A 71,801-nucleotide genomic window follows, 5' to 3' on the forward strand; every position below is an offset into this window, starting at 1 on the left:
AGGAACCATAAAATCCTGAAATGCGCCAGGCGTGGTAGCGCTGGCCTCTGAATCCCAGCCCTCTGGAAGCTGAGGCAGGAAGAGTGTTGCGAGTTCGAGGTTAGCCTCCGCTGCGTAGTGAGTTCCAGGATAGTCTGGACTACGGAGTGAGGTCAAACAAGCTAACCAAATCAACTCCACCCACCCGGGGTGGGGGGGGGGAGAAAAGAAGCCCAACCCCCAAGCTCTTAAATTTAGTCTGTGTCCTACCCAGCCACCGACGCTAGCTGAGAAAACAAACCTGCCTTCCCCCCCCCCCCCCAGCTTCCCAGCTTCCCTGAGGTGCCAGGTTATGGTCTGTAAAAGCATCGCCTGGCCCTAAGGGCTTGACAGTTAATGATTTGTCGCACGAGCTGAGGAGCGAGCGAGCCAGCGAGCGCAGCAGGAGAGCAAGGCAGGGCGCGGGCTGAGTCCGCGCCGTCCTCACAGGCGCCGCCTCCTGTCTTCCGGGCCCGGACACTTCGCGGGGTTCCGGGCACGCGAGGCTCGTAGAGACCACATGGAGGCCGAATCACCGGCGAGCGCGGGAGTCACGGAGCCCCAGGCGCTGGGCTCCGTGGCCACGATCGGTAGCCACCTGAGCAGGATCCGAAGCAAACTCTTCACCTGGTGAGTGCCGCGCGGGGCGGGCCCGGGTGGCGGGACCCGCGCGCGTGTGTCTGCGGGGGCGGCGGTGCCCCGACTTGGGTTCGGAGCACTCCTCACGCGCACCCGGGAGGTCTCGTTTCAACTGGGTGCTCCCATACCGTGGCACACCCTTAGAAACCGTGGCGATGGTTTTCAGAGGATGTGCAGGGGATTCATCCAGCTGGCACTGTGAGATCGGTCCCCGCGTCCCCGCGGCAGGGTGGGTGTCCCCGTGGACGCAGTGGAGGACCGCTGCCCACCCAGTCGCTTGGCAGGTGGAAATGCTGCCCTTCCTGGCGCGGCGCCCGCATTCTTTCAGCCTCCAACCGGAGTTCACTCAAGTGAGCAAGCTGGGTTAAGTTTTGTGCTGTGGTAAACCGAACAGAGACTGCGTCTACCCTGTTTTGGGGCCTGAGCGAGGTGACGTGACCACCTCCGGAGCGACGGTCCAGGGAAGCAGGTGGCTGATGTCACTGTGCTCCGTGGGGCCCTAGGTAGGGAGGGATGTTCTTAAAGACTTGGCAGCGACTTTGGGGAAAGCTTTCAGTGGTCACTGGACGACTTGCGTTCTGAAGACACATAGAGGCTAACATCCAAATAATGAAATCCATTTACCGAGCATTCACTCCGTGCCAGGCACTGCGCTTAGCCATTTATGTGGACAATAGCACCGCATCTCCTTCACTTTAGGTTATGGCGCTATTGTTAGACCCATATTCTAGGTAGGGAAACAGAAGGCTAAGCTGTTCGTTCACCTGGGGATTGTGAGAGTGACAGGGTTATAGGCATCTGTCACTATCCACCCTGGGCAATGAATTTCAGGAAAGATTTTGAAAGCTACGCCCTTGAAAAGGCATCTCACTTTCAGAGCTGGTCGATAAATGTATACATGCATTTTTTTTTGTCACAAATAAGCATAGTTTTAAAATAGATGCACACGTTCAAAGGAGTAGATTGGCTCCAAATCGGCCATTCTCTTCCAGCTGTGTAATGTCCTGGTATTTTAGCAGTGATTTCTTAGCGGGGAGACATTACCGTGACATAACTAAGGGGACAGACTTTGAATTCAAATCTTAGTGAGCTGGCCTTGCTTGGACAAGTCACCCGTTCTTGTATGCTATTTGAGGATCGTGGCGGTACGACCACACATATACACATACGTGGGCAGTAAATCAATCAATAAATAATGCAAGAAAAAATTAGTAGCAGTCTTCGCCATCACTCGCCCCCACCTGCTTACCCTGCAGGGCTGTAAGAGGATTCTCTGGTTGACCGCACAGCAGTGGGAAGAGAGATCCTCTTTCAGTGTCCTGCATGGGCTAGTTGTCACCATCAGCTCTCTTCATTCCTCCGTAATGGGAACAGGTGGTCACTGGGAGGATGCCAGGGAGCCTAAGGCTGGGGTAGATAATCTAGCAGATCTCAGAAGTACCAAGAACTACTAGCAAGCGTGGTTTTCTCTTCGTAGCGTAGTGTTTTCGGATAGTATATTTTATGAGCAGAAGAGTCTAGGAGCCCCCTTGGGATTTCTTCCTTCTCTCAGTGAGGTTTATTTTGCACCCCCATGAAGCCTTTTACTCTCTTGTGTGTTGGTGGTTTGTGGGTGTTTTACACTCCTGGTGGATGGGCCTGCATCACAGCAGGCCTTGCTCTTCTCCCTTGTGCATTTTACACAGCCCTTAGCTCAAGAATGAATGAATGAATAATGAATGAATAATAAATAGCTGAGAGAAGACAAAGTTCTTTTATTCCTACTTTTCTTTGGTCATAAGCCATTTCTTTTCTTATCCAAAATTGCATGCTAGAAAAGGAAGTTAAGCTCAGCAGTATGGTGCTAGAGTCATGGCAGAGTCCACGAACAACATTTGCTCATCTTCTGCTTTTAGCCACCCCACACCCTTTTTTCATGCAGTGTCTCTCTGTTGTCTTTAAGCTGGTCGCTGACTCTTGTGTTATAATGATCCTCTTGCCTGAACCTCCTGAGTACCTGGAACTACAAGGTGTGTGTATCTGGTTTCCATGACAAAGTTCCTTAGGCCTCCTATTCATTAACCACATTCCAAATGCCTCCCTGTGTTGATGTTTATTCTGAGGGTCACGGCCTTCAATTTTTCTTATTTGTTATTGCTGTTTTTCAGTGTCTCAAGTAGGCCTCGCTGACTTTCAAGTTGCTACTTATCTGAAACTGGCTTTGAACTCCTAACATTCTTGTCCAGGGAACTGTGGGGTGTGGAGAAAAGACAGGACACAGAGAGCTTATAGTTTCATAGAGTTTTTAAAATTTTGTTTTGTTTTTCCTTTTTTGTTCTTTTTCACCGAGAATACCACTTTTGACATGTGGGTACTAAATACAGGAAAAAGTTAATGGCCTGAAGCAGATTGCCTTCTATATCTGAAGCGTATATTCTAGGTGACCTCAACTCTTGACATCTCTCTCCCGTACGGTACAGACACTTTTCTTTGGGGTTGATGACTAGCTGGTACCTAACTGTAGTCCCCAGCACTCAGAAAGTGGGGTGGAATGTTCAAAGGCATGCTGGGAGTTCAAGGCCAACCGTAGTGACCGCTTGTCTGGAAATGTCTCGAATTCCCTGAATACTCATCCCACAAGTTCAGTGGCGCTAATTGTCTGAAGCACTCAGGGTAACAGTCTCAGAATATCCCCCAACAGGTTTTGTCCTGGAACCTGACTTTTTTTGTTTTTCCTAGACAGGGTTTCTCTAGCTGTCCTGGAACTTGCTCTGTGGAACAGACTGGCCTTGAACTGGTAGGCAGAGGTCTACCAGCCTCTGCCTCCCAAGTGCTGGAATTAAAGACGTGCTCCGCCACCACCCTCACCTTGAATCTGACTTTTGTTGTTTCTCGCTTTCTAGTCAAATGATATATTCTAACAAAAAGCTGTGGATTTCCAGAAGTGCCAGAGGACACTTATGTTTTTACACTATCAGACGGTTTACAGTCTAACACAGAGACCTTAACTTATTCATATTTCAAAATGCATATTCCTTATGATTGTCAACTTTCTATCTCTAGCAGAAACCTTAATTATTTCACGTGCTTATCTTTTTCCTTAACCAATAAAGGATAAGGTGTTGAGACATAGCTTTTTATTGTATTTTTGTAACGCCATGCTGTCAGTTTTTTTTTTTTTTTATTTTCATTCATTACACCTTAGCTGTCTATATCCAGGTCTAGGCACTAAGCTCATCTTTGTACGTGGGGTGGTAGGTATGATTTCATTCCTGTTTCCAACAAGGCTCAAAATCAAATTATAGTAAAGGAATCATGGTAAGTGCCAGCGGAGTAAGTCCAAAGTCCAGCGACGGTGCTGGGCTACAGTAGTGAATAGAGCTGCCTTCCAAAGTTCAGGGTTGGCACCAAGGAGAGCAGAGATCAGGCCTGCCAGGGTGAGGGGCAGCTGAGGAGCTTGGGGTTTTGTTCCTACCAGGTGAGAGGGGTAGCAGGATTGCAAGGGCTAGAGAGGGTTTTGCTTAAAGGACTGGAAGGAGCTTAGTGTGTGGAGGGCATGGACTGGAGGAGGTCGAGCAGTAGTCGCCCGTCAGCCTATAAGCGAGCTCCTTATTTCTGTCCGTGTACAGGAGCACTCCTTGTCACCATCCATCAGTCCACGGGAGTGGAGCACTCCTTGTCACCATCCATCAGTCCACGGGAGTGGAGCACTCCTTGTCACCATCCATCAGTCCACGGGAGTGGAGCACTCCTTGTCACCATCCATCAGTCCACGGGAGTGGAGCACTCCTTGTCACCACCCATCAGTCCACGGGAGTGGAGCACTCCTTGTCACCACCCATCAGTCCACGGGAGTGGAGCACTCCTTGTCACCACTCATCAGTCCACGGGAGTGGAGCACTCCTTGTCACCACCCATCAGTCCACGGGAGTGGAGCACTCCTTGTCACCACCCATCAGTCCACGGGAGTGGAGCACTCCTTGCCACCACCCATCAGTCCACGGGAGGGGAGCACTCCTTGTCACCACCCATCAGTCCACAGGAGTGGAGCACTCCTTGTCACCATCCATCAGTCCACGGGAGGGGAGCACTCCTTGTCACCATCCATCAGTCCACAGGAGTGGAGCACTCCTTGCCACCATCCATCAGTCCACGGGAGGGGAGCACTCCTTGTCACCATCCATCAGTCCACGGGAGGGGAGCACTCCTTGTCACCACCCATCAGTCCACAGGAGTGGAGCACTCCTTGTCACCACCCATCAGTCCACAGGAGGTATCATTCCTTGTCACTGTTCACCATCTATAGAAACATGAGGTGAAGGGTGTTTTGTCTAGATGTATATGCACCACATGCCTGCTTGGTGCCTTAGATCACCGTGGACTGGAGTTACAGTTGTGACCCCATGTGGGTGCTAGGGACCGAACCCATGTCTTCTGGAAGAGCAGTCTTTTAATTGCTGATTCATCTCTCTAGCCCTATGAAGGGTGTTGTTATATAGCATTGTTTAAGGAAGTTAGATGAAATGAGAGCTTTTACATGCTTTGTGCTGTGAGGCCCGGGTAGTCCTCTATTCTAGCAGTCTCCGTAAATTCTCCCAACCACCTTCTAGTGCACAATTAATTACTATCTGCTTCTTCTAGACTCAGGAGGCAGGAGAAAAGTCAAGTTTTGTCCACTGTTATATACTTTATTCTAGCACACTTGGATAAATTGGATAATTCCTCATTGCGGGCAGCTGTGCATCCTGGCCTCTGTCCAATAGATGCCAGCACAACACACATCCAATATGACACCAAAAATGTCTCCAGACATTGTCAGATGTTTGTTTTTAACTGCCTCAGATACTTGGGCTTCATGGCGCCCAGTGACTTCCCGTTTCCATCCTGGGCCACAGCGTGTAGCTGAGTGCTTTGCTGGGTGCTCCTTCTGACCTCTGTCGTCACTTCCTGGGCACTGCACAGAGTTGTCAGAGGACATGCAGGGATTGCCTCTGTGCGGCACGGGAGAGAGTAGAACTGAAGGGTTCTCTTCCAACAGGCCCTCCACTGACCTCTGTCCACACTACCCAGGATGTAGTGCCTTCCCCAGAATAGTTCTCGACAACCTCTGGGTTTGTCCTGCTTCTCTTTGCTCCTTTCCCAGACTAATTTGAAAGTAGAGAAGATGGTTGTCAGAGCTCATTCCTCCTCTTGACATCATTTCTAGACTATTCCTAGAGCCTGTCTTCCCTTCAGTCCTTACTGAAGTCCCGACTTTAGCGTCCACCTTTACCATCTCTTATCCGGACTCTTGTGGCTTCCATCCAGGGCTTCACACAGTCAGAGAGGTGTCAGGTAAAACCAAAGGGTAGCTGTCATCAAACGAGAATTCCCTGCTTGCATTTCACCAGTCCTGTGACACACCTACACAGTTTGGTTTCTCATTTGACGGATCGGATGAGTAACTTGCTTGGGTCACATAGCTGGCGAGCAGCAGAGAGAGATAGTTATGGTTGATTCCAAAGTGAACCTGCTTTACTAGTTTGGAAGCTTCACCATATTGTATCTGAAAGCCGAGGCTTTAGGATGCCGCCCTTCACCTGCACCGATGGTGTACGAACTAAGACGTATCTTGGGAGTCCCTGAAGGTTCCCCAGAGGTTACCCTGGGGAGCGAGTGAAGAATGGGACCTGGTGAGTTTCTCAGCTGGTCTCTGGCATCCACAGGCACATTGCTATTGCTGTTTGGTGTAAGTGGGATTTTATGCTAGACGTCCCGATTATTTAATAGCAGTCGTCCAGGCTTGGAGACGGCAGGAATTCATTTCTTGTCGCTGGAGAGTGGGGTGTCTGAGGCTGAGGCTCTGGCAGACTTGGTGTCTGGTGTAGGCATATCTACTGCCTCACGGATAGCTGTCTTCTCACAGTGCCTTTACAGGGCAGAAGGGGTTAGAGAACACTCTCTTCTGTGTGCCAAACTCAGTCATAAGATGAACCCTGTCCCAGCTACTTTCTCTATTGTGAAAAACACTGCGCTCAAAAGCAGGGAGAAACGGGGCTTGCTTTCATTGTGATTTTCATCTGTTATGCAGGGAAACCAAGGAAGGAACTCAAGTCAGGAAGTGAAGCAGAGGTCAGGGAGGAACATTGCTTACTGGCTTACTCCCTATGGCTCCATTCAGCCAGTTTTCTTATATAACTCAGGACCTGCGCAGGGATGGCACTGGCAGGGTTGGTTTGGCTTTCTCATATCCATCATTAATCAAGAAAATGCCCCCCCCCCCAGACTTGCCTATAGGTTAGTTTGATGGAGGCAGTTTCTCAGTTAGGGTTCCATGTTTTCATCTTCCCTGGTTATTCGTTTCTATCAAATTGACAAAGCTAACCAGCACACAGCCTCACGACCTAAGCACCTCTCAAATACGGGCAGCTTGGGGATGAGATTCCAACCCAAGAACTTGGAGAGGGTAACAACGTTGAGTCTATCTAGTCTGTGTTTATAGAAAGCTACAGCTGACACAAGTCTGAGAGCCACTGGTCGCCCGACAGAGGTCACATGACCACATGTCCCTCTCCTGACAGCTTCCCTCCTCCCTCCTTCATTTCTCTCTTGTTCCTTTTTACCTGTTCATAATAGTTGATTTCGGTGTTTTAAAAATGATTTCGAAATGAAAATAGTTTGAACTTTTCCTTTTTAGCTTCTTCCGTGTGTGCTGTTCGCAGACATCAGAGACATCTTCATTAGACGGTGTAGCCTTCACCGCTGTCCTCTTGCAGAATGTGTTCCTAATTCCAAACAAACCACAAACAAACGCAAGCAAACCAAATTATCCCCTGCCTTTTTGGCCCTGGCAGCTCCCGTCCCTGTCTTCAATCTTCATACCTTCCTTTCTTCTTTTCTTTCCTCCCTCCCCTCTTTCCTTCCTTGCCTTTAAAATTAGCTGTGTATTTATTATATCCATCTGTGTGGGTATGCTCATGCTGCAGGAGTATAGGAATCAGTCTCTTCTTCCACCATGCTGGCTCTGGGTTTGAACTCAGGTCATCAGGCTTGGCAGTAAGTACCTTCACCTGCTCTGCCGTATCTCCAGCCCCTGTCTACTTCGTCTGTGAATCTGACTTCTCTGGATGCCGCCTGGTGATGACCTGGACTCACACTGTATTTGTCTCTGTGGGAGTACAAAGTCTCTGTCACCTGCACACTTCCCACTCCTGGTTCATCTACCACAAGGCTGATCACTTCAGCGATAGAGACATCCGTGCTTCCCTTGTGACCACCCAGCCTTTTTCCTGTGGCTCCTTCCTCAGTGCTTGCTGCCTCCTTCTCGTGGAGGCTTAAAGAGTGGATGTGTGTGTGCCGGGCAGTGGTGGCGCACGCCTTTAATACCAGCAGTCAGGAGGCAGAGGCGGGTAGATCTCTGTGAGTTCGAGGCCAGCCTGGTCTACAAGAGCTAGTGCCAGGACAGGCTCCAAAAGCTACATGGAGAAACCCTGTCTCGAAAAACAAACAAACTAAAAAGAGTGGATGTGCGACTCTTCCCAACCTGGCCCCACACACACCTCGGTTGGAGGCCCCTCTTCTCTACCTGTAAGATATATGTCCCCAACCCGCACTGCGCTCACTGTTGAACTTGACCATTATTACCACTAGCCTGGAACATGCCTTAGGGTAGAGGCTGTAGCTCATCTTGGAAGCTCCTGTAGAACTTTGCCCTTGGCACAAATCCAAAATGGTAGCAGTTCTTCCCATTCTGGAGATGGGACAGTTCTGTGGAAACACTAAAAAAAACCCATTTTTAAAAATGGAATATCTTTACTTGTTACCTTTGGCAGCTTCATACATGTAAATAATGCTTGTTGATTATATGCACCACTAACTCCGCCCAGAAACTCCCTGCACCTCGCTTCCCCTTTGTGTCCTCTCTGATGACTGCTGGCTGAGCGTATAGACTTGAACTTATGATGTATTGAGTTTATGGGTGCAACGGCCATATCATGACCCAAAGAGAATTTCACACACTCTTCACCATCCTCCAGTTCCTACATTTCCCCACCTCTTTCCTGAGCCTGAAGGATGAGGAGGGGTTGCTAGAGATGGCCTATTTAGGGCTAATAGACACTTATTCTCAGCACTTGGCTAGTGACGAGTCTCTGTATTAACTACTGACCAATGTAGAGAGAAACTGGCCAAAGTTGAAGAAAGGGCTCATCTGTAAGTGTAAGCATAAATATTTAGAAAGCAGTGTTGTTTGGCAAAATGACAGGAGTAGGTTCCTCTTAGGCCTTGTGACCTCCCTGGAGCCCTGGGCTTTTGACCAAGCTTATGTATAGTACCAGACATGAATTCCTTCCTGTGAACCTGGTCTCAAATTCAATCTAAAAGCAGTTGCTTGCCCCCATGCCATTCATGCCACTATTACATCGCCGGACACGTCTTACCTTTCAGGGCGGTATTGTAGCGTAGAGGGTTGGCTGCATGGGTACCATTGGTGTCTACATAGCATCTTCTGGCGCTACTCATCAAAGCACGTTTTCAGGTCACGTCCAGCTTGGTTCCTCTGTCTTGCCCGTAAAGCGTATTGTCTCTTCAGTGCTAGAGTCTTACCGTCTGGTTCTAGTGGCTAACCAAGAGCAATGGCAGTAGCCTGGGTTATTTTGGGGGCCTGTGGGACTTCCCTGACCAGTAGCTCAAAGGGAGCTATCCCATACCTGGTGCTGAGATTTTCATTTAATAACCCACATTCTGGGAGAATCATGGTGGTCCATGTGTGGTCCCCTCCTTTTATTTGATGTGGTAAATAAGATGTAAGAGCTAGGACTGGAGTAAAAATAGGTGCTTTCTGAAGGGCAGCTTTCAGAGGTGTTTAGAAGGTGGCCATGTCGGCAGACAATGTGAGTCGCCAAGCCTGGAAACTGTTTTGGTGAGTGTTTTGGTAAGCTCATTTAAAAGTTAGATGTTGAGGCCGTAGCTCAGTGTGTAAAGCACTGGCCCAGCCCACCAAAAAACCTGGGTTCAATTCCACAGCACTTCCTAAACTGGGATGGTGGTGCACAGCTCTTTCTTCTGAGGAGAAGGGTCAGGAGTTCAAGGTCAATCCAGCCTTGACCATCTCCGGCCCATCAGGGCTACATGAGACCCTGTCTCAAAACAACCACAACCGAACAGTTATATCTTTACAACAAGCATCTTTATCCCCGCCCTTCACACAAAGAAGCTAGAGCGATCTCCTTCTATTACTTACTTATTTCAAACAGGTTGGTTTCGCAGAAAGCTTTAAGCCCTCTCTTCTAAACATGAACTTTACTTAAAAATCGAAACGAATGGCACTTCTTGTGTAATGATCTCTCACTTTGGCTAATTTATCCATGCAGAATTTTTGGCAGCTATTCTCCCATAGAGTTGACTGGTACTGGACAACTCTCTAGGGTAGGTCAATCCATTTAATTACTTAGGAGGCCCATTTGCTACTAATCCTAGAGATTTTGGCAAGGAAAAAAAACCTTTATTTGAAATTCTTAATTGGGCATCATGGTACACTTTGAAGTCCCACCAATGAGAGACTGAGGCAGGAGAATTGCTGTGAGTTCAAAGCCAGCTTGGGCTAAATAATGAGTTTCAGGACAGCTGGAGATAATTTTTTTCAAAAAGCTTCATTTACTAATTTAGTGTATATTTGTATATCTGTGCTTGTGTGTGCCTTAATGCACACAGAGGTCAGGAGTGGTGAGTGTGTCCTTCTCTGTCCATTCCCTTGAGACAGAATCTCTCCCTGAGCCCAGGACTCAAGGTTTTCTTGGATTGGTTGGAACCCAGCAAGCCCTAAGAATTTCTGTCTCCATTCCCTTTGGAGCTGGGGTTATAGGAATACTCAGGATCCCTAGCTTGCCGCATGGGTGCTAGGATTTGAACTCTGGTCCTTTCAGTTGTACAGCAAGTTCTTGTAACCACCAAGCCATCCTTCTAGCCCCAAGAGGTACAGTTAAACTCTTCACTGCATGTTTGCAACCCAAGAACACACTCCTTTCCATAACCCAGTGCCTTCGCCCTGGCACCGCGTCCACCCGCGTGGGCTCAGCTTATTCTGCTGAGCACCAAGAATGTGCTCTGGGGCATCTAAGCGAATTATTTGTCTTCTTTCTTCTGACTTCCACTCCCCCGTGCTCACATGTGGCTTTTTTCCTGAGTTATCAAGCAGATCTCCAGAAACCTGTGTTCTTTTAAAATTATCGTTTCTACCTATTAAACCCTCCAGGAGCCAAATGACTTAGTGCCTCAAAATTACTCGCAGGCAAAGTAGGAATAAGCCTGCATGAAGACTGCAGTGTTTTTGATTTTTAATAAGTTATAACAGATTATCTCTGGTAGTCCAGGCTGGCCTTGAACTCACTATGTAGCCAAGGATGACTTTGAACTTCTAATCCTCTTGCCTTCATCTGAATGCTGAGATTGCAAGCAAGCACACACCACCATGTCTGGTTTATGAAAAGACTTGATTTACAGATTTGGGGGTGTTTCTTTTGAATGGTTATATGAGTCTACGGTAATTAAAACAATTGGACAAGTTAGCTATTATGCTAATGCTGTGAGCCAGCTTCCATGGGAGATCACAGTGGAGTCCAAAACTCCTTTTTAGTTCCTTTGTTCTCTCTCTCTTCTTTCATTTTTGGTTTTTAGGTTTCTCTTTCTTCTCCTGGCTGTTCTGGATCTCACTCTGTAGACTAGGCTGGGCTTGAATTTGTAGATTTTCCTGTCTCTACTTCATAAGTGCTGGGGTTAAAGCTGTGTGCCACCACCACCTGGCTAGTTTTTTTTTTTTTTTTTAAGACAGAGTTTCACTGTTTAGCTCTGGCTATCCTTGAACTCACTTTGTAGATCAGGCTGCTCTCGAACACACAGAGATCCTCTTGCCCCTACCTCCCAAGTGCTGGGATTAAACACGTGCATCATCACCTCCCATCTAGTTATTTCTTTAAAACTAGAATATTTAAGAAAGAATTTGACTCAGTTTCCCCAGTCTGTGACCCCACTGAGAACTTGAGGTTAGGTGTGTGCATGGTGCAGTTGATCTGCCTAGAGCACGCTGGAGACATTCCTGCTTGAGAAGAATTAAGAATATATTTGGAAAGAGTAATTCTTAAGCTTCTGTGGAGGGGTCGGAAGCATGGAGATAAGGCTTTCCCAGTGTAGACCAGGCTAGCCTTGAACTTTTCGCGACCTCGCTGCTTCTGTCTCCCTGTGGCTAGGATTAGAGGTGTGCAACAGTGTTACCAGCGCTCCTGGTTTTCACATAGATTGTTGGGTGAGAGATATAAACAGCAAGAGCCGAGATTTTACTGAGCATGGCTCACTGCGTACTACAGAGAGCTTCAGGATACGTTAGTTCACGTCATCCTTCTGCTAACTTCTTTCCCTCCGTGATGTAGGATGGCCTGGAACTCATTTTGAATCTGTTGGTCTTAACCTCCTGCCCGTTGGGATTAAAGGTGTGAGCCACTACACCCACCTTAAAGAACGTCTCGTTTGTTTTTGCTTTGCTTTTTAGAAATAGGATCTCACTCGCTCACTTCAACTCATCCACCTTCTGCTTCTGCCTCCTGAGTTGTACCCGGAACCAACCGAGCTCCCTTCCAGTCAGGCAATGTGGCCCAGCCTTCTGTGCTGCTAGGCTTGGGTATTTTCTCGCATTTTGTGAGATGCATGGTAAAAGCAAACAAGCAAGCAAACAGCCCACTCACCCCAAACAGACCTTTGGCAACCTCCTGCTGAGCCATTTGTATCTGCAGGCTTGCCTGACAGTACATAAAACTCAAGATAAATATCTTCTTAAAACATCATTTAGCTTATTTCTGTAGACCCCAGTTGCACAAAGCAGATTCATCTTAATTCCTGGCTCATGATATACTCTCAGTGTAGGCAATGAATGGCTCTATTAATTTTTTAATGTAATAAAACCGTAAAGCCGCTGCTATTCCTAAACTAGAATTTCTATGCACCCAGTAGTCATTCCCTTCTCCGACTACAGAGAATTATAGATAGGCACCACCTGAATCTTCCTGTCACCATTCGCTTGCTTTCACACATATATAAAACATATGATATATATATGTGTGTGTGTGTGTATTTTAAATATAGTTTTTATCTGTATCTGTATGACTTTCTCTTCCCTCCTCCCCCAACCCCATCTCTCTTTGTGAAAAGGGTCTCACTATGTAACCTTGGTCGGCTTGTAACTCACTCTGTAGACTAGGCTGGCCTCTAAGTCATAGAGATCTGCCTGCCTCTGCCTCCTGAGTGCTTGAATTAATTAGGCACGGCTCAGCATGCCTAGTTCTTTCTTTCAGACTGGTTCTCTGCTATCTCAGGATGAGCCTTGTATTCCATAGATAGCCAAGAATAACCTTGAATTTCCTCATTCTCGTCTGTTCCTCCTTAGTGTTGTGGGTTTCCAGCTGTATACCACAGTGGGAAATACCTGGATGTATATCTGAAGGGTTTTTATTTTAATTTGGTATTTTGAGACAGGGTTTCTCTGTATAGCATTAGTTGTCCTGCAACCCCCTCTGTAGGCTGGGCTGGCCTTCAACTCACAGAGATCTTCCTGTCTCTGCCTCCAGAATGGTGGGATTAAAGGTGCACACTGCTGCACCGGGCCTAAAAGGTATTTTTAAAAGATTATTGTCGCGAGTAATTCGGCATGGATGTGTGTGTTTTTGCAGGCCCGTGATATGAAGACTCAGACACATGGGAATGAATTTAGCCTCTGAGACTGCAGGGGACTCAATCTCGGTGAACTGAAGCCTTCCCTTCACTTCCCAGTGTCTTTATTTTTCCCTGAATTTATACGTTAGCTAGTAGATTGACATGTTTAAATATGCATTTGCCTAGGAAAGGAATTGCTGGTTTGTGGGATTGTGTGATTTTGAGCTTTGTAAGACGGTATCAAACTGGTTTCCAAAGTTGTACTGATTTACACCCTGCCAGGTACACTCTTACACACATGAGAAACCATGTGGAGCCAGGTCCTTTCTCACGCTTGGTGTTGTGAGACTTGGCATTTTCAACAGCCACACCAATGTAAGTCTCTTAGTTCACAGATTTGGTTACGTGTGTGTGTGTGTCTGTGTGTCTGTGTGTGTGTATTCATACATACAAGAGTGCATCTGGAGACCAGAGGATCACCTTGGGTATCATTTCTCTCACAGGTTTGGAACTCAGTCAGTAGGCTAGGCTGGCTGGACCTGGAGCCCCAGGGAGCTGCCTGTTTCCCACCTTCCCAGAACAAGGATTAGAAGCATGAGCCACCACATTTGGCTTTAGGTGGTTTTTGTTTATTTTTTGGGGGGGGGGTATGGATTTTAAGGATTGAACTCATGTCCTTGTGCTTGCAAGGTAGAAACAACCATGCTACTTGAACCATTTCCTCAGGCTAATTGTTTTTATCTGAGAATAAAATACAAAGAGTCTCACTTTTTAGCCCAGACTAGCCTGGGATTTGATATGAGGCCTGAAGTTCTCCTGCCCCATCTTCACAAAGATTGGGATTCCAGGAGTGAGGGACTGTGCCTGGTTTATGAAGTGGACCTTGGTGTGGTTATTTGTTGCCTGTCTTTCTACTTCTGTAGAATGTGGTGGGTTTTTTTTTTGCACAATATTATTCTTATTTAGCTTCTAATAACATCATTCTTACACTAAACGGAGTGCTGTAGCATATACACTTAAAATTTTATTTTGTTTATGCATGCTGTCTGTGAGTGTATGTGCACATGCCTGTGTGGTGTGTGCCCGTGCACATGCAGAGAACCAAAGAAGGTGTAGATGCCTTGGAGCTGCAGTTACAGACACTTGCAAGATGACCAGCTTGTTATGTTGTGTGTCCTGGAGCCCCAACTCCGGTCTTCACGGTTGTACAGTAAACATTCTTAATGGCTAAGCCATCTTTATAGCCATGACATAATACATTCTATGTGTTGTAGAGGTTTCCATGACTGAAAAGCTTATGTGTGTGTGTGTGTGTGTGTGTGTGTGTGTGTGCGCATGCGTGTGCGCGCATGTGTGCACGCACCAGCTTTCCATTGATGCTGTTTCCCTCTGGTCTGGTAGTGGATGTTCTCTTAAAAAGTTTGAGAGCACTGATTGCAAGTAGACTGGCTGAAATCAATGCCAGCCCACTTAAGGGAGCCTGACTCAAGGAGTGTGACAGACAGTCTTTCTGGTTTGAAGCGGGTGGGTGTGGGAAGACGGCAAAGGACCCAGTGACTCACAGGGAGTCTCCCCAAACACCTCCCCTCCCCGGTCTCTCACTGGGCCCTGTCCCCAGGAGCTCTGAGATCTGATTCTCACTTCTGTCCTCAGACGACTGGCTGGCAATTGATGAGTATGGTAGATGGGCTCTTAGGGAAACCCAGCTCAACACTGGTGTGGGAAAGGATGTATTGTTTTACAGAGTCGAGGAGTGCAGAACTGCCAAACCACAGCCTGGAGGCTGCTGGAGTCAGGATCCCAAACCACACCAGGGCTCCGGCTCTGCGCCCCGCCTTCACTGTGGGCTCCTTGATTCTCACTGTGGGCCTTCTACAGTGTAAGCCACACCAAGGACCAGAGGGAAAATGACTTTTGTTTTGCTAATCCACAAACAGGTAAACCCAGATGTTGATAAAAGTCTTTCAGAACTTTCTATGAAGTCTCGCCCGGCAGCAGCATTAGCCTGTTTTATGGGCTGTGGCTTCCTGGCTTCCTGTTGAGCACAGGGTTTGTTTGCCCTCAGCTCTTCTGCCAGGTGCTGGGCAGAGCCTGCCTTGTGGATTGTCTCAGGGGCGGAAACTCCTGCAGGTCAGGCTTGAAACAGCCAGGTCGATGTCATCCCAGGTCAATCCTGCGCCTCTTCATCCTACCCTCAGCCCCTTTCAGGACAGATTTTATGCCTTCTCCCTTATTTTCACCCAAAACACCATGCATTAAAATATTTGTGAAACATGTCCTCAGTGGGCTGTGCATCAGTGCCCATTGTTAGAGATGTGGGGTAATTCATGTCAGCTGGTCTCTGTGTGGCATCGTAGTCCTCAATGTCATATTTTATTATGATTATAAGGGATAGTGTGCAAAGCAGGGAAAAGCCAGACTTAATAATTCCCTGACTTAGGCGAGTTATTTCTCTGAGTGACTGAAGCTCAGTCTCTTGCCTCTAACTGTTCCCGTAGTCCCTGTCTTGCAAGAGTTTTGCTCAGATTTTAGTGACGCAAAAGGCTGTTTAATGTGATATCTGGCCCACAGGTATTTTCATTACACTGCCTCACGTCTGTTAGGATAGGAAGGTTGTTATTAATCTTTTGTTGGGTCCTCAGAGACAGGGGTAGTTCTTTTTCAGTACAACTTCACATCTCTGCGTCTTTATCTATTGATAGGATAATAGGAACAGCCATAGCGCCTTCCTCATAGGCTGTTGGGTTAAACATGAAGTAGGGATGTGGAATCCCTAGACCAGGGCTCTGTAGTGTGCACCTGGGCACAGTCCCTACCATTACTGTTTTCACTACATGGTTTATGTGACTGTAGATACAGGGGAAGCGGTCAGAATATTCATGATAGTGTCTGCCTTTATAGACCAGTAAAATAAATGCAATGTATAGTGTCTATGTAGAAAATGGGATTAGGACGATTAGAATCAAAACAAAATGGGAATTTATAGGTTGACATTCTGGTACTGGGCCCTTTTCCTCAGTGTGTGTGTGTGTGTGTGTGCGTGCATGCGTGCATGCCATGGTGCATGTGTGAAAGCAAGGTGACAAGCCACTGCAGTCAGTTCTCCCCTCCTTCCATGCAGGTCCCAGGCATGGCACTCAGATGTTAGGCTTAGCAGCAAACGCCTTTACCCACCGAGCCAGCTTGCCAGCCCCCATCTCCTTTCTTACTTTCTCTCTTCTCCCTTATTTCTGCCAGTCTTCCAAGTCTGGCAGAATGGAGAGAACACCGGCAGCCTCCAACATTGTCTTTGGACTTTAGTGTTCCTATTTTGATTTAACATTTGAACTTGGTTAGGCGACATAAACTTTGAGGAGGTAAATCTACTCTTACTGTTGTATGGGAATCCAGCAAGTTAATAGATGTGGGAACTCAGTATGGTGGCCGGTGTGTCCCTTTTACTGTACAGGGGAGAGAGAATATTAACACGTCCTCTATATTCTTGACTCTCTAAGGCTCATACAGAATTTAAGATGCAAGAAGAAATCACTAGATTTGCAAGTTTAATTTTTGTTCATTTGTGTAAAACTATTTTTATCAGTTTCTGGCTTGAAGGTCTGGTTTTTATCCCCCATACAAGTGGTGTTTTAATCCAAAGTGGCTTCTGATTGACTTTGCCCGCTGCTATTTAATAGACTCTCAATTTGATGTGATTATCCTTCTCCTAAGCAAATTTACTAAAAAGAATGTAAGTAGTTCTAACAGTGTGACTCGTACTGTTTTAAAGTAGCTCGTGTATAATTAGTTTTGTCTGTTAGTTATCTGCAGATACCACAACAAACTACTTTCCTCTGCCCCTCAAGGGCTGGAACTAAAAGCACGCCCCACAATGCCTAGTCTATAGCCTTGTTTTAAAAATCATGACTTATAAAGTGATCATGTCTCTGTTTCATCAGCATTAAGTTTAATGGCCAAAGCAACATGACTTTGTTATCTTTTGTGGCTCCGAAGGCCAACCAACAGAAGCCTCATTGGGCCAAAATTAGTATTGGTAGAGCTGGAGCCTTTTATAGAAGCTCTAGTTGGAAATCTGGTCCTTTCTTTTCCTGCTTCTAAAAGCATGTCTTGTTCCTGGCCCTTTCTCATCTCTCAAGCCAGCATCTCTAATCTGTCTGTAGTTGTATCCTTACCGGACCTTCCTGGGTAATAATCAATGACAGTGTCCCTCACTCAAGGTTCTTTACATGTCCTCTTTACATGTTTGGGGGAAGAGTGTGGCTATTCATGGAATGGCCGTTACTTCCCACCCACATTTACTTGCAGGATCTAAAACGGTTACAATAAAACACATAGCTTGAAGGGTGGATGTACACACCTATAATCATACCATTTGGGGAGCTGAAGCAATGTACGGTCAGTAGTGAGCTCTGGGACAGCGTGTGCAGTCTTCATTTCGTAACAATGTAGCAATAACTTATGTCAGGGAAACTTTCCCTGTTCTTTTCACTTATGTAGCTCTCCACACATACTCATTCTTTGCAATTTCCTGTCAAGGGCTGCTACAGCTGGTTTCTAGTGGTACCACAGGCTTGAGAGAGATTTTGTAGATGCTGGTTGATACCCTTGGATGAGTTACTCCTCCACATTGATCCTGGAACGCGCTCTTGTATCTAATGGGATGATTGTAGCATGAGGGCCAGCTTGTTGGGGTATCTGTTCCCGCTCGGTACCCCACAACCGGCAAGTCCCAGTGAAAATCAATCACACAGAGTTATAAAGCTGATTGGCCCATTAGGTCAGGCTACTTATTAGCTCTTATAACTTATGTTACCCCATTATCCTTATCTATGTTAGCCACACGGCTCAGTACCTTTCTCAGCTGGGCAGGTTACATCCCGCCTCTTCGATGGTCTGCACAGGAATGGCGGAGGGAGCTTCCTGCTTCCCAGAATATTCCTGTTCTCATCGCCCCGCCTCTACTTCCTGTCTGGTTGACCCACCTATACTTCCTGCCTGGCCAATCAGTGTTTTACTAAAATACATGATTGACAGAATACAGACAATTCTCCTGCACCAGATAATGGTTCCCATGAAATCTTTCCATACCCATCCCTTGTGTGTGTGCTTGTGTACCTGTATGTTCATATATGTGTGCTGGTATGAGTGCTTATGCATGTGCATGTGCGGTGTGGAGACCAAAGAACAAACTTGAATATTGTTCTTCTGGTGGTGAGCCACCCTGTAGGTTCTGGGAACCAAACCCACGTCCTCTGTAAGAACAAGTACCTATTTATTTGGAGACAAGCTTTCTGTATGTAACACTGGCTGTCCTAGAACTCAATCCATGTCCTCTGAAGAACAAATACTATTTATTTATTTATTAAAAGACTGTCTCTCACTCTGGCCCTGGGGCTAACTGATTTGGCTAGGCCAGCCTCAGGGACCTGCCCTCCTTTGCCTTCCTACTGCTGGGGTTATAAACGTGTGTCATGGTGCTCAACTTTTTACATCTTCTGGGGATTAGGCTTTGGTCATGCTTGCACACAGTCTGAGATACCTCCCCATCCCCATAGCTCTTCGCTTGACCTGAATAATTCCTGCTTATTCTTCAAGTCTGTGAAATGCCACGACCAAAGTCTCCCATGAAACCCCACCCTAGCTGCACATCCTTTGAGCACACTCACCACCCTTTCCGTAATTTCTTTTCTGCTCTTCCCTGCTGTGAATTCCTTGAGGTCAGGAGCTGTGTCTCTACTTCTCTTTGTTTTCAGAGTGACAGATTGTTAAGATCCCCTAGGGTCCTAAAACTATTGCTGATTGACATCACTGAAGAGGTAGCTCAGCAGTTAAATCGTTTGCTGTGCAAGCAGGAGGACCAGAGTTCAGATCCCCAGAAGCTCTTCCTGCAGATGCTCGATGAGCAGCCCTGTAACATCACTGCGAGGAAGAGAAGAGCCAGTTACAGAGCTCTTCTTCAGGGACCTTTTCCTTCTTCTCTTGCAGTTCAGAGGCCTTGGGGCAAAACACCACCCAGCTGAAGCAGCCCCTGAAGGTTTCTTGTCTTTACTTGGACTCTTGTGGCGGACCGAGCCAATAAGACGCTGAGTAAGAGTTAGGGAAAGGTGTTTTTTTTTTCCTTTTCTTTTTCTTTTTTTTTTTGGTTTTTTGAGACAGGGTTTGCTGAGCTTTGGAGCCTGTCCTGGAACTAGCTCTTGTAGACCAGGCTGACCTCGAACTCACAAAGATCCACCTGCTTCTGCCTTCCGAGTGCTGGGATTAAAAGGTGTGTGCCACCACTGCCCTGCTGGGGAAAGTGAAAGAGTTGAGAGGAAGATGGGTGTAAGGGGGAAGGAAGGAAGGAAGGAAGGAAGGAAGACACACCTTCTTGGTGTGGGTGGGGCGTCTCAAAGGGGCATCGATGAAGTCTTTACCTATAGTTGAATCTCAGGAATTTAAATGACACCCTAGGGTGGTTCCTATGCATTGGGCAGGGCTGCAGTGGATAAGGTAAAACTCTTGTTCACAGGAGTTGTAGGGAGGTTAAGAATATTTTATTTTTGATGATACACAAAGCTTTGGTCTTGTTTTTGAGAGTCCCAGAAAATATCTGGGAAGGAGTAAGATTGTACTGAAGGTCATGTAGGCTTGGGACCTAAGCAAGGCTCCTTGTTATGTTAACATTTGATGTAATGCTTCTGTGTTGGCAACCTTCCTGACAAATGTCCTTTACTGTATTGGAGGTTTTGGTTCTCAGCCTGAGAGGCTCCCACCCAGACTCCGTGGTGAGGGGCTGTCTTTTCTTTTGGTACCCCCATACTTTTCTCCATTTTTCTATCCTGTCTTCCATTCAAATAGAGAAGTCTTGCTAATGAACCAAGAGACTCCCCAGTTTGCCAAGTTTCCTGTTTCTGGAATTCATGCTGCCCAGCAGAACCGATCACTACTGCTCTGCTCCATTTTACTGTGCGTTGTAACTTATTTTGTATTTTTATTTTTATTTTTGCAATTCCAGGGATCAATCCTAGGGCCTTGTGTCCACCATTGAATTACACCCCAGCTCCACATTATTACTGTTATTATTATTATTATTATTATTATTATCAGATTTACTTATTTGTTTAAATTTATGTGTGCATATATGTATCTGTCAAGAAGGCCAGAAGGGAGCAATGGATCCCCTGGAGCTGGAGTTGGTGACTGAGCTGACAAGGGTGCTGGGAATTGAACTGAATCCTCTGCAAGAGCTTTCAACAGACGTCTATGCTCTTAGCTACCAAGCCACTGTCTCTCTTGGTCCTGGGTTTTGAGACAGAGTCTCACGTAGCCCAGACTGAACTTGTCTCACTCTATTCTTGCAGATGGCCTTGAACTCCTTAGCCTCCTGCCTCTGCCTCCAAATGCTGGATTATAAATATGGGCTTCCCTGACAGCACCACCATATTTGAATGCATTTTTGCTTTTATCTTTGGGTCCACACTATTAGGAACCTTTTTTCCCCCATCAGAGATATTTAGCCTAGTAAGAGCTCTTATTTCCTGAACTTTCCCATTTGTACAGATTAATCAACTGCCTTCAGATTGTGAAGTTGAGCTCCCACCAATGGGATGAGATGCAGTCACCACCTACAAGAGGGATACAAGAAAGAAGCCCTCTTGGCCAAGTATGCTTACTCGTCCAGTTTGGGTTTCAGCACACATACTTGCTAAGTTACTTCAAATTTTGCCATGTATTCCTTTGTGCAAGACTAAGATCACTCTGTTTGTTCCTAACAACACATTTCTGAGTTGTACGCTAGAGTGGTTTTGTCTCAGGACTCATCGTAAGCTATGGATGGGCCGCTGCAGTCCTCGCAAAGCCTGGCTCTCCCTGTGGTGTTTCCCTGGCTGTGGTTCAGCCAGTTCTTACTGATTCAGCCAGAGATGAGTGTGAAGCTGCCTTTTAGGGCCTGAGCCTTACGCAGGGATCTGGACAGAAACAGATACTCTGTTTAACTTTAGGTCTTCCTCCATGGCAAATTCTTTTTGCCTTTCTTTCTTATTTTGGTTAGAAATGTAGGCATTCTATGTTTTGAAAGATTATTACACATTGTTCCTATCCTTGCCTTTGTGAATAAAGAGATTATTTTTGTTGTCTTTTAACTAATCACGCGCTAGAACTCCTGATTAGCAAGAGCAAATGAGTGTTACCGCACTCAATATAATTATAACTGAGACCACACATATGTGATGTTTCAGTATGTGAAAAATCTTGTCACTGGCATGGTGATGCATGACTATGATACCGGCACTCTGGAGGTGGAAACGGGAAGATTATTCATAATGAATTTGAGGTCAGTTTGGGTATATGAGACTCTATTTCCAAAAAATTATATGTATGTATATATGTATACATATACACATATACAGAGTTTTGTGTGTGTGAGGTCAGCCTGGGGTTTATGAGACTCTCTCTCTCCACACACACACACACACACACACACACACACACACACAGAGTTATATGTGTGTGTATGTGTGTATTTGAGGTCAGCCTGGGGTACACACACGCACACACACACTCACACACACACACACAGAGTTGTGTGTGTGTGTGTGTGTGTATTTGAAGACAGAGTCCCATCATGTGGTCTCTGCTGGCCTGGAGCTCTCTCTGTAGACCAGACTACATTCAGACTCAAAGAGATCCACCTTGCCTTTGCTTCTCAAGTTCTGGGGTTAAAGGTGTGTCCCACAATGCCTAACTTATAGCCTTTTTTTAAAATTATGGCTTATAAAGTGATCATGTCTCTGTTATTTCATCATCATTAATTTTCCAGAGTTCTACAAACTCTCCTCCTTCATCCACCTTTTGGTCACCTCATGGTACATAATTTGGACAGAAAAGGCAGGGGAGGGGCTGGAGAGATGGGCTCAGCAGTTTAAGAACATTGGCTGTTCTTCCAGAGGACCTGGGTTCAATTTATAGCACACACATGGCAGCTCACAACTGTCTGTAACTCAGGTTCCATGGGATCCGAAATCCTCACACAGACATGCAGACAAAACACCAATACACATAAAATAAATGAATAAACCTTAAAAAAAAACAAGAAAAAGCACGGTAATTTTTTTTGCTTCCTCTCATTTATTAGTTCTTAAGTAACGAGTCTTTCTAAGGCTAAGGAGTGCCCCTTCTCAAGTTGGTGCTGCTTGTTAAGTCCCAGGTACGAACATTTTATGTCTCTGTTCACTGCAGCATCCTTACCGTACCCGTATGCATCTCAGTCAACTTCAGCATCCTTACTGCATCTGCATGCATCTCAGCCAACTTCTGCATTCTTACTGTACTTGCATGCATCTCAGCCAACTTCAGCATCCTTACTGCATCTGCATGCATCTCAGCCAACTTCAGCACTCTTACTGTACCTGCAAGCATTTCAGCCAACTTCGGCATCCTTACTGCATCTGCATGCATCTCAGCTAATTTCTGCATTCTTACTGTACCTGCATGCATTTCAGCCCACTGCCGCATCCTTACCGTACCTGCATGCATCTCAGCCCACTGCAGCATCTTACGATACCAAGAACACCTGTTCTGTCAGCTGCTTCTCAGACTGCGGGGCGCCATCCTGTCCAGCAGGAATGAACCCCACCAAAAACGAGAATTCCTTCTCTGGTCACATCTTTATTTGGAGCATTCCCTTGAGGAAAATTGGGGGAAGGGACGATAGAGCAGGGACGAGAGAAAGCTTAGAGAGAGGAAGTAGGGTCCCGAGGCATCTGCTTTTAAACGGTGGAGCAGCTTGAACGCTGTCCTGATTGGTCAATGCCACTCTGCTGGTCTGAGCATGTGCAGGCAAGGGTGCAGGCAGGGTTGCTCAGCCCCACGTGGCTACCTCCAAACTGCAGGACCACCTGTGCCTCCAGGTGGCTCCCAACATCTCCCCCTAATTATTGTCTTTAAGAGCAATAAGGCAAAACTATTTTCCAATCTGGTCCCCACCTAGACGCAGCATGCCAAGGATATCTCTGCTCCCACCCATCTCCAAGGAGGGAGAAAGGCAGAATAGAGTCAGTCAGAAAATTGTTAAGAGATAAGAGGTTGCACAGGGTGTTGCTCAAGTCGATGGTGTGAAACAGCTGCTCTTGGCACCGCCCAGAAGGTCATCTCTGCTGTCTCCGCATGAATCTTCCACAGCAGGACACTCAGCATCCACTGGGTCGTCTTCTTTATCTCTCTGGTCGGTCTCGCTGGCATCCAGATGTATGTCAGCATTCCTAGAAAAACATAAACAAAACTCTCCTCCCAAATTAAACATTTAAGAGTATTAAAAACTCTCAGTGTAAAAATTCAGCACAATCAGTACTGGAAGTAGGCTGGTTTTGAACTTAGAGATCTGCAGGTCTCTGTTTCAAAAAGCAAATCTTGTTTGCCTGTACCAGCAAAATTTTGAATTAAAAATTAAGTGTAAAGAATGCAAGAGAAATCCTTTCTCTGGGGGAAGCTGTCACTGGTAGTGTAGTCCCCCTCTATTGTTTAAAAACCAAAGCAGTTGTCACTGGGAATTGAACTCATAACCTTTGGAAGAGCAGGCAATGCCCTTAACCGCTGAGCCATCTCTCCAGCTCCCCTATTTAGATGGAAAAACCTCTAGGTAGCATTGTTTATCTCACCAGGTGCCTCAGGCAAAAGGTCCGCCTTTCTTTGTTACCTAGGATACGGTAACCAGGTAAACATGCCTTTATTATGATAATCACGACCAGTTCTTTAAGGGAGAATGGGCGTAGCATCGATCTGGCTACTTCCTGCTGACGAAGGGACGTTGTTTAGGGGATAAATGTTTTTATCTGACTGAATTTTTGGCGACAAATGTTTTTATCTGACTGAATTCTTGGCGACCTTGACTGAGGGCGGCAGCAGCGGACGGCGGCGGCTGCCACAGCTCCGCCTCTGAAGCCCATAATGGCGCGCTCCGCATGGCCCAAAGGCATGGCTCCGCCCCGGGCCTTGCGCGGGCTCGCCGTTTCACCTCAGGCAATGAACTCGCACCGCCGGCTGTGAGTCTTTTTCAAGCTCCGGCGAGGGGGGGGGGGCATCCGCCCACCCGTGGAGGGCCCGGTCTGCCCGCGCGCGGAGCCCCGTTCTCTGGGAACTCATCTCCGCCCGCCCATGATGCTATGGAAACACAGTTTTTCCGCAGAGCCGATTCAGCTCCTCTCTGCCTTCTATGGCGCCGCTGCTCACCACACAGCTTCCGCCTCAGTCAGGCGAGTCCGCTCAGGTGCTGAAAAAGTCCTCCAAAAACCATAGCCCCGCCAGAAGGCCGGGACATATAGCCTCTGATGTCACACGGACTTTAGCCTGCCCGCGACCTGGCTATTCGCAGGCCTCCAGCAAACTCCCCGCCAGCAACTGGTTGCGTCTCCCTCCTGAGTAGCTGGGATCACAGGTGTGCACCACCGTGCCTGGCCCACTTCCGTGTTTCTAATCAGGCATTACCGCTCAAAGGCGGGCCGGCTGCCGCCAGCACTCTCAGCACAATCAAGCAGCTTGTCTTTCTCAGTCAAAAAATTAAAGTTTTTTGTACGTGAGAGCCAGAGACTGAGCTCTCTTATCAAAATTAGGCGAAAATCACCTCCAAAAGCTCTGTGGCTCTTTAAGAACAGGGAAGGCAGTGATCAAGTTTGCCTCCCTACGAGACTGTTGCCTCCAGTCTCTATCAGCGAGTATGCACGGAGGAAGCCGCGGATCTCCCAACCGTAAACCTCGCTTTTTCTCAGCTCCACCTGCACTGAACTTAAGGGATTTTTCTTCCCCGTTGCTTTTTGTACCTTCTTTCAGATACCTTAACTTTGATTTTTTTTTTTTGTATTTTCTTTTCTATTTAGGCCTATCCTTTGAAATTCCTTTTTACATTTCTTTTCCTCCCCTTTCTGGGGATTTCAACCGACGTCACTCACCGCTCCATGTTCTCAGAGTTCTGAAATTCAAGGCTCTCTGTGCTGGTGTCTGATCTTGGCTTTTTCTCCCGGGCTTTCTCAGGGTCCCCCGGCGTAGTTGTCAGGGTCCCTCAGCGTCCCGGAGTTTCGAGCACCAGTTGCGGGGCGCCATCCTGTCCAGCAGGAATGAACCCCACCAAAAACGAGAATTCCTTCTCTGGTCACATCTTTATTTGGAGCATTCCCTTGAGGAAAATTGGGGGAAGGGACGATAGAGCAGGGACGAGAGAAAGCTTAGAGAGAGGAAGTAGGGTCCCGAGGCATCTGCTTTTAAACGGTGGAGCAGCTTGAACGCTGTCCTGATTGGTCAATGCCACTCTGCTGGTCTGAGCATGTGCAGGCAAGGGTGCAGGCAGGGTTGCTCAGCCCCACGTGGCTACCTCCAAACTGCAGGACCACCTGTGCCTCCAGGTGGCTCCCAACATCAGACCTCTTGTGTTTTGGTTTGATAAGGTGGCCCAAGCATGTTTTGTTCACTTCCTACCCAGTTCTGAAATCAGCCATTTTCCCAAACATCTTTTATTTTGTCAGTGGACCTTAGCATTTAGCTTCTTGGAAATAGAGATTCCCAAGGCTCTGGTGATTTCACAAAAGTGTCAGGTGATTTGTATCCCATAAAATATCGAAAAGTGCCAGGCTGGAGCTGCACTTCTCAACACCACCTTAGCCGAGCGTTCATGGACACACAGCAGCCGCCGAAGCTGCCACTCGTTGTGAGCATTAGTCACCAGGCTGTGACAACTGCCTGGCAAAAGCGCCTGAAGGAAGTTCATCTGGCGCCCAGGTTGAGGATGTCGTGGCAGCGAAGGCATGGTCGCAAGAGCAGGAGGCTGCTCACATGACATCTAGGGTCAGGGAGCAGAGCCATGAATAGCGGCTCTATGCTTACTTTCCCCCTTTTATTTGGTCCTTGAGATGGTGCTGTCTGCATTCAAAGTGGCCCTTCCTTCTTCCATTAAACCTTTTTTGGAAAACCCTCATGAACACACCTGTCTTAGTTACGGTTTCTATTGCTGTGAAGAGACACCATGACCAGGCAACTTTTATAAAGGAAAACTTTTAATTGGAGCTGGCTTACAGCTCAGAGGTTTAGTCCATTGTCATCATGGTGGGAAGCATGGAGGCACACAGGCATGTGTGGTGCTGGAGAGGTAGCTGAGAGTTCTACATCCAGATCTGAGGGCAGCAGGAAGAGACTGTGTGAGCCACTGGCCTGGTTTGAGCATCTGAGACCTCAAAGCCCACCCCCATAGTGATACACTTCCTCTAGAAAGCCACTCCTCCTTCAATAAGGCCACACTTCTAATAGCCCACTCCCTGTGGGCTAATGGGGGTCATTTTCTTTCAAACCACCACAACACCCAAAGGAATGCTTTCATGATGAATCTAAATTCATTCTTGTTGGCTATGAAGATCAACATCACGCTTTGTAAGAGAAAACCTACTTGAATTAATTGAGTTTGTTAACAATGTAGTTAAAACGTTCTAGAAACGGAACAGGGTAGCTTATGTGTAAAGTGTGGGGTCTTGGCCTCAATGAGTCTTTCTCTTCAGGTCTTTTTTTAAAAATAAATGTGTGGAAAATTATTATTCTCCATGAGGTGGTAGACAATATGGAGTTTTGAATCTGCCCAAAGTAGATACACTTCATAGATGTCTTTCAGCTTTAATCCTAAAATTGTCTTCAGCTCACAACATGGAACCTGGCAGCACAGATTTATTGAGACATACAGTAGAGGGGAGTCAGGGATCACAGTCATGTGACCTGTTTTATCAGTCGTTTGGACCTCTTCAAAAAAACCAAATGAAAAGGAGAGAATAATTGAGTAGTTATCTTTCTAATCATGTCTTACACTTAGGAGATGCTTAAGTAAACCTGGTGATGTTTATTTAGACTGTACTTCTTGAGAATCTGATCAAGTTGGTCTAAGCAGAGATTTTGGCTATTACTCATATTTGTTTTTTAGCCTCTGATGATTTTGAAATATATATTTAAGTAGAGGACATCTGGCCCAGCTTGAAACTGCATTAAAGAAGTGCTTGAGACAGGGCTGATGGCTGTTGTGAAGAAGATTTGGGGACAGGGATCAAAGATGGTCATTTTGAATACACATGCCAGGAATAGGGGAGATGGTCATTGTGAGAAATGAATAGGGGAGACAGGACCGAGAGTCATTGTGTCTGTCTCTTATGTATTCTGTGTAAAGTTTGCATTTGGCACTAAACCAAACGGTAGCCTTCCTTCAATTTCCCTTGACATTTTTCAGGAAGTATCCTGTCCTGTCTTCCTTTGGGAACCTCCTGCAGGAAGTCCTGACCCTTGGCTGTCAGCACGGCTCTTGTTCTCACCTTCCCATTGTATCCTTTCTGCATGGTTGGGTCTAGATCCTCAGGGGGACAGCGCGAGTAAACATGCCTTAGGCCCCTTCATGTAGACGTTGTGTTGTTCACAGAGACTGCAGTGACCTGCTCTTGGACAACCTAGGGTGTTGGAGTGTGAGCCTTAAGGAGTCTGTGGGGCAGTATAGTCAGGGGGCTTGTGGAAACAGTCTGGACTGGGAAATAGGTACATTGAAAAAAAATTCTAGATTCCTTGGGTTTGGTGCATACTGACATCCAGAGTTGACTGACAAATTTACTGAGTGAGGGCGAAAGAATGCTAAAAACTGGAGGAGGGGGCTAAGGGTTGTGGAATGCTGTCTTTCAGGCATGATGTGGCTCTTGTACTTGTGAACTCTTAGCAGCCATGATTGACTGCACAAGACCTGAACATGATTGGGCCTATTAACATTCCATCATGGAAGTGGGAAGGGACTCCCAAGGCCCCCTGCTCTTCACTGGGATCTGTAGGCAGTTAATGGTTTCTAGGGAAGGGAGAAATATTTTCATCAGTGGTGTAGCCACTGGCAAGTTGCCCATACTCCTGTAATTGACCCTAATTAAGATATTTCATACACACACACACACACACACACACACACACACACACACACACACACCACATGAGCATGAAAGAAGGAAGTGACCAGTTAGGAGGAGGAAGGGCTGAAGAGTGGGTAGTGGGGATAAATATGATCAAAATATATTATGAAACCCAGTGTCATGTGTGATTGGTACATATTAATAAAACACTTTAAAAGAATTTACCACGTTAATAAAAGAAAGTATAACTTTACTTAAAAGCAGTACACAGCTGTGTTTCGGAGTGAAAGAAATATTAAGCTATGTACTTTAGACTTTCCTGGAAGAAAGAAGAGAGGGTAATAAAATGCCCTTTCTTCTTTCATTTTTATAGCTTCTCAAATTCATAGGCTATGTGCAAACAGAAAACGTAGCAGAGAGTAACCTACTCAGCCCGTTTTCTGCCTTTGCACTCTGGGCGGGGCAGTGCCTGGGTTCCTGGAGACCCTGCTCCCATGGCGAGCAGGCAGAAACTGGGAAGTACATTTCACGGGCAGAGCACATCCGGCCTTTGAGGTTCACTTCAGTGGAGTTTCTGTTTGAAAAGACTGTGTCAGGATATGGTCCACAGTGTTGTTTCCTGAAGCCTCCTTTAGCCAGGGAGTGCTTTCTATAGTGTGGAGTCTGTCTGCTCAGAATTTGTCCACACTAGCCCCCTTCTGGTAAAATACAGGAGTGCACGTGGGGCCTGAGGTTGTTCTGAGGCCTACTGTGATTTCCCTTCTTAAACCTCCACTCACTCCAGCTTCTCTCTGTCTGTCTTTCTCTCCCTCCCTTCCTCCCTACTCCCCACTCCCATTATAGATGAGGTCATCAGGATTTGGAGCCAGGAGAAATACATTTCTGTCACTTTAAATCTCCACATTCAATTTAGACTGCACACGCATCCCCCTCCCCCCCTTGAGGAGGCAGTTGCACTTAACTCTTGGAGGACAGTGTGCTTAATTGGGTTCTTGTAGACTATAAAAAAACGAGCCAGCTGGAGGGGTTCTGCCAGTTTGTGATCAGGGCTCAGCGCCTCCACATTTTGTGTTCTCACTCATTTCACACTTACTGTTGCGTTCAAGTCCATGATGGGCTGTGAACCACAGTCTGGGTTTGATCGGTTTCTCAGGGCTTGATTGGATTTTCTTTGCTTTCTCCTGTGAATACCTGACTTGCTTGTTTGGCTTGAGGGGAGAGGGAGAGGTGGGAGGGGAGAGGCGTGGTGAGGGTGGGCCTTTGAAGAAGAGGTCTTCTAGTATAAGTTGTGTTGTAAAACCCTGGTGGACAGAAGGATCGTGCAGAGTGTAGAGATGGGCCAGCAAGAGTGGGGAGAAGATGCAAATCTGGGAAGACATTAACCAGTGGGATGGCCTCACTTGTTGGGGTTACTGTTGGAGGGGCAGTAAGACCTGAGGGAATTTGAGTTTCCCCGGTTGCTGCCCTAGTTGCTGTTGTCTGGGTAGGGCCTCCTCAGCTGCACCCAGTGCAAACCACGCCCCCTCAGTGAGGCGAGCTCAAGGTAGAGAGGTAGCCTCCCTCAGGTCTTGCTCAGGCCTTGGCCAGTAGAGGTGAAATGTCTGGAAAACAATCATACCTGCCGGGAGCCAGTTTTGAGCCTATGCTCTTCTTGGTGAAAACTACGTTCAACAGTCTGCTGGGGATTGGCTAGTCTGTGACGTCATTCTCCTTCTGGAATGGTGCAGATCCCTTCGGTGCCTTCTTTGGGGCTGTAACAGACTGAGCCACAGGGAAAAATAGCTCTTTGAAGAGGGATCTAGCAAACTAATGAAGCGGGATGTTCTTCTGTCCTAACGCCAGGCTCTCTTTCACCGTAACCACTTTAAACTATGATGCGAGCAGTAAGTCACCCTGGGACACGGAAGCTGCAGCAAAAGAAGCCTCCGGTGGCTCTCACCAGATACCCCGGAGCGCCCAGGAGGGCTCTCTTCGCACGTTTATGGCCCATTTGTACCAAACCAGATATGTGATTAGGAAACCTATGCAAGAATGTTTGTAGGGGCCTTATTTATAAAAACAACAGAAAGCTGTAATTTAACCGAAATATCCATCAGCAAAAGAATAAAGTGTGACAGAGTCACACAGCACAGTACTGTTCAGAGACAAAAGGTAAAGGGTTAATAGGGAGACCTTTCCCAAACAGAGTGCAGCAAGGTAGAAAATGAACATTTACGGCTAGCAATCCTTACATGAATGTTAGTTGAAATGTATGAATAAATAGCAAATTTTCAAAAGTATTCAGCCCTAGGGAAGGTCCAAAAATACCTGGGGAGAATCAAGAGTGTTGGTGTTGCTACTGTTTTCTCCGGCCCCTGGTAGGCAGTCCATATCGGTTATACAGTAGGAACTTGGTTCTCCGTAGCTGTACATTTTACCCTATGGAACCAACCAATTTCGTTTCAAAGTGTTGAGAAAAAAACATGGCACTTGCACCGAACATGTGCGGGTCTCCTGGCATTAGACCCTGAGAAGCTCATACCAGCGGCTACTCACACGGCGCCGACATTGTACTAGGCATTATAGACCTGGATGTGATGTAACTCGTGGGACGGTGTGCGCAGGTCTTACGAAAACATGACACTATTTTACGGAAGGTGCTCAACCTTCATTGAACTTGACTTCTGCGGCAGGTCCTGGAACTGAGGCCCTGAGGGCAACTTTGTTATATGCTGGATGTCCTGTAAGAAATTTTAGTAGCTGAAGTTGGGGACACATGTGGCTCAGTTGCTAGAGGGCTTGCTTAGTATTCATGAAGCCCTGGGTTCTGTCCACAGGACTGCATAAAGTGCTGCTTGCCTGTAACCCTATGCTGGAGGAGTTGAGGCAGGAGGATCGGAGGCTCAAGGGCATCCTGGAGTATAGTACGTTTGAGGTCAGCCTGAGCTGCATCAGCCCTTTCTCAGAGGAGAAAAAAATTAAAGAGGTGGAAAACAAAGAAGAAAATTTGATAATTAAATAAGCCACAAGAAAGAACATTTCCAGATTTAACTGGAGCCAGGCACAGAGGTCAGACACTGGGTGACCTTATCAGCCATTTTAAAGTTGTGCGCTCAAGTGAGGGCAGAGGGGAGCCACTTAAGGCTTTAGACAGGAATGATCCGTTAGCTCAGACTTTAGAAAGGGACTCTAGCAGTGTGGAGACTGGGTTTGGGGAGAGAGGGTGCCTCAGAGGAGCAGTTAGGAAAGGCTACCGCTTCTCAAACCACAGAGCCTCTGCAGGAACACCGCACAATTGGGCCATGTCCCCAGAACCCAACAGTCAGTAGTAAAAGAAAACTGAGGGTGCTGGTGAGAGGGCTCAGTGGTGAAGCTGCTGCCAAAGCGGGTGATTGAATTCCGTCTCTAGAACCCACAGGGTAGAAGAGAATGGGTTCCTGCGAGTTCTCTGGCCGCCACAGGTCTTTAAGTGAGCATGCCCAACACAATAAAGAAATGTAATAAAATATTTAAAAATTCTTCTGTATTTTTATAGAATGTCTGTGGCTGCATTTTTTTTTTTACATTTGAGCCTTTGATATTAGTGTGATATTGATTGTTTATCTCTGAGGTACTATGGGTTACACCCAGGATTTGTTGTTAGGTAAGCATTCTATCATTGGGCTACTCATGCCCACACACAATAAAGAAATAAATATATTTAAAAAATTTATAAATATTTTAAAATATTTATTTCTTTATTGTGTGTGGGGGAGGGCATGATAGCCATGGTGTGTGTGTGTGTGTGTGTGTGTGTGTGTGTGTGTGTGTGTATGTGTGTAGATCACAGGACAACTTGCAGGGATTGGTTCTCTCCTCCCAGCACGTGGGTCCTGGGACTTGAACTCGGGTCATCACTTGGTAGCAAGTACATTTGCATGTTGAGTCACTTTCCTGTCGCCTCCTCTTTTGCTTCTTATTTATTTAGTGTGTGTATAGGAGCACATGCATGACGCACCCCACCCAGCACCAATGGTACATGAAGAGCTAAATAAACAAAATGATCTTTAAATGGATGGCCAGTGAGTGGAAGAGTAGCTCTCCTTGGAAATGGGGGGTGGAGTAGGAGAAAAATAAAAGAGAATAAAAAATAATCTTTCAAACTCCATTAATTCAGCTTTTGTGCTCATGAAGTAATTAGTGAGATGAGTTCAAGAGGCTTGGGATATGTTTTGGTTGGTAGAATGCTTACCTATCATGGATGCAGCTCTGAGTTCCATTTCTAGTATGTTGTAAACTGCGTGTGGTAGGACATGACTGTAACCCTAGGAAGGTGGCGGCGAGAAGGCCTTGAGTCCAAAGTCACTCTCCACTCCGTGGCAAGTGCGAGCCCAGCCTGGGCCACGGGAGACTGTGTCTCTAAGTTAAATGAGTAATGGGCTCTGTGGGCCAAGTGCTGGCTATGCAAGTGTGAAGACCTGAACCCTGTAAAGTTGGGCGCAGTAGTAGACCTGTGTAACCCCAGTGATTCTGCAGGGAGATGGGAGCTGGAGGCAGGAGGATCTTTGAAGCTTGTAGGCCCGTTCACTGGGAGCACACAGTGGTGAAGCGATAAGACAGCCCCGTCTCACAAAGTTGAAACAGGAAGGTGCATATCCAAGGCTGTCCTCTGACTGCCACACACGAGACTGCAGACACATATATACATACACACACACACATACACATTGTACACATATGGGCAAATAAATAAAGATTAATCACACATTATACACATGCATATAGACACATCACACACACATAGTACACATAGGCACAAAGAAATAAAGAATAATTACACACTGTACACATATATACATACAGCTATGTCACACACGTTGTGCACATATGCATAAAGAAATGAATAATAATTACACATTGTATGCACATACAGATAGACACATCACACATACACATTGTGCACATATGGACAAATAAAGATTAATTACTCATTATACACACATATACATATAGATATATCACACATACACATTGTACATATATGCACAAAGATATAAAGAATGATTACACATTGTATACATATGCACAAAGATATAAAGAATAACTATTTAGAATAGTTATGAGAATAAAATTTAGAATAATTCATATTGTGTTTATAGCAAAATGTGTGCGTGTGTGTGAGCTGCAGGTTCTTGCAAGTCGACCTGAGTTACCCCTTTATTTTCTAGGGATATCCTGAAGACCATAGCTCTGGGCCAGATGCTGTCCTTATGTATATGTGGCACAGCCATCACCAGCCAGTATTTGGCGGAAAAGTACCGAGTGAACACGCCCATGCTTCAGAGCTTCATCAACTACTGCCTGCTGTTCCTGGTCTACACAGTGATGCTGGCGTTTCGATCTGGTACGTCAAATGTGGGAGCCATCTGCTCCATAAATGTTCGTGATTTTCCTTAAAACCTTTGTTGCGTGTGTATGTGTGATGCGTGTGTGTATATATGTTTGCATGCGATATGTTTAAGTGTGTGCGTGACCTAAACTGACCTGGAGGGTGCGGGATTTCTATTTCCCTCATTTAAAACCATACTATCTTGTTACTTCCTAAGGGAATCAGTGTTGTTTCTATGTGGCAAGATTAATGAATATGTTTTGTGGTTCTAGGGGTTGAGCCTATGGTATTGTCCCCAATCCTCTCTTTGCATATTTTCAAATTTATTTATTTATTACACGTGTGTATGTGTTCATGTGAGTCTATGTATGCATGTGTGTTGGGGTATGCATAGAGGCCAGAAGAAGGTATTGGATGTCCTCTTTCAATACTCTCTTTTTTCTTTAAGTTTCTCCTGAAACTTAGAGCTATGTTTTTTTCAGCTCGGTTGGAAGTCAACAAGCCCCAGAGATCCCCACTTACTTTGGAGCTGGGGTTATAGGTGTGTGCCGGATGCCAGTTTCTTCCACGGATTCTGAAATCTGAACTCTGCCCCTCATGATTGTGCAGCAAGTTCTTTAACCACTGAGCCATCTCTCTAGCCCTTTGTAAATCTTAATCTCAAGGAAAGATCTTGCCAGGTTGTACTTTTCAGCCCCCGAGGAGCTGAGATTATGGCCACCAGACCTGCCTATTAACATCATTACTGTTAATTATTATCACCAATGTAGGAGGTAGAAGCCAGTTGTGAGATTAGAGAAACTTGTTAAGGTATCACAGTTGGCAAGATCTCTAGGGCAAGGTGGGGGTGAGCAGAACTAGCAAGCGAGTGGTAATTCTGGGTTCTGCTTTCCTGGTGTCATTCACAAATACATCAGTGTGGTCCCTTGAAGTCATGGTTGTCATGTGCTTTTCTGTCATGTGTTGAGAATACCAGCTCTGAGTTTTCAGGACATTCTTGGTAACTGGATTTTAGTGGTAGTTATGTTGTGGGAATCTTTCTGGAATAAACACTTGTGGGGAGAGGAGATGTCCCCAGCGGACCGAAGCCAGGATGGTTCCTGAAAGGCTTCAATGCTGGGTCCGGTTTGTATTCTCATTTTATACTCTAAAACCATAAGATGGGCCAGGGAAGCAAGCATGGTTTTACGGAAACGTATGTGACCCATCAGCAGGCTGTTAAGGGCAACGGCCTTTGTTTCAGCGATTTGTTCTGATTATTCTGTTCCAGGTACCAAGTGAAGTCATGCTTGGCAACAGGCAGTATAACAGTGCTTTAAGTGAATCAGTAAATAAATGAAAACACCAGTATCTATTAATTGGCCTTTTAAAAAACCTTATTCTTCTTAAGTTAGTTATTGTACTTGATCTTAGCCAAGATGCCAAGAAGTGATAGCTATTCGACTATGGTATGGATTTCATGTCTGGTGACTAAATGTCTGACAAATGCAACTTAAGGGAGAAGGGGTTTACTTTGGCTCACAGTTCACGGTGGGTAGGCATGGGGCCTGGAGGTCTGTCTCTTAGGTAATTCTAGTTCTTGTCAGGCTAACAGTATTAACTACCATTATTGTGATTCTCAGTGCTTTCCTCCCTCCCTCCTTCCCTCCCTCCCTCTCTCTCTCCCTCCTCTCCCTCCCTCCCTCTCTTCCTCCTTCCCTCTCTCCCTTCCTTTCTTTCCTTTCTTTCTGTTGCTGTTTTTTTTGAGATAGGGCCTCACCTATACAGCCCTGGCTGATTTGGAACTCCCTCACGTAGACCAAGTTGGTTTTGAACTCACCCTCCTCTACCTACCGGGTACTGGGATTCAAGGCTTTTACCACCACACCCGATATTTCTTTATAGATTGTCTTACCACAAAGCCTCCCCAACATGTCCCAACACTTTGCCTCCTGTTTATCCAGAGACGAGTAAATTCTAGTTAATTTAAAGTGGTAGAATTGTGCTGTGTGGGGGTGGTAGAAAGCGTTTGTCAATGGTACCCCTAAAAAACGTTCCCTAAGCTTATCACCGGATTCAACTGCACTTGAAAGGTACATCTCTTTAGAAAGAATGACCTTGCTGTGTTTCCTTCAAAGAAACCCATGCTAGGGGGTTCAGTAACCAATTAGTTTGTCAAAACATGACACTTTTCCAGAACACTCTGTGACTTGTCAGAAATGGCTTCAGGCATGCTCATAAATAGATATTTGTTATTATTTGTTATTATTGTCTGAGGCACGGCCTTCTGTATCTCATGCTGGCCTTAAATTCCCTGTGTAGCCAAGGATGACCTAGATATGCTGGTCCTCTCTTTTCCACCTCCTGATTACAGCCGTGTGTCATACTGGGTTCACGTGGTGCTGGGGATGTTCACATGCTAGGCAAGCTCTCTACCAGCTGAGCTGCACCCCAGCCCTGAATATCATATGCACATTTCTCTTTGTCTCCAGTTCTCTTCCTACTGTTCTCCTCGCATAGCCGCATAGTTTCCAGCTCCATACTAGACAAACCTGAGGGTGATGGTTCTGATGTCTGGCCTCTGGGTGGTTAGGGTTAGGACAAGCCACACTTGAAAAACACCACAGCCCCTTGCTTTGATTTTCTGCTCTGTGGATTGAAATGTGTCGCGTCATGTATACTGTGTCCTCACCCAGCTTTCTCCCAACCAGGCAGTGATAACCTTTTAGAGATTTTGAGAAGAAAATGGTGGAAATACATTCTCCTGGGGCTCGCCGATGTGGAAGCCAATTATCTGATTGTCAGAGCATACCAGTACACGACTCTGACCAGCGTCCAGGTAAGAGGGAGTTTGGACGTTTCGGGTTTTATGCTTCCTAGAGGAGAATGTGTACTCATATGTGTTCATCTAGTTTTATTGGAAGCCTGTGCATTTGAGGAAGCCCGAAACACAGGTGGATGATAGGTGTTTTCCAGTACAGCATATGTTCTGCTGAGCCACATTTCCTGAAATTGCTGACAGTGTATACACGTTAATCACTTCCCAGGCTGCTCACACTATAGCAGATTAGAACAGTGCCGAGCAAAAATGAGGGTAAATATTTAGCTGGCACTTGTTGTCGTGATGCTGACAGTTCTGTTGTGTGTTTGGCTCAAACACAGAAGTGAATGTGGCTCCTTCCGTACTGCAAAGCTGGAGGTTTGGAAGCCAATCAGGACATAGGAGCCACTGAAGGAGCCTCTACTGGACACACCAGGGAGAGGTGGCAACAACGGTGAAGCGCTTGTCCCTATTTCTTCATAGATTTAATTTAAAAATGATACGTTATTATTAGTGTGTGTGGAGGTCAGGTGCCCACTCCGTGGAGTCAGTCCTTTCCATGCACCTTTCCATGGGTTCTGGGGATTGAACTTGGGCTTGCTCAGCAAACACCTCCACCCACTGGGCCATCTCGCCAGTCCAATTGTTGGGTTTATTCTTGCTGGGTCAAAAGGAAATGGTTCTTCGTAGCCGTACTTCTCAACCTTGTAGGGTTGAGAAGACCGAGTCCAGCTGTCTTAGTGTTAGCAAAAGATGGGACATGGCACTGTCCTGCCTTGACTGCCAAATGTCCTATAAATGAAGGTGAAAGTGAGATAGCGCTGTCAGAGTTAGACTTCAGAGTTCAGTGATTCTGCATCTCGTTTGTTTCCCTGTGTTGCCCTGGATAGCCTGGTACTCACCATGCACTGAGGGCACACTCCTGTGTACTCACCATGCACGGAGGGCACACTCCTGTGTCAGCCACTTCCCACCGAGTGCCAGGATTACAGGGGGGAGTTACTTAATGGTGAATCAATCCCACACCAATTATGTTTTAAGGGGGGGTATTTATTTTGGGGAGTAAAACTTACATACACCATAAACCGTTAGGAAGGGAGCCTAGTCGTTGGAGCAGGAGCTGGAAGCAGGAGCGGAAACCAAGGAACCAAGAGGCCGAGCCGAGCTTGCCGCTCTTCTTTTAAAGAGAAATATACCACGCCCCAGTGGGCTGGTATTTCAGCGGCTATTGGCTGATGGAGCAAGCGGAAGGCGCTGATGGAGCAGAAGGCGCTCCCGCAGCACTGTGGGCTCGTGCTTCAGGGACTATTGGCTGACGTAGCGGAAAGTACTGCCGCAGCAGTTACTGTTTCTATAGCTTCCAAAAAAGAAAAAAAATCTTTTTAAGACAGGATCTTGTGTATTGCAGGTTGGTCTCTGTTGTAGCTAAGGATGATCCAGAACTTCTAGTCTTCTTGCCTCCACCTCCCAAGTGCTGTTACTACAGGTATACACTGCCGCATTCTTTTGCTGCAACACTAGCTAGGAATTGAAGCCAACGCTGTATGCCTGCTAGGCAAGGGTCTTATGTAGTAAGTACTCTGTTCACTAGGACAATATGAAGATTTCTAAAACTTACATCCAGTGAGATGTTTGGGACTGAAAGTGTCAAAGGAAAGCACCTCTCCCTCGAAGAAACCATTCGGAAAGGAAGTTCCTGTCGATACATGATCCAGGGTGACAGGTGTCAGACAAGATGCGGTGGCATTTCAGAGTGGGTGGGACCTGAGATCATAGGATCTGCTCCCGGTATTTTGTATTTTGGCTCAGGGACTGGCTGGCTGGAGATCAGTCAGTGACAGGGTTGGGGCTGAAGCCTGTGTGGTTCTTCCCATGACATAAGCAACCCCCTCATAGCCATGTCCCACCAAGGACATCTTAGAGGTAGATTAAATTTAGGTTTGATGTAAAGATACACTTTTTGCGTAGGAAGTCTCCCGTGATAGTTTTTAGAGTGGGCTTTTCCTACTTCTCTGTCTCTCTCTCTCCCTCTCTCCCCATCTCTCTCTTTCTATAAGAAATACAGCTTAGGCTGTGTTAAGCCATCCTGGCTGGATTCCACTAGTGTCTTCCAGGACATTGCTTGGTGGTTTGTTCAGGCAGGCCCACAGAAGCATGGCCAGGGCCCATCATGGAGGTCTGTCGGCGTCCAGTGCCTCCAATTGCCGTGAAAATAGGCGATAAATTGCTTTAGTCAGGAACCCACGGACTTCTTGAGGTTTAAAGCTCTGACTGACTTGTCCATGACTTGACGAGTGTGAAGAAAACCAGGGACAAAGTTCAAACCCCGCAGAGTGAGTGATGAAGTGGCAGTTTCAGGACTATATTAGTGTATGGCGTACATTTACGCTTTATTCCTGAATATACTTTAATACATCAAGAATTATCCTTCAGGAGTTGGAGAGATGGCTCGGGGGTTAGGAGCGCTCATTGCCCCTGCAACTAACTGGCATTGTTTCCAGTGAGCACTGTAGGTGTCTCACAATCACCTGCAACTCAGCTCCAGGAGACCCAACACCCTCTTCTGGCCTACACACCCACCTACCCCCCCAATTAAAAAAATTTCAGTATGTTTTATCTTTGAATTCACACACACACATGTCAAATTAAGAACTGAGTAAGTGAATTCTCTGTTCTTTCTTATCTTACCATTGATTTTGGATTTGCCATAGTTAAATACCCCTAGTCCCCATTTGATCAAATGGGCAGTATGAGGGGCATAGCAAGTATCTTATGGACCCAAATGATGGAGGAACATGTGCTAAAGATGAATAGGGATCTATGCTGGGAGCAAGCATTCATCTCACACAGAAGAACTGAACTCTCTATCAGGGAGATGGCTTGTTCCCTCATAGTAGCCTGCACTTGGTAGCACTTTGCTCAGTTACAATTAAATATTGGACTTTGTGACTTCTAATTTTATGTCTATTCAGTTTATTGTGCACTCCTCAGGGTGGGACTTACATCTGTCTTGTTCAATGCCGTATTCCCAGCTCCTTTTATGATGTGTACACACAGACACACAGACACATTCACACACACAGACACACTCATGTTCACACACACTCATACACACAGATATGCACACACAGACACAGACAAACACACGCAGATACACACATAGACTCTCTCTCTCTCTCTCTCTCTCTCTCACACACACACACACACACACACACACACACAAACACACGGCCCCATGCCTGACAGGCAAGTGCTCTATCACTGAGATGAATACAAAAACCCTCTTAGAGAGTCTAGGGCACTGAACATGCTTAGTAAATACCGGTTGACTGTGTAAATGGAGGTACTGGAAGGAGACCCTGTCACCTGAATGTAAGAATAAACACAGACGGGAATGTAGAGGCTTTTGGACAAAATGAATAGACAGCCCTTGAGTCTCTCTCTGTTTTGAGACAGGTATCATGTATCCCAGACGGGTCTAGAATTCACTACCCAGCCAGCAATAACCTTCAACTCCTAATCCTCCCGCCTCTACCTCCAAAGTACTGGTTCTAGGTGATACTAGACATCAAAAGCATGCTCCCAACTGAGCTACATCCTCAGCCTGACTTTTAACTGTATGATCTGGGACAAGTAATCTCTCTTTAGCTTTTGGGGTTTTGTGTATGTATCTAAAATAGGTTTGCATTTCCATTCTGAGAGTTACTCTGAAGATCACAAGTTAGCTCAGGTAACATACAAGCTCAGCACTTGTATGCAGGGCCGGCCGTAATCTGTGGTCCATAAGTACTTGCTCCTGCTACTACTCAGGTATGCCTCTTTGTTTCAAGCTGCTGAGATGTTTGAGGCTGCTCGTTTTCCTTCCCTGCAGCTCTTGGATTGCTTTGGGATTCCCGTGTTGATGGCTCTCTCCTGGTTTATTCTCCGTGCAAGATACAAAGTGATCCATTTCGTTGCCGTGTTTGTCTGTCTGCTGGGTGTAGGGACCATGGTTGGTGCAGATATATTAGCAGGGAGAGAAGATAACTCAGGTGAGACTGTGTCACTTGCCCAGCCACAACAGTGTATCCGTTCATGTTTTCAGTCTGGCAAAGTTACACTGACAGAAAGTGGGTGGTGGGGGAACTCTTCTGAAGGCGAGCAAGGGTCCATGCTGTGGGCGAGCATGCCTCATGTGCCGGGCTGGTTTCTCGTCAGTGGGGTTTGCTGACATGCTTCCTCAGAGCATGCTGCTCTTCCCGGAGCATACTGCTCACTTGCTGCTGAATATTTTGTTTGGTGATTATTTTTTCCCATTTAATTGCATTTTCCCATTTAATCATTAACTAGAATTTTATTTTAAATATATTGTAGAAATCATCTTTTGCTTCAGACATTTTGGATTAGTTACTCCAAAACCCTGAATTCTTGAGCCAGCTCTTTCTCTCTCCCTTTTTATGTCATTCTTTCTGTTTATTTTTCTTCCTTTTTTCTTTATTTCTTCTCTCTTTATCCTTTTCCTTCCCTTCCCCTTCCTTCCTTCCTTCCTTCCTTTCCATCCTTTCCTTCCTCCCATGCCCTCTTTTTCATCCTTTCTCCTTCCTTGGACATAGATTCTTCTTCAACCCCCAGTCGCTGTGGGACAACATTACCTGCACCGCACACTCAGCGGTGCTTTGTTTTTATAAAAAAGAGACTTGGCTGCAAACTTTTTTTTAATGACTCTGCTGTTCTGAATGCTTTGGTGTATTTCAATAGAAAACATCGACGCTAAACCAGGTCTAAAGTTATCCAGTCTCCGAGGCAACTTCAGTGTCTCCTTAAATCAAGATAAAGTCACTCCCCTTACCAACCATTCTTTCCTAGAGTTCTAAAAAAGAAACAAAGCAAAACAAAACAAAACAAAAAAACACCCTTCAATGCAGTCCATGAATTTATCATGTTTTTGAATGACTTCCTTTTATGATGGTATACTGCACCCTCCTCCAGTCTGTTGGTCTCCCAGGTGGTCAGAATGTGAAAATCATAGCAGTTTTCTGCCAAACAGTAAGGACAAGAGCCTTTAAACTTATAGATAGTAGGATAAATAAAGTTTTATTCAAATGAACAGAGTTTGGTAACTCCTGGCTTACCTGTTGACAACACATTTCTTTTTGTGTCTCACTGCCATGCAGGGAATGATGTTCTGATTGGTGACGTATTGGTCCTGCTTGGGGCTTCCTTGTACGCGGTGTCTAATGCGTGTGAAGAGTACATTGTGAAGAAGCTGAGCAGACAGGAGTTTTTAGGAATGGTGGGCCTGTTTGGAACAATTATCAGTGGCATACAGCTGTGAGAATCTGAAGTTTTTCATTAAAACAAAATGAACAAGCATGGGGGTAGGGGCGGGACAGTTGGGGATATGAATTACAGCAAAGTATAGCAATATAGGGGGCTGGAGAGATGGCTCAGAGGTTAAGAGCATTGCCTGCTCTTCCAAAGGTCCTGAGTTCAATTCCCAGCAACCACATGGTGGCTCACAACCATCTGTAATGGGGTCTGGTGCCCTCTTCTGGCCTGCAGGCATACACACAGACAGAATATTGTATACATAATAAATAAGTAAATGTTTTTTTTTTAAAAAAAGAAAGTATAGCAATATATGTGAAATATGTCAAAACAAAGGGCCAGCAAAATGCCTTGGTAGATAAAGATGCTTGCTGCCAAGTCTGACCAGAGTTCAATCCCTGGGACACACACGGTAGAGAGAGGAAACTCCTGCAAGTTGTCCTCGCACCTCCAATGCACACTGTGGCGTGTGTGCGTGCGCACACACACACAAACACACATACTACTGTAAAGAAATAAAATATAATAAAAATAAAACAGCAAAATGAAACCCATTACTTACCATGCAAACTCGAATTTTTTAAAATTAGAAAATAGGGCCAGAGAAATGGCTCTGCAGTTAAGAGCTCTCGCCATTTTGCTAGAGGCCCCCAGAGGATCAGCTCCCAGCACCCACGTCATGGCTCACAACCATTGTAACTCCAGTCCCAGAGGACTTGACTCCCTCTTCTGACCTCCAAGGGCACTAGCAAACACATGGTGTACAGACATACATGCAGGCTAAACACTCATACACATATAATGAATCTAAAAATGAGTTTTTTTCTAAAAATGATTTTTAATGAGAAAATATTGGATAGATGATTGCTTTCTCTAACCACTAATATTTGTTTAACCCAAAAATCACACTTGAAATCAGTCACTTGATAAAAATCTAATAGAAGATTCTATTATTTATTTTTATTATTAAATTTGTTTGGTTTTTGATACAAGATCTTACAATGTAGCCCAGATTAGTTACTATGTTGCCCAGTTTCATGGCAATCCTGCTGCCCCAGCCTCCTGAGTTCTGGGATTACAAGTATGAGCCACATGCCTGTCTAGATAATTTTATATTCCAAGAAAAAAGTAAAACAAACATAACTCTTTACCTTAACTGAATTACAACAGCTAAACTTCCTATAAAATAAGAAAAATTAATATGTGGATCTTTACATAGCCTCTTGTTTTGATCTTAGATTGATTGTGGAATATAAGGAAATTGCCAGGATTCCCTGGGACTGGAAAATTGGTATGTATGATGACTTTTAAAATCCAATCAGTATTCTGTCCTTTAGCTGACAAAAATGCACACCAAAGACATGAACACTTCATTTTAATTATATTTTCGTAACTTTGGGAACGGACACCAGTGATGGTGGTTTGCTCCAAGAGTTGGTAGATAAGCCTCTAGAATTTGTTCTTAATCGGTGTAAGAAATAGCTTTTTTTTCCTAGGAATTCTGAATAGAACCAAGACTGACGTTTGTCACACTAACTATCAAGGAACTACATCTCCATCCTAGGTCCTTAAACTTGTAAAGTTTATCATGGGCTTCACACAGTTTGTGGAGCATAAACCCCAAGCGATGGATGGATGTAATCATCGGTTACCTCCTGCTGCTCCACTCCTCTGATATCTTTGGACATTTGTGGGAATAAAGCAGAAACTATTAGGATAGCAAGATATGAACCGTAATGATGTAAGGAAGTAGTTAAATAGTCCACAAACATTGCTGAAGATTGTATGCCATGCTTAGAAAATGCGGGGAAATTAAATATCTTAGATGTCCCAGAAGTGCATGCATGTGTGTGTGTGTGTGTATGTGTGACTGTGTGTGTTTGGGAGTGGTTGTATGTATATGCGTGTGTGTTGAGCATAGGATGTAGTTAAAGTTTCTTACAAGACATATTGTTCCTGCAGTCATCTGCATGGCCAGCACTGTCCTAAAGTGGAGAATGATATTGTTCTGTCTTGGAACATGTAAATTAAGTGGGTTGAATAAAATATAGTGGATCTAATGTCTATCTTTGATGTCCTAAAAATACTATATTGTGAATCCAGTCATACATACCACATCCAACCAATCAACCAACCAAATAGAAGCAAACAAGGCCAGTGAAGGATTTCTTTTTTTGACATGTGATATTGACCGACTTTTGTTGAGCTTTTATGTCACAGCCAACTTTTTGTCTTGGGAGGGTGGGTGATGCAGGGTGACGTAGGCTATTGACTCTGTCACACCAGAAGGAAGATTTGATGGCCTCAAGCGTCTGACTCCCTGTTGGATCTTCACAGCTTGTTATGTTACAACTATTATTTTTAAGGAAAGCTTTGCCGACTTTTTAGAATGCTGGCTGTTAAAGAGAAACATTGTGGAGAGCTTGGCAAAGGCTCGGAGAGTTTTGGGTGGTGTTCAGACTCTCAGCGCATGGCCTTCTGCTGTCTCTTCCTAGCCTGAGTTGTTCCGTTTCTTCACAGCCCTGCTGTTTGTGGCGTTCGCCCTCTGCATGTTTTGCCTGTACAGCTTCATGCCGCTGGTGATTAAGGTGACCAGCGCCACTTCCGTCAACCTGGGCATCCTGACGGCTGACCTCTACAGCCTTTTCTTTGGCCTTTTTCTGTTTGAGTATAAGGTAAGGAAATAGAGTGTGTTCAGGTAAGAAAACATTTTGGACTTAAAACAAGTTTACTTCTTTAGTTGAGATAGAGTCTCAGGTATCTTAGGTTGGCCCGAGATTCACTATGTAGCTGAGGATGGATGACCTTCAACTTCTATTCCATCACACACGCTGGGGATGAGACCCAGGGCTTCATGTGTACTGAGCAAGCACTCTCCCAACCGAGAAACATCCCCGGCTCTAAAACAAGTTTCTTGAAGATTCTGGATTTCTTTTTTTTTTTTTTTAAATTTTATTTATTTATTTATTATGTATACAATATTCTGTCTGCATGCATGCTTGCAGGCCAGAAGAGGGCACCAGACCTCATTACAGATGGTTGTGAGCCACCATGTGGTTGCTGGGAATTGAACTCAGGACCTTTGGAAGAGCAGGTAATGCTCTTAACCTCTGAGCCATCTCTCCAGCCCCAAGATTCTGGATTTCTAAGTAGAACTTTCTTTTCCTCTTACCAATAATCTCATTGGCTGGGCTTCACTCATTTGGTTACTGTGTACATCTTAGAACTTGGTCAGAAGAAGAATTGCCCTTCTGGTGAAGTAATACTGCAGGGTGCATCTTTGATGTGTGGTTGAGACACCCCCCCACCCTATAAGAAATGCTAGTGCACGTCCTAGGGGCTGCTGTTGACCTTGAAAAACAATCCAATTTTGGCTGCACGCTCAGAGTTTCCGTTCACTCTTTTCGTGAACGAAAGGTCTGGAGTAGCCGGTGGAAGGGCAGGAGAGATGGGCATATCACCATGCACGTGTGGTTGGAATGGTTCCATCTTTGGCGGTAATGTTTTCCTTTGTTTTCTGAGATAAGGTTTCACGTAGCCTAGGCTAGCTTCAAGCTCACTGTGTAGAAGAGGATGACCTTGAACTCGGGACCCCCTTGTTTCCACATTCTGTGTGGTAGAATTACAGACTTGTGTTACCCCACCTGGTTTCCTTCCAGATATCCAAACAGGAATCCTTGGAGCTGATTTAGTCTCTCCCCAGGAGCTAGCAGCCAGGAACTCACAATGCTTGTCTGAATTATTGATACATAAAGCTCACTGGGTTCTCAGAAACGTTTGTGAATCAAGTATAAACCTTTAACCCTGCATCATGACCTGGGACGGAAGCCAGCTGTTATCTCTGAATACTTGCTGGTGAAGGAATTTCTCAGTTAAACTGGTGAAGTGTTTATAGATTATTGATAGCATCACACAAAATTGTTAAAGTGAATAAGTGAATCAGAGAAGTAGGGTTTTTTTTTTTATTGTTGTTGTTGTTTGTTTTTCGAGTCAGGGTTTCTCTGTAGCTTTGGAGCCTGACCTGGAATTCACTGTAATAGACCAGGTTGGCCTCAAATTCACAGAGATCCTGCTGCCTCTGCCTCCTAAGTGCTGGGCTTAAAGGCGTGTGCCGCCACCATCTGGCCAGAGAAGCAGCTTGTACAATAGGCCCAGTTTTGGATTATACTTTTTGAGATTATAATTGTAATATTTCCTTCTTCCTTTCTTCCCCTCAAGCCCTCCCATATACCTCTTCCCACTATCCCTCAAATCCATGGCCACTTCTTTCATTAACTGTATTTGTATGCATATATGTATGTCTATGTCTATGGGAATAGTTAAGGGCAGCCACCTTTCTCCTAAGGGAGGGTGTTGCTCTCTGGTGCTGAGGCTGCACATGGCCCTCTAGGGACAAGGATACGGTGATTCCAACCTAGGGGAGTGGCTGTCTGTGACCTCCCTCACCTGTTCATTTTTTTCTCTGTATCTAAAAAACATTATTACAATTGGGCGGTGGTGGCACATGCCTTTAATCCCAGCAGTCGGGAGGCAGAGGCAGGTGGATCTCTGTGAGTTCTAGGCCAGCCTGGTCTACAGAGCAAGTGCCAGGACAGGCTCCAAAGCTACAGAGAAACCCTGTCTCAAAAAATGAAACAAAACAAACAAACAAACAAAAACATTATTACAAAAATGCCATTATTACGTTTCATTTATTTATTGTGTGTACGCACTCTTGTGACGTGCATACCTGAAGGTGTCAGGAAACAACTTTTGGGAGTCAGTTTTCTCTCTCCATCATGTGGGTCTCAGGGGTTGAACTCAGCTTTCTAGTACCCTTACCTGCTGAACCTTCTTCCTGGCCCCACTTTTTCTATTTTTGAACCAACCGTATTATCATTAGTAATTTAGCTTTTTATTTTCTGTTCAGGAGGAGATAAAGGTAAAACAATAAAACCTTCCTGCTCAAGGTACACTTGTCACAACCCATTATATTTTGAATCATAACAAATACTTTGTTTCATAAACCGTGAATATTTCAGCCCAAGATCTTAAATGCGTTCTTGTTAATTGTTCCTAACATTAAAACAAAGATGTGTTTTTGTGTGTCCTGTTGTTGGGCATATGCCAGCAAGCACGGGAGAACGCCATTGGGTGACCACCGTGTCCCTTCATATCTCCCAGCTCACGTTGATATCAGGCTTTATTGTTTTTGGTCAAAGGCCATTTGAAGACTCAGAGAGCAAAGGGCAGCTCTACCATGATCTTCAGAGTTCTAGATGCAGTTTGTGTGTGTGTGCATGCACATATGTGTGTGCAGAGGCCAGAGGAGGACACACGCTATGTGCCTTATTTCCTTGAGACAGGGTCTCTCACAGAACATGGGGCCTCTGGGATCTTCACTGTTCCCACAGTGCGGGGATGACAGACTTATGGGTTACACCTAGATTTTTATTTTTTATTTTTTTTTTTTTGGTTTTTTGAGACAGGGTTTCTCTGTGTAGTAGTCTGGACTGTTCTGGAACTCACTCTGTAGACCAGGCTGGCTGTGAACTCACAGAGATCCACCTGCCTCTGCCCTCCCAACTGCCGGGATTAAAGACGTGAGCCACCACTGCCTGGTCATACTTAGTTTTTTTTTTTTTTTTTGCCTGTACTGGGAATCTGAATTTAAGCCCCATATTTAAACAGTCAGCCCTCTCACTCCTGAGCCATCCTCCCTGTCCCCTAAGTGTAGTTTCTTGTAAATCACTGATTTAAAAAATTATAATCCGAAAATAACTTTGACTCATATTTTTCCTCAAGCAAATATTTAAAAGGGGCTTAAATTCTCCTTAAAACTTAACCTGTTTCAGCTCTTAAACACTTGGCATCTCTAGTCTTGATCCTGGTGGAGTGCCTGTTGAATAGAATAGTCTCTAGAAACTTCCCCTGCAGATCCAGATGGAAAGTATCAAGTTAAAAGTGGGGAAAGGCTTCAGGAGACCTACTTACCTCCTTCGCTCAGTCTGTTTCACAGAAGCGACACCTTCTCAGGACTCTGGAAAAATCGCTAAAACAAGCAGGACATACTCTGAGCAAGCTGTATAGGTTTTCCCACGAGTCATATGCACACTTCCTAGAAAGCATGAATAACTCTCATAACTCTGATTTTAAAAGTTTACTAAGCTGGGTGCAATAGCACTGTGGCCTAAACGTGCAGTCTCAGCTACTTGGGAGACTGAGGCAGGAGGATTCCCTGAGTCCAAGAAGTTCGGACCAGCTTGAGTAACATAATGAGATTCAGTCTCAAGGGAGAAAAAGTCGAGGGTACATTAAATAACTTTAACTGCCTCTAATGGTCTCTGAGTCATCCCTCCTCGCAAACAGTAAACACCACTGATGTGTTGGGCAGCATGCTAAATACTGGATGTAAGACTTAAAAACTCATGATAGGAAAGTGAGCCAGCTGTTCAACTTGACATTATCATTGGTTTTCCTTGTTATTTCAATTTTTGAATTCATTTTGTGCATGTGTGTACATTTGTGTGGCCATCCTTTTGTGTACCTACCAGATGTGTGGGTTCCTGAGGTGGTCGGGAGAGGATGCTGGAATCCTGGAGCTGGAGTTACACATGGTTATAAGATTCTGGTCCTCTGAAAGAGCAAGTGTTTTTAACCACTGAACCATCTCTCTAGTCCGTGTTTTCTTTATTTATTAAATTTTGATACAAGGTCTTTCTATGTAGTCCAGGATGGTCTTGAAAACTCAGTCCCCCTGCCTTTACCTCCAAAGGACTGGGATTATAGGTGTGTGCTACCGTGCCAGGGTGTCATTGGGTTTACATCATCACCTAATCCAGGGAAGGCTCCCTTGTCTCAGGGAGACTGTTCCAGTCCTTAGGAAGGTTAAGATTAAGTTAGGTGTGATGTTCCATGACTATGATCCTGGCATTTAGTGAGTTCAGGCAGGGACAGCCTAAACTATATGAAAACTCATCTCAAAACAACAGCATTACTCCCAAACGAAACCAAGACAATATCTAATTGTGCTGGGCCCATCCTTGTAGATTGTAGGTAGCCGAAACAGAGAGAAAACCACAGATAAATGGGGGGTAACTGCATTGATTTAAACTTGAACTCTTGAAAACAATCCTTAATTTGAATGAGACCAAATACACAAAGTATTCAGTATAATTGACTAACTTTTGGGTGTGTCAGGATGGCATTTGTGGAGTATACGCCCAGTGGACTGGTGTTCTCTCCTTTGGCATTCTGCCCTGGGTGGTCATGTTCAGTCTTAAAAAGAACAGGTGAAAGAGGCTGGAGAGAAGATTCTGTGGTTAAGAGTACTGGCTGCTCTTCCAGAGGCCCCAGAGTCAGTACTCAGCACCTGTGGTGGCTCACAACCGACTGTACCTTCATTCCCAGCAGAATCAATGACTGTTTCTGGCCTATGCAGGTCTAGCACAGTATACACAAACTTACATGCAGGCAAAACATCCATTCACACAAAGTAAAAATGAAGGAAAAAGAAAGAACAGGTTAGGGATCCAAAACTCTCCATCCTGTGCTGTCAATGAGCATGGATGGGTTCCTTCTATTTTGGTCTTTATGGAGACAGGAAGCAGATGCCACCTGGGGGAACTATTCCCTGAGCTGTCCTTGCCCTGATCATTCCACTGTACTTCAGACTTGCCTAAGAAATAATGTCCTGCCGGGTGGTGGTGGTGTGTGCCTTTAATCTCAGCACTCAGGAGGCAGAGGCAGGAGGATCTCTGTGAGTTCGAGGCCAGCTTGGTCTACAAGAGCTAGTTCCAGGACACGCTCCAAAACTACAGAGAAACCCTAACTTGGAAAACCAAAAAGAAAGGAAGGAAGGAAGGAAGGAAGAAAGTCAGTCTTGACTCTTTTTAGTTCAGGACGTCTGAATTTGCTCAGATGGAGTTCACTGGACTAGTGTAGCCTGAGGAGATGGTCCTGTGCTGGCTAACAGTACCATAAGCCGGACTTTCTTGTGATGTGCATGCTGGTCAAGAATTATCCCATTTTGAGGGTGCTTTTCAGATGGGATCCGATCCATGGATCACCATGGAGAAAGGCAAAGAGGTTCCTCCCAAAGACTCAGGGATCTGGTCAGGGATGTTGCTCAGTTGGTAGTGTATTGACCTAGCTTGTATGAAGCTTTCGATTTAACGCCTAACACTGTATAAACCATATGTGGTAGCCTAAAGCACTTGGGGGATGGAAAGGGGAGGATCAGAGGTCAGCCTTGGCCACCCTGTGAGTCTGAGATCTGCCTGGGCTATATGAGACCCTGTCACAAACAAACAGAAAAGACCCAAGGATCCAGCTGTCAAGCCAGGTGCTGTTGTTCCAACCCAGTATTCACCAGTATACGGGGGAGGGAAGGGGGTGTTGGCATCTCCTTTGATGACATCCAGAAAGAGACTGTGGAGGTAGATCTCAAAGAACAGTGGGCATCAGGCCACAGCACCGTGCTGTGAGAGGGGATGTAACCGTCTGTCTTCTCCTCCCAGTTTTCAGGGCTCTACATCCTGTCCTTCACAGTCATCATGGTGGGCTTCGTCTTGTACTGTTCCACCCCAACACGCACGGCAGAGCCAGCAGAAAGCAGCGTGCCCCCTGTCACTAGCATCGGGATCTACAACTTGGGACTGAAGCTCGAGGAGAGCGGTCTCTCAGAGACCCACTCGGCAGTCTTGTAGTTGGACAAGCCACAGACTTCCAGGTGTCACCAGGAGAGAGCAGAGCCTGCCACTGCCAAGGATGTGTCTGAGGAGACATCAGCCCCAGAGTGAACACCCTCTGCCTCGGATTGCATCCGGGTTAGATTTTAGAAAGGAGCACGGACCAGTGGTTCCAAACTAGAAATACCAAAATAGAGCAGAGTCCAAGGGTAGTGTTTCTGTGTAGTGAATACCAGTACTTGTCAGGGTCAGAGAGACATGCGCAGGCCCGTTGCTGGGGTCTCGGGGACATATGTAGGAAGGGAAAGAAGGATGGGGGACCTAGCCTAGGGCTGTTCAGGTAGTTAGGAGTTGAGACAGTCTGGGACGGTTGCGCAATAAGATTCCTCTGTTGGAAGCTTCAGGTTTTTGTTCTTTGGGAGCATTCACTGTCCATAAGGAATTTAGACATCCGTGATGCCTGGTCCCTTATGCATGTGGTAGGGAAGATGGGTGGGGCAGCATCTGAGAACTCCCAAGATAACATGATCTACTTTGAAAGCAGCTAATGAGTGCAAGAATCCAGGAATCCTCTCTCAATTGGGTTTTTATCTTTTATAACAAATTCCTCTCCTCCATCATCTCTTGCCCCTCGACAGCCGTAGTTGCTGCTGTGTTCCAAGTTCCAGAGCAAACCGCCCTCAAAGCCTTTTACAATGGGCGTCCCTCATATTCAGCCCCACACCATACTCTGAGAGTTCTCCAAGTAAATCCGCCCATGTCTAAAACCCAGATATTCTAGAAATGTCTCAGATGCCCGGAAATATTCCCATTGACCTCACCTCACTGAGCCACAGTTTAGAAAATTAACCTGGGTTGCAAGTTCACACGGCAAGATTAGAACTTGGTTACTGTCCCTGATTGAAAAATGGAAAATCATTACAACAAAAACACCATGCTAATCTTCCTCCAGGAGAGCACGGGCTGGAGTCCTGGAACCCCGACTGTTAGGAGACGAGTGTTCTTCTCCTTCCCACGGGGTCACAACGCGCCCAGGTTTCTGGCAATTCTTCAGTGTGGTGCCAACATGTAGCCTCAGCATCGTATCAGCCCCGGAATGCCACCTTCTGAAAACTATGTAAATCTTTTTGTATAAGTATAATAAAGAAATTTGGGGCAAGTGTTCATATTATTAAAAGACTTTAAACTCATGGAAATAGAATCACACTGTGCATTTTTCTTTGCAATTAACCTATTTCAGAACTTGGTATCTGTGTATGTATCTTGTGCATGCACTCACATATGTGTGGGTGTGAGCATGCACGTACCACCGCTCTCAGATGGAGGTCAGAGGTCAGTCTCAGGTGTCAGTTCTTGTCATCCGCCTTGTCTGAGGCAGTCTCTTGGCTGCTCTCTGATGCCTACCCCAGGTTTTCTGACACACAAGCTGTTGGAAGGTCTTTAGTCTCCTTCCTCCCACTTCACTGCAGAAAGAACGGGAATACAACATCCCTTTGCAATGCCTGGCTTCCTGTGGGTTCTGGGAATTTGAACTCAGCTCCTCACACTTGTGTAGCAAGTGCTGTACCAATTGAGCCATCTTCTCAGGTCTTGTTCTTGTGAGACTGTCTTGTTGTGTTGCCCAGGCTGACTTTGAACTCCCAACCCTCCTGCTTCAGCCTCCCGAGTGCAGGGGCGACAGCTGCACAGGATCATGCTGCCTGTCCCTTGTAGATATTAAATAGCTTGGGACAGATACATTTTCCTTTTCAGAACCAGATGTCCTGTGAGGCAAGGCAGACATACTTGCTTGGGGGCTGCACTGGGACTGAGTGGCCATGAGTTCTTTGTAGCAATCAACAGTTTGTAGGGTTTTTGTTTGTTTGTTTATTTGTGGTTTTTTTTTTTTTTTTTGAGACAAGGTTTCTCTGTGTGGCCTGGCCATCCTGGACCAGACTGGTCTCAAACTCTGCCTGAATTTTTTTTTTTTTTTTTTTTGCTACCACTGCCTGATTTCAGTTTTATTGAAATTGACTTTTATTGAGCTCTACATTTTTCTTTGCTCCTCTCCCGGCCTCTCCCCTCCCCTTCAACCCTCTCTCAAGGTCCCCATGCTCCCAATGTACTCAGGAGATCTGACTTCAGTTTTATACTTTTGAATGACCACAGTGAGTGTTAATTGTTCTGAATGAAAGTCTCTCATTCTCCACAGTCTCTTCAAAATGTGTTTCAATGACTTTTTTTTTTTTTTTAAATCCCCATCAATGCCAGCTAGGTTCTAGACTCTAGACTCTGGAGCTTCCCAAAAGATCACCATCAGCTATGGACTCTTCCAACCCCAGCACCTACAGGACAGTATGAAGTTGCTCGTTGGCTCCCCCGTGTGGATGAAATACGCAGCTAGATTGTGGTGACGCTATACAGAGAAGGGACTTTGCTGATGCCATTGTTATTCTGTATTTGGATGGGCAGGTACCATTTCTCCCCTGATACCAGGGTGTCTGACATCCGATTAATATCTATTTAATCAGGGGGATTTCCAGCCAGTGGCACTTTAACAATTGTAGTAGCCCCAGGACTACTTGTAACAGCAATCTCATTTTATATTGCTTCAATGCTGTCTGTTAAAGGATTTTTAAAATAAAGTATTTGGGGAGGGAGGGAAGGAAGGAGGCAGGAGGAGGGAAAGGGGAGAGGAGGGAGAATATGAAGGTGTGTATGCATTTGTGTGCAGAGCGGTTTGCCTGTGTGTGCACCCTTGTGAGCAGAGGCCAGAGGCTAACATCAGCCATCTCTTGCTCCCCACCTTGCCTTTGGAAACAGGGTCTCTCTCTGAACCCAGAACTCATTATCTCAGCTAGATTTCCCGGCCACTCAAGCCCCAGGATCTGCCTTTCTCTGCCTCCAAGACTGGAGGTTGCAGACGATTGTGACCACACCCAGCTTTTATGTGGGAGTTTCAGATCTGAGCACAGGCCCTCATGTTTATACTTTACCCACGGAGCCATCTCACTAGCCTGGTGGGTTTTGGTTTTGCTTTAGACAGGGTCTCACTGTGTAGTCATGACTGACTTTTAACTCCCAGAGATCGAGTGGCTTCTGCATCCCCATGTGCTGGGATTAAAGATGTACACTGCCTTAACTGTCTGGTGTTTGTTTTAAAGAGTGTATTATCAGGACTGCCCTCAGCAGGGAATGCCCCCAGTTAATGTTGTGAATACATGGAAATGAGTGAACTCACCATTGATGGATAAGGAGCAAGTGGAATCCAGTTTTGTAACCTGTGGCCAACATCAAGGCCCCAGGCAATGAGCACTGAGGGAGGGGATCTTGTCCTGAGGAGATGCTAATGCTGAGCCAGCCACACAGAGCTGCTGGGAAGGCCTCTGTGGAAAAGCCCATCTTGGGAGTGACATTTGCTCTGCACACTGGCGCCTGCCATTTAAGGAAGCTTTAATGTAAACATTTGTCTCCTCAAGTCCTTCTGTATGCCTGGGCACGATTCTCTTTTCCATCATAATTATGGTGATGTGCCATTTCATCCACGGTGAATTACTTAGTTTCTGGGCATAGCATCAGCCCTCACAATATATCAATAAATGAGAGAAATTCAGCAGAGAGCCACTTAGCTGATTAAAAAGCAAGAGGTTTGAGGAAATTAGGTAATGCTGAGCACACAGCCCTCCAGAAGTCACATGGAGGGAGCCTTCCGAAGTCTGACAGCATACATAAACGGTGCTTTAGAGGATGAAGCTCTTCAGAGTGGCCGACCATCACCTGCCCTCCGGCGTCGTGACCTGCGTGGCTTAATAGCATAAGGCTCTATCTGCCAATGTGAAAATCTTCACCGTGTAATTTAATCCTTGTTTTAAACGACGCTGTCTTCTAACAATCAGTTCAAAGCACAGATAATTATGGGGATGGAAATTTAGATGAAAAGGGTGATGAGAACGGAGCTAAAAAGCCTGTAAAAAAAGAGGCTGTTTGAAGGTTTATTGCCTCCAAGTGACCATCAACACACGTGTGGATGTTTTCAAGCGCTCGTCACTTTGTCACCTGACACTGCTCAGGATTTGCCAGGTGAAAAGGCCAGAGTTCATGCAGGACACGACTTCCAGATGTGCAGAGCTGGTGTGGCAAGTTTCCTTGTGAAGTCCCACCTTCTCTGATCTTGGGTGTCAGTTTTGTTTGCTGGGTGTGTTTTTCCATGGCTACTTTGCTTACGTGTGTATTGTAATATACACACACATTTAAACTGTTTTTCTGCAATGAGGCTTGCACCTGGAGCCGTTAAATAGAAGCACTATTTTAGTATGGCTCCCCAGTGCTTTCAAAAGCGTGATGCATTAATTTTTTTTAAAGATTTATTTATTATGTATACAACATTCTGCCTCCATGTATGCCCACATGCCAGAAGAGGCTGCCAGATCTCATTACAGATGGTTGTGAGCCACCATGTGGTTGGTGGGAATTGAACTCACGACCTCTAGAAGAGCAGCCAGTGCTCTTAACCACTGAGCCATCTCTCCAGCCCCGTGCGATGCATTTATTATAGATTAGGAAAATGGACACAGTGTGAAAATGCAGAATTGGAGGTCTACCTTCTGCCTTGCATTGTCAATCACCTAATTAGCAATTCAGGTGAGTGTGTTAGCCTCTTAATTACAAGAACTTGCAGGCAGAGATGGAATGTTTGAAAGCCAATCCCTGATGTGATGGTGTTTGGAGGTGTTTACAAGTCTTGGGAGGCCTGTAGATTCTGATGGCAGAGTCCTGAGTGGGATTGGTACCTTTATAAAAGAGGCTTCAGAGAGTTACCTTCCTCCTTATGCCTGTTGGGAAATAGTGAGAAACTGGCCATTTAAACACCAGAAGCTGGCTCTCGTTAGATACCCAATCTATAGATGCTCAGTCTCCACACCTGTGAACAATCAACTTCTGTTGTTTTTAAACCACCGACTCCTGGATATTTTTGTTAGGACAGCCAGGATGGACTGAGACATGCCTTGGGCTACACCCAGTGTGGTGAGGAAACTTAGAACAAACTCTTTTAATACTCAACCTAACAGCAAACTAATAAACAGACAACAATAAACACTATCTATTGGCTCACATGTCTTTCCTCTGTTCTGGTGGGTCCTCAACTGGTAAGAGACCAGTTTTCATTTGGTTACCTAGTAATGGTGCTATGGCTTAGGAAACCAAAGGGCGATTCATTATTCAGGACAATGTCTGATGATTAAGCACACATTAATCTCTCCCGAGAAGGCTCAGGCTCAGCCTCAGTTAAAATGGGGCAGAATAAAGTATTCTGGTAGCTACTCAGGGCACACTTGCTACTGTTGGGAAAAAGCAAAGCCCGTATTAGTAGGTTCTGTTTCTTATGATTAGAATGAACATATGCTTTTGAGAGATGATAAATAGAAGGGAAGTTATGGCCCCTGTTGTTGACATACGTTGGTGAAAATTACCGTATTTGGAGGTGAGAACCTATGGATCTAAGTGGAGGAAAACCATTTTCCCAGCTGCTTGAGGGGTGGGAGGTTTGCTCTTTCATTACAGACCCGAGGGAGGCTGAGTGTGGTGGTGCATGTGTGTGCTAGGGAGACTGAGACATGAGGAATGTGAGTCTGGGGATAGCCTGGGCTGGATGGATAGTAAAATCTTGTCTTCTTTTCATGTTGCTGTGAAAATACCCTGACAAAAGCAACTTCCAGAAGAAAGGGCCTGTTCTCACTCGTGGCTCCCGGGTACAGCCCATCATGGTGGAGCAGTCAAGGTGGCCAGAGCTTGAAGCAGCTGTCCCCTCACATCCAGTCAAGACGCAGAGGGGAATGAATGCCCGCTGCTCCTCTGCCCTGTCTCCAGCTCTACAGTCCAAGGTCCCCGGCAGGGCATGATGCCACCCATAGTGGGTGGACTTCCCATCTCGATTAACACAGTTAAGCTAATTCCCACAGACATGCCCAGAGGCTCCCAGACAATCCTAGATTCTGTCGAGTTGGCAACACAGATCTTATCTAAAAAATAAAAAAAGTTGGATGAGCTGAGATTTTTTTTTTCAAATTAAAAATGTAATAGAGTGTCATGCATCTCGGGCTGACCGTGGACTTGCTGCGTTCCTGAAAATCACCTTGATTCTCCTGTCTCCACTTCCCAAGGGCTAGGATTTTCACTATGAGTGCTGTGGGCCACCATACCTGACTTTATGGGGTGCTGGGAATTTCACCCTGGCGCTCTACTGAGGAGCACCCCCAACCTCTTGCAGTTTTCATTATTGCAGAAGACAGATGTGCAGGTAGTGGACTATGTCCTTTCAAACATGTCTTATTTAAGCTTTACAATATCTTAAGGATGTTAAATTGTATCCCCACTAACACATGAGGAGGTGAGGCTGTATCAGTCATCTGGATTAGCTTCTGCCGCCATAACAAACAATACTAAACACCTTATTGTTTTAAATACTACAGATTTAATTTTTGGCCTTGCTGTCATCCCATTGTGAGCCTGCTTCAGGTTGTTCCTCTGAAACACAGGCCAATGCAGTTGCCATGGGATAAGAAAAGGGACCCTGAAAACCCATCCTGATTCTTTCCTAACACCCGGGACTGACAAGCTTCATTTTATCTTTCACTGGCCAAAGCAAATCAAATGTGCAGTCCAAATTTAATAGGGTATAGGATATAAGTTCTACTATGTGCTTGGATGGGGGGGAAGTAAGAAGCCTTTCTATGTATCTTTCAGTCATAAGGCTTAAAGAAGTAAAACAACCCTATCAACTTTAGGCCCTCTTTCCCTTAGTCCTGGGCCTGTGTATATTTATTTATTTATTTATTTAATGTACCATGATGTATTGACATGGCAAAATTATAACACTTGTGTTTTCTATCATTGTTGAAATAATAAAGCCAGCAGTGTGGGCAGAAAGTAAAAATGACCAGACTATGATCTATGATGCTTTCTCTCTCTCTCTCTCTCTCTCTCTCTCTCTCTCTCTCTCTTTCTCTCTCTCTCTCCCCTCTCTCTCCTTCCTTTCTCTCCTTCCTTCCTTCCTTCCTTCCTTCCTTCCTTCCTTCCTTCCTTCCTTCCTTCCTTCTTCCTTACTTTAGTTTTATTTTGTAACATAAAAACCAAAACCAAAACATTATCCATGCTTGATGCTGCACACTTATAATCTATGATGATTTGAATAGGTATGGCTCCCATAGATTCATGTGTTTGAATATTTGGTCTATAGGGAGTGGTATTACAGGAAGTGCGGCCTTGTTGGAGTAAGTGTGACTTTGATGGATGAAGCGTGTCACTGTAGAGGTGGGCTCTGAGGTCTTGCTCAAGTCTTGCTAGTGTGTCTTAGACTCCTGCTGCTGCCGGCAGATAAAGATGTAGGACTCACAGATCCTCCGCCAGCACCTTGTCTGCTTGTGTGCTGCTTTGTCCATGGTGGGAACAAACATGATAATGGACTAAATCTCTGAAACTGGAAGTCAGCCCCAGGTAAAAGTTTTCCTTTATAAGAGTTGCCGTGCTCACAGCGTCTCTTCACAGCAATAGACATAATCCCAGCACTTGGGAGTCCGAGGCAAGAAGATCATGAGCTCAAGGCCAGACTGGGACACAGTCTGTTTCTCCAAACAAGCAAACAAAACATCCTGAAGTCTGGGATTGGAAGCATAGCTTAGTGGTAGAACACTTACCTAGCATGTGTAAGACCCTGGATTCGATACTCAGTGCTGCCAGGAAAAAGTCCTTATTTAGATACTCAGAGGATTTTATTAGAAAGAAGGGAATTTGAACTTGAATACTAAGTCTTGTTGCATCTTAGTTAAGTAGTGTTCACATATACAGCCATTTGAGAGTGCTAGACTTGGTAGTCCCCAGCCTACTAAAGAGTTCTCTTAATCCCCAGGAACCTGAAAAAGAAGCTCTGAGTTTGAGACTTGGGAGAAGGCTCGGAGTGGGAAAAGTGCTAGCCATGAGGTGTAAGTTTGGATCCTCAGAACCCAAGTAAAATCTGGGTGAGAATGGTGGCCCACTTGTAACTCAGGGAAGCAGAGAAGTGAAGACAGGGAATCCCCAAGACAAGCTGGTCAATGCGTGAGATCCAGACTCAGTGAGAGACCCTGCCTAAGTAAATAAAGTGGACAGCAATGGAGGAAGACATCAGGCATCACCCTTTGATTATGCAAACACGTGCATGGGCATTTGCCCCCACACTTGCACATATGATTACATACATGCACACCACACATACAAGAACTCTGAGCTTTGGATTTGGGCTATTTCTTCCAAACCTTGGCAGTTTTGAAAGTTCCAGTCTTAAGCACTTATTAAAGCATAATACATAAGCACTACTGTATTAAATCCTGAGACTTCTTCACTGAAAGGTCTAAAGGAAGAGAGTTGGAGTTCACGAACTGGCTCTGTGAGCACAGAGCCCAGGCTAGACACCATGAACACAGAGCCCAGGCTAGACACCATGAGCACCGGCATGTAGAGTCCTGGCTCTGCCTCCTGTTGGTGTGTCTGGGGTAAGAGAGAAATTGTCCTAGTCCATTTCCTGGCCTGAAAGAAAATGAGGACTAAGTAAATGTCCGTCAGGAGTTGAGTGTTCCCGGCCAGGGCTCCTCTGGGACTATCTGGGGCTACTGTGCTCTGCGGGCGGCAGCTCAGCCTCCTGATCTGGCACTACACTGCTTCCTAACACCTCAGTTATTTCAAGTTTCACAGGCTTGTCACCTCCCTTGTCATCTTGAGATAGCCAGTTGTTTCGGTGTCAAGAGCCCAGGAGAATATCCAAAAATAAAGGAAGCTCAGAGGGATGTGGTATTAAAAATAAGCCATGACATGAAACAGGGGAGTGTTTCTACTCTGCTTATTTTTACGTTGCTATCGAATTAGTTCAGAACTCATGGTCTTTATGAGCCTTCAAAAAACCCAAGAGGCTTGTTTGTTTTGTCTAACTTCTGTTCTGTGTGATTGGCATGGCATATCACTCTGCAGGATGTCCTTTTACCGTGGAAAAGTCTTCTAGCATCTCACAGAAGACACCATTGTTTTCCGGGCTGAGACCTGTTCAATTGCACATTTGCTCAGATTTCCACTGGTCCTTTGTTAGAGAATAAATGATCTAACCCTGCTGAATTGCCTGGGCACTTTGAGACCCAAATGTTTAGTGCACGCACCCCCCTCCCCCAGTCCCAGATAGGGTCTTGTTATGTAGCTGAGGCTGACCTTGATTTTGTGACCTTCCTATTTCATCCTCTGGAATTCTGGGATTATAGTTCTGCACCACCGTTTCCAGCTTAGCCTTTTAATGTGCACACAATTTCGAGTTTATCTCTTAAGGTGTCAGATAGGGTCTGACAGCAAGGAATGATTTGAGGGTCCAGCCGAGCAATATAAAATACTCAGTTCTCAAACAGAACAACCCACACCCCCGGTCTGTGCCAATCTCTAGTCTACCCCAGGGATACAACCTTATACGTTGAGTGTTGTAAAGATAACCCACATGTTCAGAAGTGATATTTCCAAAGGGTGTAAGTGTGTCCACAGCAAGATCTGGAGTGGAGATTATTTTTAATGACTTTAAGCTAACCTATTCCGAAGGGGATACGTTCTCAGTTTATCTAGGGCAGCTGTCTGGTGCCTTCCATACTAAAAGGGAGAAAAAAGAAAACCTTAGAAACTTGTTAGCTGTAAGGTTATTCTACCACATCATCAGACTGACTTACATTTAAGAGCAAACTATCAAATTTGAAAAATATGATCATTTCTCTTTAAAAGCACGATGCCAGGAATCTCTTCTCTGGTGCAGATTAATAATTATTTGTGCTTTATTGCCATAGCAATAACATTTCCTGCCAAGAGTGTAATTTCAATTTTTGGCCCAATGGAAATATTAGCCTCTTTTTTTGTAGTGAAAAGAAATATATTTCCAACACCAGTGACATTCTGTTTTATGGCCTTCCTGTTTCATGTTAGTTTTATGTTGTCTTTTTAGCATGACCAATTTCTGCCTCCTGGCCATTGTCCAGCCTGCAGCAAGGACTTTGAAACCGATGGAAAGGTTTCCCACCCACCCAATTCTTTCTATTGCTTGAAGAATCTACTGAGGATGGAGCCCAGGGTTAGAGAACTCACGTAGCATGCACAAAGGCCTGGATGATGAAGCAGATTGTGTCTTGCCCGAGGAGTTGGTTAAATGTTTGCTTGGTTTCTTTTTTGCCTTCGTTTTGAGGGACACACATATACTGACAAGGCGTTCTTCCACTGGACTGTGCCCCAGGCCTCTGGGGTTTTCCCCACTGCTATAGCCTCCTTTTTTGTGAATCCACACTCCCTTCGTCTTCTCTGTCCCACACAACCCTGCACCTTCCATCGTCTGCTGCCCAGCATGGCTTCCTTTGAGACGTCCCACAATGGAAAGCTATTGTAAACTGGAAGAGGAGCTGAACAAAATGGGCCATGGGGCCAGCTCCATGTGGACCCGGCCTGACGGTAAACAGCGCATGATGCAGAGCTGTGTGGGATCCAACCTTGCCCTCAGAGGACGAGGAGTCCATCACCAAACAAGGAGAATCTCCTCCGTGTGGGAGGAGAACCGGGTACTCTGACTAGCATCCCCCCTTCTAAATACTCTTAGTTGACCTATGGAATCAACCTAATGTCAGTAGGCATGCTTCTCTGAAACTATTCTTTTAAATAGGTACAACCCCAGTGGGAAAGGCCCAGCTGCCTCCTGTTGGCTCAGAAGATGGAGAGGCCACAGAAGTCCAGTGAGAACAGTTTCCGACTTGTAATTGTCCAAACTGTGGGTTAATTCAGCTGGGGTGTGTTTTAAGCCACCAGGTTTAGTGTTTTATTTTTTTAATTAGGAAATGAATACACTAACCATCTGTGACCAATATATGCTCTTGAAAGCCAGTGGGTGAAGCAAGGAAACAACAAAATATCCTAAATCCCATCAACCAGAGATAGCAATCACGATTATTTGGAGAATCTATCAGTCTGTCTGTCTATCTATCTATCTATCTATCTATCTATCTATCTATCTATCTATCTTCCATATGTGGTCCTGGGAATTGAGATCTCGGAGTTCAAGCCATGCCTGGCAAGTGCTTTATTCTTGAGCCATATTTCCAGCCCTATGCCATTTTTTTTTAACATGCACACTATGAAAAAGTTTGCACACATACATACACATAATCCGTGTGTAAGGATGCGAGCACACATACCTCTTTGTATCTTTTTCTCCCCACTCAAAAATACATCGTAGTTATTTTCCCAAGGCAGAGAAGTTTGACCTCTGCCACTCAAGGGTTAAATAGCTCTTCTTTCAACTTTAAAGCTGAGGTTAGAGAAGAAAGGGCACTGAACACTTGGTGGCAGCATTGAGATAAAAATTTTGGAAAATAACCGGAAGCCTCCCGGGACTTTGTTCAACGGAACCATATCCTTACCACCATTCTGATAATTAATATAACCGGTGAAAAAGCATGTGAATTATTAGGGCTGTATTTCTCTTAGGGCTGTAAATCTCTAAGATTTCCCAAATTGGGCACTACCACCAACTAAGGACGGAAGGATTTGTTACGATCTCAATCAACGTTCGCTTCCATATCCGGTCGTGAAACTGCGAATTTGTGATCTTAGGGAGAAGAAAGACGCTTCCCGTCTCCTTCTGCCTCTCTCCCGATACTGACATTAGACACAGAAGATGGTCAGACAGTTTTGCTGCCTCTTCACTCAGACAATGGAGTCTGATTGCCCCCTGGCTATTCCTGCTAGCAGAATGTCGGGGAGACCCGGCTCCCTTTGGTGCAGGCACTCTGTGGGTGATGCATCCAGTGAGACCTTAAATCTCAGAGCCCTCAGGCAAGACTCCTGGGAGTATACTCTGCCCAGCAACACTGAGCTCTGAGAGGCACCTGGGTAACCGGGGCCATAAGAAGCCCATCCTTCCTAGGGTCAGATTAAATCATTCGTTTTTTATTGAAGTCTTTCCATTCTAATCCTACATTACCACACAGGACAAGTGGGCCCTGGAATTTTAATAACTGGAGGAAAAGCATTTATCTAAAAATTGTATTTTTATTTTAGAGGTGCCACATTCTCCCAGGCTTGGCTGAAAGTACCTCACACCCCATATGCACAACTTGGGGAGAAAGCAAGAGGCAAATCTGGCAGCCCTTCCTCTCAGTCGCTAACTGACCTTGTCATCTTGCTCACACCCCACAGTCTGGGTTTTTCTCCCTCTCTGTTTGTTAATGTGAGACCCAAACAGGGACAATATACCTTGCAGGTTAAGTTCCTGTTTGTCCTGTGTTAAGTCTTTGAAAGTTAAGATTTCTACTTGTAAATAAGAATAAGTTCCTGTTTCTTAGACCTGATGTCAACCAGAAAGCATGTTTTTTCAGCCTACACTAAACTTGCGACCACATTCACGTGATATATGTCCTCACCCTTGCTCTCTTTCGTCGTATTTTTTCCAACAACGTATAACAGCCATCTTCTCGCCACTGTGAACACCTTATTTCTCTTGTTAAAGGAACCTCAAGAGACTGGTAAGTGCTGCTCTCTCAAGTCCCAACTTAGCGTGAGTCAGCTGGCTGGCCAGTTCCAGGTGCACCCCAAGATACAGCTTGCTTTAATTGGACAACTGTGGAATCTTAACAGTCAAATGGAACAAACCACAGCACCTGGTTCCATGCTAGGTTAGCACATGTGTGCTGAGATCCCCCCACCTCTTATTACATTTAAAAAAGGGAATTTAGTAATTTAGTAATTTATATTTTAAAAAACAGTTAAGGCCATTTGGGATCTTCGGAGTTGTTAGATATTCATTCTCCAGGCATAGTAGTGCATGCTTTAATCTCAGCGCTGGGGAGGCAGAACAGGTAGATGTCTGAGTTTGAGGCCACATTGGTTCCAAGCCAGTCAGGGAGCCAGGGCTACACAGAGGGTCCCTATCTCACAAAACAAGCAAAAAGAAATAATTATTTTATAATTTAGCCTATTTTAAAATTCAACAATATGTCCCAGGAGTATTCCACAGCAAAATAAAATGGAGGTTTTCATCATTTCCTTGTATAGTTTGCGTTACACCATTGTGTGGCTCTGTCATAGTCTATTCAGGAAGTCCCTCGCGGGGCTTATGAGATGGTTCCGCGGGTAAAAATACTTGCTACCAAGATTAACAACTTGAATTCAATACCAAGGATCCATGTTTTAGAAGGAGAAAATTGATTCCTGTAAGTTGTTCTCTGATCTCCACACATGCTATGGCACGTACACATGCGTGTGTGCATGCATGTGTGCATGTGCGTGCATGCATGTGTGCATGTGCATGCATGCATGTGTATATGTATATATGCACACACACACACACACCATACATTTTTCAAAATGTAACAGGTGGTTCCTTCAAGGGTAAATGTCAGGATTCCTAACAGTCTTCAGGGTAGTAAATACCCTTGTTGAGTATTACATCCAGCATGATGTAGGTCTTGGCCAGTGCTAAAATAAACAGGCATAAATGACATAAGATAAAGATATAAAGACATGACATAGCGCCCAGTCTTCTCAGCGTGTTTACCTATTAGAACAAATTAAAATGTTTGGTTGTTGTGAGATATCTGTATACAGTGTGTGAAGAGATATTGCTGTGATTGTTTTAATAAGAGCTGAACAGCCAATAGCTAGGCAGGAGGTATAGGTGGGGCTTCTAGGCACAGAGAGGAAGTAGGAGGAGATAAATGAGGGGCAGAGAGGTGCCACCAAGACATGGAGGGAGTCAGACATACAAGATGAATGAAAGATAAAAAGTCACATGGTATAACTAGATTTATAGAAAAGGGTTAATTAAACTATAAGAGCTAGTTAGGAGCAAACCTAAGCTACAGGCTGAGCTTTCATAATTAATAAATCTCCATGCCATTATCTGTGAGCTGGTGGCCCCCAAAAATCCATCTACATTTGGCAAGATGTCTAGACTCCAGGTCAGCTTCCAAGAACACACATTGCTCCTCCCTCAGTTAGTAAGAACAAACTTGAAAATAATACGGAAAAATAATTCTCCATCACCAACAGCAATAACAATTGCATAAGAAAATGATAATTAACACATGTATTGTTGGAGGAGGCTGTTAGTTTGTTCCCGGCTGCTCATCCCTGACATAATCACACAGAAACTGTATTATTTGCAATAATGTTTGGTCAATATCTTAATCATATTGCTAGCTAGCTCTTATATCCCAAACTCACCCATTTCTATTAATCTGTGTATCACCACATGGCTGTGTCTTATTGGGTAAAGTTCAGGTGCTTCTGTCTCTGATGGAGGCTACATGGCTTCTCCTTGACTCTGCCTTCTTCCTTCCAGCATTCAGTTTAGTTCCCCGGCCTCCCACCCTCACCTAGCTCTACTCTGCCCTATCACAGGCCAAAGTAGTTTCTTTATTCTTTAACCAATAAAAGCAACACATGTGCAGAAGGACCTCCCACATCACATGAATGATGAAGAATGCCATGGAAGCTTGACAGAGGTAATTCTGTGAGGACAGTTGTGAGTGGTGTTGAAGCGATAAACGTAAGGAATAGTTCAAAATTACACTAAGTGTGTAAACACAACACTGAATTTCTAAAGATATATGTATTGTTAGGAAATATGTCACATATTTGGAGGAATAAGGGGAAAATGAGGAGCTATAAATGAGAGAGAGGTTCATGGATCACTCATGATGTGCCAAGAATTAAGATTATGCTTAATGTCACTCCTCATCTAAATTAGAACGAAGCTGAACACAGCCTTATAAAACATCCTGCAAATCCAGGGCCCTGGCTTCTTTTACGGTCACAGGCAGGGGTTATATAAATGGATCATTAAAAGTTGCATGGCATGCTGAGAAGCCGTGTGACAACTTTCCCAAGCTTGTAAGCACTTCGTTGAAATGAGCTCAAGAATTTGTAAACTCCAGGCCCCCCGTCCTTAGCTGAAATGGCTGATGTGGTGTTTGGGACATCTTGTCTTCTTCTGAGACCCGTTTCTAAGAAAATTCACAGTTTTCGTACATGGGACCTGGTTAGCAAAATAATTGTTTTCCATTATCAGGAGGTAAGTGTCACTCACAGGATTTGAAGTGGGAAGCATCAGTGAGTGACCTTACATCACCAAGGTTTACAGTTAGGATACTTCTGTCTGCTACAGAATTCTACTCGAACACCCCCTCTTCATGGTGAAGTCATAAGGGGTTCCTCTTGGGGTGGTGTTTCAGCATGCACAGCTCTAAATAGGGCTGCGTTCCAATGGGCTTACTCCACTTCCCTCAAACACTGAGCTCTGATACTGTGCTCAAAACAAAGGTGTCCAGGGAAACAGTGTCCTTTTGACTCAGCAAATGTTATTTTTAGGAGGAGTGTATTAAACAGTCATTCCGTCCAGCCCTCTATCTGACTCTTAGCAAGATTCCATTAGTCATTTGAATATGATTGAATAACTTTTGTCTGAACACTTTTATCCCAGCCAGAGGGGCTACCTTCTTCATTCCTTAATGTATCTGCCAAGTCAATATTTGTTTATGTATTTATGTTTGTTTATTTTGGTTTTAGTATTATTTACTTCAGAAACAAGGAATAAAATATTTTAGAGCATTTAATTTATATTTTGGGGGAAAAATTAAGAAAAAAGAGCTTTACAAATTTGAAGTCCTTTATGTTTCTATTTCTTTCCTTGTTGTAGCCATTGTCATGATTTTTATATTTAGCCCATTCTTTTTAACGTTTGCTTCATATGAGTATCAACATCAAGTAGTTATTTAATTTTTTTAAAAATAGAATATTGCAATGTAGCCCTGGCTGGCTTTTAACTCATTGCAATACTCTTGCCTCTCCCTCTCAAGTGCCAGGATTACAGGCATGTGCTACCAGGCTGGGCTAATTATTTTTAACTTACAGGAATGGTAGCATGGGGTAATAATATTCCAAACATAAGTTCTTGCGTTCTTTGTTTTGATGACAAACAATCCTTCAGAGAATCTCAGGATATACCCTGTCCTATACATGTGTTACTTTAAGCACATATTATGTACATGGGAGTGGAATTCTTGTCAGAGCATAGAGCATTTTCAGCTTTACTACATATTGTCCTATTCCCTCCCAAAATCAAGGTCTTTGTGGACCTATCAGTACTTGAACTGTTATGACTTTTAAACGTCTATTAATCTGGCTAGGTGAGAGGTTAGCTCATTACCCTATTGTGTATATCAATTAACAATGATGATTTCCTTGTGTCTTTGGCCATTGCACTTTATTGTCTTGTGAGTTGTGTCATTATATATGTTACTTGCTTTTTGACGGAGTTTTTAATCTTCTTGTTGACCTCCTATTCCTTGAACACATAATCTTTTTCCTTAATGTTTTTATATCAAGTTAGTATTTTTCCCAATCTGAGGTTTATCTCTCTTTCCTTAGTAGTGTTTGAATTTAAGGACCTTATGCATGCTAGGCAAGCTCTACTATTGAGCTACATCTCTACCCTTCTAAAACTGCTTTATTTGGTGACAAGGTTTCACTAAATTTCCCAGGTTGGCCTTGACTTCACTCAAAGCTGAGGCACATCCTCGACTTGAAATCCACCTGTCTGAAGTCATCTAAGTCACTAGAATTGCAAGCCTGTGTCACCAAGCCCAGTTTACTGCTTTTATCTCTGTTTATAGAGTTCTAGTTTAACACTGAATTTTTTATAAACAGTTTATACTTTTATACAGCTAAAATTAACATTTTTTTTCTAAAACTTTGTAACAAGGCTGACCTACAACCCAATATCAAATGAAGGCAAAGCAAGCTCCTATCACTGCAGTGTTCCCAGGCTACTGACAAACGAGTCACTCAGTACCAATGCTCTCAGAATTGGGCTCTGTGTAGCTAGTGGTCAGTCCTATCAGGTGTCAGAGTGCTCTTGCTTTCTGGAAGGAGTTTTGGAAGGGGAGTTATCTCCTGCTGGCTCTGTTCCTGCTGATGTGACTTTGTTTGCTAGCTAGGGTGTGGCAGGATGGGCACTGGGAGCCACCAGAGGGCCTGGCTCCTGCTCTATCAGCTGCTAATTCCTTCAGAACCTCAGTGTCATGATCTGTTAAAATGAATCTGCTTTACAGGGCTCCACTTGGACAGGGGTGAGGACATTTTGCAAGATGACAGATAAAAGAGAAGCACTGATTCCTAACTTTCGTGTAGTTTGGTGTTCGTATTTGTAGGATAAGAGGACTAGAGCTTAGTGTTACATGCTCCTTTCTGCTAAGTGGTAGTCTGATGTGGAATTCCCCTCTCTATGCTCTGAATACCATTGGTTAATAAAGAAGCTGTCTTGAGCCTGTGAAAGGGTAGAATAGAACTAGGTGGGGAAAACTAAACTGAATGCTGGGAGAAAGGAGACAGAGTCAGAGAGAAGCCATGTTCCCCACTGGAGACAGATGCTGGAAATTTATCCAGTAAGCTGCAGCCTCGTGGCAATACATAGATTAATAGAAATGGGTTAAATTAAGATGTAAGAGCTAGCCAATAAGAAGCTAGAGCTAATAGACCAAGTAGTGATTTAATTAATATGGTTTCTCTGTGATTATTTCAGGAGTCTGGGTGGCCAGGAAATGAACAAGTGGCTTCTTAAAACAAATTGGCACCAATGTGGCCAACTAAAATCCACTTAAAACCTGAGAGAGTTTGGGAAAGAATTCTAGGCACAAAACAAACAAAAAACAGAGTTAAACATGGGTTGATGCCATGGCTCCTTTAAGAGAGGTTTTCCTGATTCAGTGGTAGAATAAAAAAAAAAGTCATGCGGTTTTGAACCAGTGGCTTTCTGGTCCTTGCTGCCAACACAAACTCTGGCTCTTTCAGGAGACTGAGCATTTAAATGGGGTTTGTGGACAGAGTGCTACAACTTGTTTAATGGCGACATAGACCTGCTATGTGCCTAAAAATAGACCAATATGCTTGGCTTTCAGTGGTAATGAACATGCTTTGGGCATGCTGGACAGGGCAGAGCAAGTCCCTAGCCATGCCCTCTTAGCATTAAAAAAAAAAGAAGAAGTACATCTGGTCAGAAAATAATTACAGATACACAATAAAGACAGATTCAAATAAAAAGACCTCTAAATGGGCCACAGTGTTGGATAAATGTACATAGACTTGGGAGAAAAAAGAAAAAGAATATAGAAAGTTATAAAAAGAAGTAAATGGTTTTAAAAAAGGTAAAGTCTTTAAAGAAACAGAGTACAGACAGTCATAAAGGAGTAGAGATAATAAAAATACACATTAAAAAGTAACAGAGTTAAAACAAATAAGCCATGTAAAGATGGAATGTACATAGAGAGTCTGGATTATGTATATTATTGTGTTTTCTTTGAATTTTTTGACTTTGAAGGAGCTAAGTAGCCAATATATATATACTTTAAAGGTACCTTGTTCTCAAAATTTGAGTCTAAGGATATGTAGTTTTGGAAAAGAATTTCTGCTTTTGTTCCCACAGAAGATGAGAACCTGTTGATTAATTCCAGACTAATGTGGTTTGATGGATCAAGACCACCCGAAGGTCACCATGAACACCCCCCAAATACTTTGCCCAACAAAAAGCAGGAAGCAGTTTGGAGAGAACTATGCCCAAATTCCCTAAATGATTGTTTATAAATATTTGTTATATTTAAAGGGGAATATGATATAGAGATTTGCATTGGTAATAATCTTGGTTTATTGGTACAAATTTAAGGTCAATTTTGTTATATATATGTACATACATCTATAACAAAACATATATATATATGTATATTTCTAATCTTGATTAAGGTATTATGTTTGTCCATCTCATTTAAAAATGCAATGTATAATTAAGAACTATAGGTTAATAGATAATCATCTATAATAGCCAAGCTTGCAGTCATATTAGTAAGGTTTTCTAGATATATATAGATATATTTTAATTAGATAGGTATTCTTCAAATCTTTCAGAGACCTTCTTAATATGGCATCTAAAATGTTTTAAGAGCTCAAGACTTTCCATGACAATGAGACACATCTGCTCCTGCCAGCACCAATGTACTTCAAGAGGAAAATGGGTACCAAAGAGGTTCCTTATGGAGTTTGTTAGCTATTTGGGCAAGAAACTGCTCTTTCCTGGACTGCTTGATGGTGTACTGTGTGATCTGGACATGTAGGACACACAGAGAAATGACTGTTGAACTTGCCTAAAGGTGAGATGGTCCTTCAGAGTTCCTGTTTCATGAAAGAATCTGCCAGACATTTTGCAGGACACAGAAAAAAGTGACTGTCAAATTGTCAATATAGGTAGAACTGTCTTTGAAATGTCTTGGTTCATGGAAAAGTCTGCTGGATACTGTGGGCCTGTAGGCTGAAGATTGTATACCCCAACGATACAGAAGAACTTTGGGTGACTGTCCAGGCAGCGAGATGTCTTTGTCAATTCTAGAGTTTTGGAAGTTGCTTACAATGTACTTCTTGTTTATTTAGGTAATAGTACATCCTTCTGGAGTCTTTTTGTTTGTTTTTGTTTTTTGAGATAGGGTTTCTCTGTGTTTCTTTGGAGCCTGTCCTGGAACTAATTCTTGTAGACCAGGCTGGCCTCAAACTTATCTGCCTGTGAGAGAGAAAGGGAGAGAGGGAGAGAGGGAGAGAGAGAGAGAGAGATAGACTGAACATTGAAGTATGAGTGCATGTCAGAGAAGTTGTATATTTGTTCAATCATTGGCTCAATAGAAATTTTTTGGGTCCTACTTCACCTGCATGGCTACAGACACTGTGTGTACACGAGTTGCTTCCTCCCTGCAAAGGCCTCTTTCTCCCACACTGACTTCTGCCATCCCACACCTTAGCAACTCTTTTGAGAACATGTGCATTTGCTACATAGCAAGTCCTGTGGGGTAGCTGACATGCATGCCTGCTCTTGTTCCAGGGTCCTGGATGTTTCTGTCCTGAGGAAGACGTGAGGGCTTGTGCTTCTCAGTGTTGTGATCAAAGGAACACAGCTGTTGTGGGGACCTCTGTGTCAGTGTAATCCACCGGTCCCGGGTGTGGTCTGGACCTCACCATCTGTCGCAGGCCTCCGTTTGAGTGAGGACTGTCTTTGGCTGGGTGGGTCAGACCGTAATGCTGACACCTGCCAAGGGAAATAGCAAGGTTAGAGAAAATAAAAATGGAACACCAGCCAGAGGATGCCTTACAGAGCAACACATCCCATTTCTCAGAGTGTCTATGGGGAAGACAGAAAGAAACACAAGGTTACAGGCAGGTGGGAGAGAAGTTCTTAAATGGGCCATTTTGCGGTGACACAAAACCTGTAGCGAATCTGTAGGCGTTCTAGGGAAGAACAGATCATGGTGTGTGTGTGTGTGTGTGTGTGTGTGTGTGTGTGTGTGTGTGTGTGTTCTGCTTGTTTTTCCGACTTGGAGGCATTGATGAAGTTTAAACCGACTAGATGCAAGACTGCTATGTGGTTTATAAATGAAGCAAGAGTCTGGGGAGGGGGAGGAGAGAGGGGAGAAGGGGGAGGAGGTGAAGGTATGCACTCACATTCTCCTACTTTAAAATATTTGTTTATTTTACGTCCCAACCGTAGTTTTCCTCCCTTTCTTCTTCCACTCCTGCTCCCCTCAATTCACTCAATCCACTTCTCTGTAATCACTCAGAAAGGGGCAGGCAGGCCTCCCATGGGCTCCAACAAAGCATTGGCATATCAAGTTGCCATAAGACTAGCGCTCCCCCATCCAGGCCGGGCAAGGCAGTTCCCAGCTTGAGGTACAGGTTCCCAAAAGCCAGTCAAAGGACTAGGAACAGTCCCTGCTCCCATTGCCAGGAGTCCCACATATATAGACGAAGTTACACAACTGTCACACACATGCACAGGGCTATGTCAGTCCCATGCAGGTTCCCTGGTTGTTGGTTCAGACCCTGTCAGTTCCCATGAACCATTCTAGTGATTTTTGTGGGTTTTCCTGCGATGTTCCTGATCCCCTAACTCTTACAATCCCTCTTCCCTCTCCTCAACAGGACTCACCCAGCAAGAGTGTGGCCGAATATTTGGCTGTGGGTCTTGAATCTGCCTCCTCAGGCCCTGGGGCTGTCGCCAATCCAGTCACAGGGGATGGGCAGTTCAGACTATGTATGCGTCTACTGCTGCCAGGAGCCTTAGCCTCTTACAACATCCTTGTAGAGTCCGGAAGTTTCCCTGGCATCAGGCTTCTCCCCGACTCCGTAAAGTCCCCCTTTCCACTCATCTCTCTGCATGATACTCTTAAAAAAGAACTGGTTTTAATCTTTGTGTTGTAGACACAATATTTTTGAGAATTAGTATAATTAGTATAATAAACAACGCCACTCTAATCTGTCCTCTACTGACCACATTCTTTGATTGATTCATTTCTTGTTTCTTATATACTTATTTTTGTGATGTGATTCTATCTTTATTTGCTTATTTTTTGAGGCAGAGCCTCGTGTAGTCAAGG

The 71,801-nt window shown here is 44.9% G+C and overlaps 1 protein-coding gene, 1 long non-coding RNA gene and 1 pseudogene across 3 annotated transcripts; 1 reads left to right on the forward strand and 2 right to left on the reverse strand.

Annotated features, from left to right (window-relative positions):
* Positions 1 to 410: 410 nt before the first annotated feature.
* Slc35f2 (solute carrier family 35 member F2) lies at positions 411 to 51,506 on the forward strand. Its single transcript, XM_048417216.3, has 8 exons — positions 411 to 648; positions 33,380 to 33,555; positions 36,231 to 36,358; positions 40,212 to 40,371; positions 41,494 to 41,650; positions 42,886 to 42,938; positions 44,168 to 44,322; positions 50,146 to 51,506. The coding sequence occupies exons 1-8, from the start codon at positions 539 to 541 to the stop codon at positions 50,332 to 50,334; spliced, it is 1,128 nt and encodes a 375-aa protein (XP_048273173.1). The 5' UTR covers positions 411 to 538; the 3' UTR covers positions 50,335 to 51,506.
* On the reverse strand, positions 24,295 to 24,476 carry LOC148122342 (Nuclear RNase P; annotated as a pseudogene).
* On the reverse strand, positions 28,469 to 30,030 carry LOC125388867 (uncharacterized). Of its 2 annotated transcripts, none has more exons than XR_007228342.3 (3): positions 29,812 to 30,030; positions 29,287 to 29,401; positions 28,469 to 28,767 (listed from the first exon to the last, which is right to left on the reverse strand). It is a non-coding gene; the product is annotated as an uncharacterized LOC125388867 (long non-coding RNA). The 2 variants fall into 2 exon arrangements; XR_007228341.3 differs by having other exon boundaries at positions 29,287 to 29,494.
* Positions 51,507 to 71,801: the final 20,295 nt, after the last annotated feature.

This window comes from Myodes glareolus, chromosome 4 (genome assembly GCF_982192425.1).
Source record: "Myodes glareolus chromosome 4, mMyoGla1.1, whole genome shotgun sequence".
NCBI lineage: Eukaryota > Metazoa > Chordata > Mammalia > Rodentia > Cricetidae > Myodes > Myodes glareolus.

What these genes read in the sequence shown, in the direction of transcription:
- Slc35f2 (XM_048417216.3), top strand. Translation starts at nt 539, where the DNA reads ATGGAGGCCGAATCACCGGCGAGCGCGGGAGTCACGGAGCCCCAGGCG. An exon ending in AGGGAGAGAAGATAACTCAG is followed by an intron (nt 40,372 to 41,493) that starts GTGAGACTGTGT and finishes ACTGCCATGCAG; the next exon opens with GGAATGATGTTCTGATTGGT. An exon ending in TCCCTGGGACTGGAAAATTG is followed by an intron (nt 42,939 to 44,167) that starts GTATGTATGATG and finishes GTTTCTTCACAG; the next exon opens with CCCTGCTGTTTGTGGCGTTC.